Source organism: Haemaphysalis longicornis, unplaced genomic scaffold (genome assembly GCF_048455015.1).
Source record: "Haemaphysalis longicornis isolate Haplotype H1 unplaced genomic scaffold, Haemaphysalis longicornis Haplotype H1 scaffold_10, whole genome shotgun sequence".
Lineage (NCBI taxonomy): Eukaryota > Metazoa > Arthropoda > Arachnida > Ixodida > Ixodidae > Haemaphysalis > Haemaphysalis longicornis.
The window spans coordinates 54,840,042-54,901,454 of record NW_027526204.1 but is presented as its reverse complement, the minus strand read 5'-3'; the positions used below and the strand labels follow the sequence as shown (position 1 = coordinate 54,901,454).

At 46.8% G+C, this 61,413-nt stretch overlaps 1 protein-coding gene across 1 annotated transcript; it reads right to left on the bottom strand.

Moving 5' to 3' along the window:
• Positions 1-1,475: 1,475 nt before the first annotated feature.
• On the bottom strand, positions 1,476-49,679 carry LOC144159839 (protein Skeletor, isoforms B/C-like). Its single transcript, XM_077691508.1, has 5 exons — positions 49,513-49,679; positions 13,335-13,437; positions 9,572-9,737; positions 7,836-7,911; positions 1,476-1,731 (listed from the first exon to the last, which is right to left on the bottom strand). The coding sequence occupies exons 1-5, from the start codon at positions 49,677-49,679 to the stop codon at positions 1,476-1,478; spliced, it is 768 nt and encodes a 255-aa protein (XP_077547634.1).
• Positions 49,680-61,413: the final 11,734 nt, after the last annotated feature.

Genomic DNA, 61,413 nt, shown 5'->3' with positions numbered 1-61,413 from the left:
GTTGTAAATACAAAGAGCAATCCGTATTATGTCTCTCATGCTATCAATCAATACTTCTGTGCCATATATCTTAGGAAGTAAGTGTATTATAAGTGGAGTAAGAAATAATAAGTGCGGCAGGAAATAAGAGGAATTTAAGAACACAAATTGGTGCCTGGTTCGAACAATTCAGCAAAAACCATTACCAGCAAAAAATTTGCAAAGTAAAGATGCTTTGCAATGCTTCGCCGCTCTAGCCAGGCCGTGGCCGACGCTACTGCGTTCGGGACATCGCCCCACGAATCCCAGGTAACGAATAAAGCGGAACCCCTCTACCGATGCCTTCAGTTCATCGCAGGCTGCAACGGGGAGACCACGCAAAGTTAAAACTGCAGAAGAAGAGCGGCTATACAAAGCTGTACGAAAAGAACAGTACCGTCTCTCTCCACAGAGCCGTAAGCAGGATTCGATACACGCTGCTAGAGCCACGTGTGTAAATTCAAGCGACGTCGCATGGCCAGACGTTGCGGGTGTCGTTTACAGCTTTGCTTTGCAACCACCTTCAAAGCGTGGATTGGAGCCTATTTTTTTATTGTTACTAAGCTACTCCGCAGAGCAGCTGAGCTCTTTTAGCAGTTGCATGAAAGAACAGAAGGAGTGTTACAAGCAAAGCTGTAGATAGGGCTGGGCGCGCGCAGGGAAGACATGACTTGTACCCACAAGAGAACGGAATCTCGCGTCTAAGACGGCGCCTTGAGGGGGAACTCCCCGACCTGCTGATACGGCTGTCTCTCACGTTGCGTACTCTTTGCCAGCCATGACAACTATGGGCTCGTTCTGTTTGCTAGGCACACATTTTAGGCTTCTTGACTTGTAGAAATCTTGGGAGTAGTTTTTGTTTCTGCTTTTGTGTGATGTGTCTACTTTGTCTGCATTTTGTTGTCCCGTTTGTCCCAACTTTTGTGAATTGATCTCTCTCTAAATTTCTGGCTTCCGTTTTCTGGAGTCCCGTATAGCTTGTCGATCCTGAGTGCGAGTTTCGCCCTTACGTGCCCTGCACCAAATATTATCACACGCATAGATGTACAAAATCAGTACGGAGACTGTCAGTGCGATGTTGCCTGTCTAGGATGAACGTTCTGCGACCGAAGATTCACCAAAAATGCGCATGCCTGTGGGCTATCTTCGCACACTTGCGTTTCAGTCAAGAATTGCTTGGATGAGTACGTATCTGTGCCAACCATTTGCGCAGAGAAAAAACCTGGTGACCAATTATTTCTATTCAGCGCTCACAACGACCTGCAACGGTCGGGGAAAGACGTCGTTTGCTCCAGGTCTACGGCGAAGCTCTTATTGCATGTGCGCTCGAGCGATGGCTTCATATGCGATGCTTTGTGAAGAACTCAGAAACGCATACAGCAACCTCAAAAAGCCATATCCTTAGATGTGGAAGGTAGTATTTCTAAGAACTATTTTAACCCATATAAGAGGAAATACTAGTACACATTCACTTTTATCTGCTGTAAGAGTGTCTGGAAATGGTGTTTACTTAGTTGGTTACTTGGAGTAGGGGCGTCGGGCGGGGCATGGACAGGTAGACTCTCCGATTTGGCTTTGGTGATCTCCAGTCCGCCAAAACTTGCACTACTTTGGAAACTGTACACCGCGAACCACTGGTAATCGTTCCAGTAGTGGCCCTTTGGAAGCGTCATTGTCACAGTCTTGCCGGAGTAGGCTCCCAGGTTTGTATCCCTGAACAGGAAAAAAAACCATTAAGGGAGACATTCGCGGAACATACAATATTACTCACGTTAATTAAGAAAAAGGCGCAATGGTGTTTCGTTACGAGTACTATCGCAGATTCCAGATGTGAGATAAAATATAGTTAATTTTTTGAAGCTGTAGCTAAGAGGAACGGTGAAAAAAGGGCTAGTTCTTCTATATGCAACCAAAACACAGCTTCTCAGAGAAGTTCACGCCCACCCCAGATGGAGGATGCGATACTATATCCTTTCAATGGCGCCCTTCGAATGCTGAGATGCAATTTAGCAGTTGGAATACCCACCTAACTGTGTATTTCTTTAGTACAGCTGGGCTCCATACTACGCATAGCATCATACTCGTTACAATAAACTTCGCGGGCCCGCAGACAGGCTTGCAATGTGCGACAGTATGCAAGAGTCTATGAACGAGTCGCTTACGGCTTTCTTTATTGTATCCATGCGGGAACGCGATGCCTCAATTTATTTAAATATTCGCAACATTCATAGTACTCGCACTGCTTACAGCAAAGGCCAGACCCAGCGGCATCTGAAGGAAGCCAATCTTATTCTTGGATGGTCGTCTTGTTAGTTTGTCTCCCTGAAATAAACACCGGCGGGAAGTGCCGTTCCGCCGTTAATTTCTACAACGAATGCGTGCAGCGCGGGGGGGGGGGGGGGGGTTGTACCTCTTCAGACAAATATCGTTAACTATGTTGGTGTCGGTGTCACTCATCGGTGCCGTTCAAAGACGGATCGATTGTGTCTACTGGATGACGCTACAGGCAGCGGACGCCATCGACTCTTACACCACTAAAGAACTAGCACTCCTGAATCTGGTGTGCCCGTCGGACATGCCCCCAATTCCGGTGTATTTCTTGAGCGTAGAGAGCGATTAAGGTTGTGATTACACTTTAAAAAACATTCGGCAAATATCGTATAAACCGGTATACAGGCCGAGTTTTTTTTTTCAAACAGTTCCGCACAAAAGTCACTCCTCGTCTTATATAGCGGTCATTATAAGAATATAAATTGTCTGGCAACAATGTGCAAGCGTAGTCCGTCGGCATCGCCCTTTGTGTCGGACTGCTCTCTCTCGCTATCAAGCCTTTATTTGCTTTTCTCTTTTCTCTAGTTTTTCGTCTTTTACTCGTCTTGTGTGCATGCGTGCGCGCATTTCTGTACCTGTCTGCTCCGAGGTGTGTTGCGGCAGTCGACGCCAGTTCACCGCGGTGTGTAAGCTGAAGGCGATTGAGTCGCCGACCAGTGGGAATATGGCGGCGCAACGCCAGTTCGGCGTTTCGGAGAAAAGTGAGCGGTACTGGTGGAGCCAGAAAGCTAAGCTGTGCGCGTGCAACCCCCGGAACAGATCGTTCCGTGGACGTCAAGGGGTGCACCTCGAGTTGAAGAACAGAGTGGCGGACTTTGTTCGGGAACTTCGCTCACGATCGCTGCCGGTTACAGCGGAGGCCATCGGCGGACCGGCTGCGCGAACAGTACAATGAGTGGATAGCCGGCGACAACGAAAAGACATCAACGGGCCGGCTGCGAAGACCATCCCTCACGACGCTGTCAAGCTGGGTGTCCTTCTTTTGGCAGTCGCTGCCCTACGACATGGTTGCGCGCGCGTTTAGTAAGTGCTCCATCAGTAACGTGCTCGACGGCACTGAAGATGACAGTGGAAAGCAGCCATCCTATGACGACTCTGACAGCTCGGACGAGTGACTTCGGCAGGCACAGTGGGTGGCAGTAACGGATGGGCATCGAAAATAAATATAGACATTGTGTGTGCGCTACTGTGCCGAATTATTTTTGTCAACTTTTCCCACCTCAAGGTGGGGGGGGGGGGGCGGTCAACCTATATTCCGGTTTATACGGGTAGATAATCGTGAGTTTTGGCAATGCCGAGAAAAAAAACCGAGACACCCACTGTCTGTTATGGTGGCAGGCCGCTGTAGGAAAAAAGGTGGCTGGAATACGCAAGAACGCGTTCGCAACGTCGTTGACGTTGGGGTAATATAGCCCTAAGCCTATAGTTACTGGCGCTGGTGTGCAGTTCTGTGTGGCGCGCAGGATCGACCGGTCGCGGAACAGGTTGCGTTGAGGGCAGCGTGAGGAGTGTCCCAAATACTCGCGTACTACGTTCCGTAATGATGCACAACTTTTTAACACGACAGTGTTTTATACCGGGATCCACCAAGATTTCACTGACGTCGTATCCGTTACGGAAATGACGCCATGATAACGTACATAGGAGAAATGCCAGAGAAAAGATTTATTGATGCTGATGGGGCTGCCATCTAGGAGAGGTGAAGTGAAGTACTGCATCATGATGCTAACGAGCGCCGACAGTGGCGTAAGCTGCGTCGTATCGTGCTCCTTTCTCTGCAGATTTCCTGCACATTTCACTTTCCAGTTTTACCGATTCCTATTCCTATTACCGATTCCTATTACACCGATTCCTATTACAGCCACATACTTAATAATATTGTATAACGGCGATATTTGCCGTCGGTCAGTCATTCATTGCGCGTTTCCTTTGATTGCCCTTCGTCCTGCACTGCGCTTCAACCTGTGTTGCACTCTTTCTCGTCCTTGTTTACAAGTCAAAGTTTAAGCGCTCTCCATTCAAGCTATGCAGCACCAACTCGCCCCTACAGATGCGCTGTTAAAGGGACACTGAAGTGATATGTAAACATTGCGGGATTACTAGCGCAAATTGTAGTCCGGAGTCCCCAGGCCATGTTTCGACCACTCTAGGCGCGTTTACGCGATTTTATTTAGTAGAAAAACTAATTCGAAAACGCTGTCCTCCTCTCTTTACGCTCGCCCATTTTCTGTGGCGTTTTCGTGTGACGTCAGGAGGGGATGAGCTGGCAATTGGCTGCGCCACGGCTGCGCTACTGCACGGCTCCCCGGCCGACAGAGCCAGTCGGCCCAGCGTTTCGTCCGCCGGCCGCCGGCGGGTCGTCGCAATCAAGGAGGTTAAAAAAAATTGCTTGGTCGCAATTCGTTCGCTTAGTTGAAACGAAGCCAGGACACGTTTGTGAATGGAAGAATGTGCCTTTCTTTACTTGGTTTGTTTGTACACTGTATCTAGCTCCAAGTCAAGGTCGCTTCACACAAGCGCTGCACATGCGACGCTTCGCTGACTGGTACGCCAGTAGGAAAATATAAGGCCTCTTGAAGGCGGGAGAAGAGTCAGCGAAGTCAATATAGGTACTAAGCAAATAAAATCAACTGATATTTTTACCGTACAGCGTAAAACTAGGGCGCGGGAAGCACGTTTTGCGCTGGGCGAACAAGCACAGCGGTCAGCAGCACGACTACGCATCTGCGAACGCTTTTCCGTCTACGAAATGCAATTGCTAGACGTGAGCTACTGTGGAAACTCGGGCGACGCTTACTGCACGATCGCAGTACAACAAATAGTCACCTAAGCGGCTTGAAATGCCAAAACTAAATAAAAGTGTAAACCGGTTGTACAATATATACCCTATATTAGCAAGGCATTGGCGTCCGGCTCCGTGGCCTAGCTGACTGAGGCGCTAGGGATTCTCGGCAAATGTTTTGCGAGTCATGAGTTCGAATCCCCGCGGGTACGTGCTTCTTTTTTTTGTAAGTTAACTTTTTTGTTTTCCGCCGATGTTTTCTATGTTGAGTTCACCTTTTTTGGGGCCGCAACGTTCATGGCTACACGAACTAGTTCACAAAACGCGCGCAGGCTGGCACTGGCGCGCTAGCGAGTTCTCGTTGGCGTGCTGTTGCCATAAGCACCGACTGCTTGCAGGCAGTGGGCACAGGCCAGAATGAACAGACCCTTGGCCTGGTGCGAACACGCTTTTTACGATACAGGCATGAGGGAGGCAAGCTCCAAATATGGGCGAAAAGCGCATGACATTTGGGCGTCTTCGGGTACGCGGAGGGCGTTCATGCACTGCGTAGGTCTCGGCTAGTGAATGCTACGACTACAAGCCGTCCTGGGAGGCTTATCTTGTGCATTTTACAGCCGACAACATGGCAGAAGCGCGGTACGATGATTACTGAGATATTGAGAATGCCCATCCAACAAAGCCATTGGTTATGTTTTACAGAACCGAAACCGAAACCGAAACTTGTGTGATTGCTAACCTTGGGCATCGTCCAATCACGGCGCCCCTCCTCTCAACGTCACAGCCTTAGTTGGTGCGGCCGCCGCAAACCGCGCATGGTAGTTTTTCTTCTTTCGCGCTTTGTAAAATAATTACCGATTTGTCAACCGGATAAACGATGAAAAGTGTGCTAATTTGAGACAGTCTACGCAGTGCAAGCAAAAACGGGAGCTTGACAAATTCGCTTCAGTGTCCCTTTAACGTTTCCTTTGAATTTACCCCTACAGGCCCCGTGGAAATTCTCAAACCGAACGTCTATAACTCATCACTCGGCGACCGGCGCGAACAGGAGATGCAGCGCATTCACGCGCCATAGCGCACAAAGTAAATACTAAAATAAACGGTGACCTCTTCGCAGCCTCGAGGTCATTGCCGGCTAGCCTGGAAGCCGGTTAGTACTACCAGTGCGGAGCCGCGCTGATCTTTCGAGAAGGGGGAAAGCAGGAAGTTATTTTACGTCGTGGCTCGAATGAATATGTAATTTATCCCATGCTTAGGAGACGGCTGACATATTCGTCAACTGCGACGGGCGCTTTGTGTGTTGTTTTCCTTTTTGTAGCGGAAGGTACTCTACGTACCTCTGGAAGTCTTCGCGGGGTGACCAGTTTTGCCCTTGAACACTATATGTAAAACCACACCCCCTTTCGGCGGCGCCCGGCACGGAACGGTGCAGCGATGACGGGGAGAGATAGGCCGGCAGGGGAAAGATAGGCGAGGAGGGAAAGGAGACGTGCGCAGGACCCGTGCGCGGGGCGTGCCGGAGGAAGGCGAGGAGGCCTCCGCCGCACTTTAAAGACACGAGACTTTTACAGCAAAGCTGGGTACCTCTATCCCTAACGATTTTATCTCCGTGGGCAAAAACGCCAAGGAGCCAATAATACACTCATACACTGATTGCTTCGCCCCACCCAATGTTTAAGGTTTGTGGAGATGGCCCGGGATTTTATTTGACCTTGACCGTTTTTGCCCTCTTCTGTCTACTGTGTTTTGTGAAGACTCATCTAGAAGGCGCGTGCAATCCCAGCGGCAGCTGTTTTTTATGGAGGCAAAAGATGAAAATATTCGTGTGTAGTGTGTACGAGCCCTCAACTACAGCGTGCCACATAGCCCAGGTGTTTTAGTTTTCTGAATTGTTGCGTGTTACGTAACTACCAGGTGATTTTTCTTCGTTCTTGAAAATTTTGAGTGTAAATGCTCTTTTAATTGTGTTCCGAAAATTTGGCCAACTTTTCGTCTAATTTTGGCGGGATGTTCTTATGCCTTGGGCGAGATTTTGGTGACTTCGACTTTAAGATTGTGCGGTTTTTGGTTGGAGCATTCGCTAACCAGAGCTTGAAATGGGGCTAGTTGGTTTTCGACTCGGAACATTGCTGGCGCTAAGCTGGACAAACAGGAAGAATTACACACAGAAGTGAAGCGCACACTACCAACTGATTTATTAATCACAAAAAACACAACTTGTAAAGAAGAGTTCAGGTGACGTGAAAGGAAGGGTTAATCAATAGCGATGAAAATATATACAATGTTGTCATTGCGCGCGCGTTGCCTACAAACTGTCGACTAGTTTCATCTCTGTTGTCGACAATGCAATCGATCGCGAACTGATACAGTAGTTTTATTTTCGAACTGCGTAGGCTTCCCATATATCGCGGGCGATAGTGTCTGTAGACTTAAAGAGAATCGTAGTGCGCTCAAATTGCGGAAACCACCCGTGTCTTGCGCAGTGGGCATCCAAGTGCCCTGTCAGCGTCAGGTTTCAGTGCTGTCTCAGTCCTGTCAGCGTCCAATTTTTCTTTGCATAGGTAGCGCAATTCGATATGAATCACTAAAAAACATAAAATCTACACACCCCAATTGGACGAATGGTTGAAACCTACTGAAAGAGCGCGTGATTCCGTCAAATAACTTTCTGCCAGGAGCCGCAGCATAGCTCAGGCCAACGTACCTGCCTTGTTCGTCCAGAAGCTTTGTCAACTGGTCTTTACGAGCATCCTTAGTCGGGCCCACAGTGAAGTGGACGTCTGTAAAAATATTGCGACTTGAATCAGGTCATACAGTGCCATTTTCGTTCCCAGACGTCCCCGTTTCATCGACTATGCCCGCATTCCCATCATTAGAAATATATTGGTACAACATGTTATTTAAGATACAAATAAATACTTGCCGCTACGGCGGGGCTCCAAGAAATGCGTTACATGCGTTGTTTTCAACGCCACTAATGGGCCTCAACTAGTCAAGCAAAGTAGTGCAAATTGCCGTAATATTGCGTTACGAAAACATTAGAAGCCTCTCCATACTTTTCAGTAATATCACCTTGCAACCTTGGGTGCAGTTCTAGCTTATCGCATGAATGATATATTCTTGTTTTTGCGAGGATAACACCTCAACCTGTTGTTTACTAGCGCGACCAGGAAACGTAGAGATGTTTTTTCGGGTCGCATAGCCTCCAGAAATAGGGACAAAACAAGGCGTGCGGAGAACATGGTGTTTGCTTACACTTTTTTTATCAGGGAAGAGTTTGACCCACACAAGCAAGCTACGGATTTGTATACGCACGCATGAACATATGTGACGTTAACTGAAAGTGTGTGAACAAATCACATGAAAGTACGAAATGTTAAGCCTTGCTGGCTTAAAGAACTATGGAGCTGCAGCACTAAACCCTTCAGACGTGTTCATAGATAGCAGATCCCCACAATTGCACAAAATACCCAAGAGGCTGCTGAAGAAAATTCATTTCAGATTAGAAATTTAATCAACACAAGATCGGCATGCCCGCAACGGAGAAATATTTAATCTCCAAAAGTTTATTTACGACTAATAAATGAACGAAAAGTGGGATTACCTGCGATTCAAACTATAATACATGATGGTTTCTGCACTGTCTAATTTACATTTAGAATTTTGAAACTTTGCGCGAACAAGTCGAACCAGATTTTGGGAAGAAAAGCGAGAAACGGCAGATAAGTCTGTGCAAATTCGACTCTAATAATGCTGCAGAAAGATGGTCGCAATGTGTTTCTAGACAAAATCAGAGTATTCGAACGCAATGACATTTTTTCTCGTCTGGAGAAAGAGAAATGTGAGAGAATGAAAGAGTATTTATATAAAGCATTCGTAACTGCACCATTACTCAAGAAAAAAATCAGTCGTACGGGACACTTCGGGGTTAAAGACAACGGTACTGTTTTTTAAGGGTTACTTGTAAATTTTTTGTAAACCAGTTCCACCGAAATAGAAGTTACGCAATCTCAAAAAATAAGCGAACTGTCTAGCTTTCTCTTTCATTTTGCTTCCACAAACATTACGATGTAGCTGATGTTTGATCACAACTATTTCATTTAATTTTGGAAGAGACTGTTTCTGATAGGCCGTTTTTTGTTACTTCAGACGACAGAGAGCTACAGGATTTTACACATCCCTGAACAGTACGAGAACCCTGACATTCCCGGTGGTGCCTTCGGCTTCTTTAAGGTGATTGCTTTCATTGACTGCCCTGGGTAGGCAAACGTTTTGGTAGCTGAGAAGACGTAGTTCTACGGCCCTGCTTCTTTGAGAAACCTTCGCATTTGGCAGTACATAATTCTTAGCTGTAGGAGCTCTCCCAATTGCGAGGTTTCGCTGAATTCTTAAAACGAGTCGTTCGTGCTTCTAGCACCTCACAAGAGATTTGGTTCTCACCGGTGCCTTTTCCGTCGTAGTAAAATTCTTTCAGTTCTATCGTAATGCTGTCTTTCAGCGTGACCTCAGACGCCTTGACGCCGTTTTGTGTTCCGACCAGCCCTCCAAGCTTCTGCTCAGCAGGGAGCTCGAAACCAGGCGGGAGGAACACTTCACCAAAGTTGTGCTGCAAGAGATGACGGCGCACTTACACCATGCACGAAACGTAGGCCCCGACGGGTTTCCTTTCTTTATAGCTTCAGCTTAAGCACTATATCTAAATTATTATTTGAATATGGTGTGCACATATGTTGTGATAATCCAAGTCAGACAACAGAACGAGTGTTTAGGCTTTATCCGACAACTATCATCAGCGATCAGATTTAGCGCGCTCACAGCGGCCCAGCATATCCTGTAGCAAGTATGCAGAATACACAGTTGTATATTATGGTCGCTCACTGTTTTTCGTAAGCAGTATCACACAACTGTCACACAAGGAACAAGGGCGGTAACACACACAAGTACTAGAATGCTGGAAGAGACAGTCAGTGAAATTATTATTACTTTTTCACACTTTCCTATTCCGTGTGCTAGCCCTGATATCTACTAGCTTGCTGTTGTTTCCAGGTTAGCGTTTCGATGGCAGGTAATTGCCACATTAATAGAACATAAATAAGTTCAAACGGCTTTATTAGAACTTCACCGTTTTTAAGCCACTTTAGGGCAGCAGTGCACGAAGGCGCGAGAGAAAAGAGGAAATGAAGCAGGGAACACACAAAAATAAAGCCCGCGGGTTATTCGCCGAAGTATGAAAGAGACACCGACGACTGAGTCACGCAAAGCAGATGACGGTCTTGTGTCAGTATAGTAGTCACATCTTGTGAGTAGAGCTGGCGGTGAATGACATCGTTCAGCCAGCACTGGCGTCAGGGTGTACGGTGACAATGAAACACTGGAGCACTGAGCGTCGAATGATTTAAGCAGCCTATCAAATTTCCGCTCGCGGTAGTGCCTCGGTCGTTCACGGGTGCAGTACACGCGCCGAGGCAGTGGTCACAGTGTCATTTAATATATCCTTTACACATATCCATGTTAATACGATACGCCCGTAGTACACTTCATCGCTCCTGTATGGCTTCACCCCTCCCTAGCTCTCGAGACCTGCGTGGAACCATGTGCATCTGAAGCACAGAAAAATTGGGTAGGAAGACAGAGTGACAAAAATGGTGCACAGAGAGTGCGGGTGATTGGAGCCTGTGGCAGATTGGTGGCTTGGGGAGGGGGAAAAGAAGGAGGAGCAGAGTAACCTCAATGGAGTGGAGGAGCGGGAAAGAGCTGAGAAATTTCTTAAATGCTTCTTCAATGCTGACAAAAGAAGCCTTGTTTCAATATGCCGGAACAACGATCTCCGGGGGCTGCCCGCACGGTTGAGCTGACAAACGTGACCTAATTTGTTTAAGGCTGATTCAGTAAAAGACGAGACGCAGTCATTTTCTTTAGCAATACTTCGTCTGTGGGAGGTTATATAGTGACGGCCAACCGCAATCCTGGAAGGATTGTAATGAACTGTAAACCCATGACAAGTAAATAAGTCTTGCCGTTATAATAAAGCATTCTTAGAATTCAACTGCGATCGATTTTGTTCCTATTTATCAACAACATATTAAGAACTCCTGAGCTTTCTTGCGAAAGTTGGATCAGCTGTTATGCATATCTGGTGTAGGACCAGGACAACGATGATGCGGGAAATTCAGAGCAAATTACCAAAACTCATCCGACAACTACGCACAGCTTACGAGTTGGAGACGCGAAAGAATAATTACCGAATCGCACGCCTGTGAGGGCTTCTTGCACGTTTTGCACTGCGACTGATAATATAATCTTCTCCGCTGTGCGAGATCCACGGCGAGCTTGCTTGATTGTCCCGGAACACCTCACATACATCGACAGCTGCACTCTCGACTTTCTACAGGGCACTGCCCAGTAGTGCGGTCTTGTACTCTTCTTTTAATGCCAGCTGCATATGGCGTGGTTCCAGCAGATTCTGTCCGTAAACGTAGACCAACTATTTTCAGTGGCAGATACATATCCGTTTATCCATATAAAGAGCCTTGGCATATCAGTCAAAACGTACGGCAGATAGATCATTGCTGCACTCATCGTCACTGCTATCGCTTCTTTGATAAGTTTTGTACTCCTCACACCACCGAATCCTGTTTAACAAGTTGTGCAATCCTCGTCGTTGCGTCTCTTCGCTGAACACGTGTGCGCAGCCAGCGTGGCCCGTCTCCCTTTGGCGGGCACTTATTCGTCGCCGCTACAACACGCGCCGCGATTGGCGCAGCTGCACCCCAACAAATTGGGATAGCTTGACCACCAATTGCTGTGCCCCTTAGTCTTGTGATGTAGAGATTGCGCTAGCAGCGTTATCAGTCCTTGAACTTTGAGCTCGCTATGGAACGGACGCGTGTCGGTCTCTTGGAGAAAGAGCGAGAATCGAATGAGCATTGGCGCACGCAGATGCGCGAATCAATTAATGTATCTTTGTCGTTCACCCAATAAAGCCAATCACGATAATTTATAGGTTCACTAAAGCAAAACCCCACCATAGCAAAACTCTTCAGAGCTACATTTCGGCTGACTTTTATCTTCACCGAGTGAAAAGGCTCTGATTTTTTATACTGCCAATACAGGTCGTCCTACGAAACGCTTCGCAGTTACGTGAGAGCAGTTGTTCGGTTAAAACGCGAATATCGGCGCTGGTTTTTCCTTTAATAGTTTACGCAAGGCTTTTAGCTGTAATCCGTTCCTCTCTGAAAACCCGTCGCGGTGTCTCAATCGCTAAGGCGTTACGCTGCTGAGCACTAGGACGCAAATTACCGGCCACGGCGACCGCTTTTATGATGGAGGCGAAAAGCGAAAACAACCGTGTGTACGAGATTTCGCCGCATGTTAAAGATCCCCAGCTGGTCAAAATTAATCCCGAGCCCTCCACTACGGCGCGCCTCATCGCCTGCGTTGAGTCGGCGCGTTAAACCCTACAATCAATCAATCAATCAATCAATCAATCAATCAATCAATCAATCAATCAATCAATCAATCAATCAATCAATCAATCAATCAATCAGTTCCTCTTTGAAAGATGCTCGGGTCATATCGTCGTTACTCAGTCTTCTCGACCTGGAGCACGCGCACTTTACAACGGCCCATGCCCCCACGGGTGATAAATTCCGAATATTAAGTAATCACTGTAGACGTCATGTTTTACGTCATTACGTCATGGCATCTCGTCGTGTTTTCACACTGTAGACAAAAAAAGACTGAACTCGTAGAATTGGTTTTTCAGTTTTTAAGAAAATCTACGCCAATATGCTTTCACATGCTTCTTAACCAGAATGGGTGCTAAGATATCGTGGTCTCGGCCTATGGACAACAGATAAAAAGCAGCAAACTTGGAAACCGTAACCTTTTCAAATTGGATCCTTTGGAGCCGAACTTTAAGGTTCGCTCTCGATGTCTTGCAACCCTTGTAGTGTTGCTAACTTCTTATTCTGCACATTTCTATAGTCGAACAATGCTGTAGAATTTAAAAAAATCCACAAAAGAAAACATTTCCGCTTATGCAATTAGTGGCTGGCTTAATTTTATTTGTTCGCGGCGGTTAGCTGTTTGATTTCATTTATGACATGGGATCGCGTGTTACTATACTTTTACGTGAGCTAGACTTTCTAGCATTGTTCTCGAAATAAAAATTTCGATTCGTATGTTGCAAATGACGACTTACATTGAACTGCACACAGTAGATACCGATGTAGTCGTAATCTGTTATTTTCTTCGGCAGAGTGATGACGATATTGGCATTATTGTACGCTTTGAGTACCTCGGAGCTGGAAAGGAAAAAAAGGCTTCAATCTGATGTTACGTCTTTTTGATGACCAATACACCGATATACAATCGCTCAAAGGCCAACCGCGGAAGAAACAACGTCCAGAGGTTTGCCCTGTATTCCACCATCTTTTTGATCACTTTGCCAAATGTTTTCATACATACTTAGGGTACATAAAGTGTAGTTTAATTTCCGCATTGGACATCATAACCAAGGCCTTAACTATATTGAACTGACAGCTATATGTTGCCCCAACAGCAGACGTTACGCGTACTCTGTGGGTGCAGTTACAAGTGATTTTCGCTATTTCAACAAAGCTGATGTCTACCCTTAGTCAAACCTTCACATTGCCTGTTTGGCCCTACACTGTGTCGTCCGCCTTCAGCCAATCACGGTCCACTCAAACAGGATGCTCTCCAAACTTATATTGTTCACTGTTTCCCCCCCGCTGATCGCAGTTGATTTGGCGCCAGAACTGGGATTTTAATGCGGAACATTATTTCGCGGAGTGCCCCCCCCGGCCAGATCTGTGTAACATCCTGCATTCGCATAAAAATGCGAAATTTGCGGAACTAACAAATTTCTTTCGATGCCCCACATTGGTCGAACCGAATTTGGAAAAACCAGAAACATAAGAGAAACTAAAACAATAAAAATGACAAAAATAAACTCACGCAATTCAAACCATGCTATAGCGTAGATGGAGATAGTTGGGAGAAGTAAATTTCCAAAGAAGAAAGACGGCAAAATTTGAAAAAAAAGAACAGTTTACAAAACTTGTCTGAACAAATCAACAATGTGTATTTTACACACTTCCTCGAAAAACCGGAGCTTACACAAGAAAGCTCAAAAAATAACATTCGAAATACAAATAAAAATGGCCAGAAACACCGTCCCTGACTCCCCCTTACATTTGCGGAGAAATACATAATTGGCAAAGTAAATGATTTTAGTAAGTCTAATGATAAAAATTTACATCTTTGGCCACATATAAACAGAAGAAAACTTAAAAAGCGCACGTCGTGTATTTTTCAAAGTTCAGTTTCCGGAAGAGCCCCGCTGGCCTCCTTTCCATCCTTCACATACATTATTTTCCAGTCTTATTCCGCGCGCGTAGAGTTACGCTGTTATTGAACCGTCAAATGATGTACGGCTGTGCTGGTGCGCTGCACTTATTTGTCTAATGGTTTGAGTCTGTAAAAATGGCATGTGAGGTCGCGAAGTAAGGAGCGGCGAAGAGAACAAAATCCCGTGCCCTCTGCACTACCGTGACACCTGTTGAGAGGCGAAGTCTGCTGTGTATAAGTGAATTTTTTACGCCTTGGCGTTTGTGCCAACGGAGATGAAACCGTTGGGGGGTAGAGGTTGTGGTAATCCGGCAATAGTGGCGGTGGACAATCCCGCGCGATGGACATGTGCCGGCTGAGGATGAGGAGGTGGCGCGAGAGGAGCGTGGATAGGGCATGGCGGACTCGGCTGGGCGACGTGTGTGCAGCCGGATCGGCTGAGCGGTGTACTTTGGCGTAGCGGGACTCCAAGTAAAGGTGTGATCGAGGTGGCTCAGTGTCCTTTTGGGGAACCGCGGCCGGGTGCAAGAACCCCGGTACCACATTTGGCGCCCAACGTGGGGCCGGCCGTGGTTCCTGGGAAGGGCATTGTGGTCTTCTTCCCGCCCAGAATGCAGTGGCACAGGACATGGTGAGTGGGCGTTTTCGAACGGAGGAAGCAGCGAGGCTGGCTCGGAGCGGTCGCTGCTTTGGGTCGTGCGTGATTTCGGTGGACTGCGTCGTCGCTGGGCCGGCCAGCGCCCAGTGATGATGACTCTTCAGGACGGCAGCGATGACACGGCAAACGTGACCGACAGCTCGCTGAGGATGCGGTCAGACACGATCGACCTGGCGGACCAGTCTCTGGTGGTGGACATCTCGGATGCCCTCAGCGAGAGGGACAAGGTCAAGTTCACTGTCCACATCAAGACGACGCTGTCGGACTTCCAGAAGCCGGAGTTCTCTGTGCTTCGGCAGCACGAGGAGTTCATCTGGCTCCATGACGCCCTGGAGGAGAGCGAGGACTACGCTGGGATGATCATTCCCCCGGCCCCTCCGCGGCCGGACTTCGACGCCTCGCGGGAGAAGCTCCAGAAGCTCGGCGAGGGCGATGGCTCCATGACCAAGGAGGAGTTCGCCAAGATGAAGCAGGAGCTCGAGGCGGACAGCTGCTGACGACTGCGCCGGACACCACCCCCGCGGAGCAAGGCCCGCGGACAGGACCTTGCCACGTTTGGACCTTCTGCAAGGACCCCCGGGTCTTAGGAGGCCACCTGTGGCACTGGTCTACTGCCATCCGGGCTGAGCCGTGGGAGTCCCTCGAGAGTGCCGACGCGACCCGCGGAGCAAGGCCCGCGGACAGGACCTTGCCACGTTTGGACCTTCTGCAAGGACCCCCGGGTCTTAGGAGGCCACCTGTGGCACCGGTCTACTGCCATCCGGGCTGAGCCGTGGGAGTCCCTCGAGAGTGCCGACGACTGCAGCCAAGGGCAGCCAGCGTCGGCCTTTTCTTCGGAGGGGGGGAGAGTGTGGTAATCCGGCAATAGTGGCGGTGGACAATCCCGTGCGATGGACATGTGCCGGCTGAGGATGAGGAGGTGGCGCGAGAGGAGCGTGGATAGGGCATGGCGGACTCGGCTGGGCGACGTGTGTGCAGCCGGATCGGCTGAGCGGTGTACTTTGGCGTAGCGGGACTCCAAGTAAAGGTGTGATCGAGGGGGCTCAGTGTCCTTCTGGGGAACCGCGGCCGGGTGCAAGAACCCCGGTACCACAAGGTACACCGCTTTGTTGTTAAAGTCTCTTGTCTTTGAAGCACAGAGCTCTCCAGCGCGAGGTGTAAACGAGTGTCCTGGTCTTTTTTTTTGTACGCATTATATACGAAGCGTCCCAGCCTCGAGGCGTAAGCGAGTGTACCGGTGTTTTTTAGTACGCGTTACATTCTCGTGAGATGTAAACGAGTTTTCCGGTGTTTTAGTGCTGTGACTACATTAGACGAAACAGGATTACGGCGACGGCGAGAGCGACAGGTTACGCCAACAGCCCCAGCCCCGAAGGGGCTTCGCACCTAAAACAATAAAATAACTCGTATTTCTTACCTCACAACCAGGCTGGGCTGTAAGCAACAACTGACGCTCTACACAAGCGGCCTAAGAATGATATGGATTACAAGACAATTCTCTGAATTTCTGCAAATTTGTTGTTCGCACTTCGCGGCATATCAAATTTATGCTGTCTGTTTGGGTTTTTTACTCCAAAAAGGAAGCCCTCCATGATCAGGTTGGTGCCTTTTTAAACGTGTGTCCTAATATTACTAATATTACTAGTTTTGCGATAGCCTGCATTTCCCCCGCCCGGCGCTATCGTAGGACCGTAGGACGATGGATGCTGGCCGTACCTAAAACTGGCCGCCATTGACCCATTTTCTGGCCATCATACCACGAATATGTTTTTGCATTTTATGAGCGTGAGTTGGCCAGTCATGCGAAGTGGCGGCCAACCTTCACCAAGGAGGTTAAAAAAAATTGCTGGAGTGGAAGGGGCACTCGTGAAGTGAAGCCGCCGCGACGCCATCTTGCTAGGGAGAAAATACGCACAGTTGCAGCGCGCGTTCCGTGCGTTGACAGAAAAGTGTTGTTGGTTCGAGGGCTCGCCATGTAACGCGATCAAAACAATTATGGTTGGTTCACGCGTGGATTACGGTTGTGCAAACCGTGGGAAGGTGGCGCCGAGAGTCACATTTCACACGTAAGTTGCACGCGTGCAAGTTTATTCCAAATTGGTCATGCTCGTTGCATTGTGTCGCGTAGTATTCCTGCCTGCTACCTCTTATTTCTTTGCTGCTACGTTTGCGAAAGATGCTGAGTCAGTGTCTTTTGTCAGTGTATTTTGTTTGCCATTTGATAGAATGTTTTATCAATTTGTTGTCTTGGATCATAAGTATATCTTCTTTCAAACAATAAACACATTTTTTTCCAAAATACAAACTAGTTCATCTTTTTTCGGTAGTTCAAGTCACTGGCAATGTGACCTCAGGTTTTATTTACCAGAAAGATTGTTGGCTCTTTTCTTTGCAGTTTTTATGTGTTAGGTTGGGCAGCAATGCAATGAACGTAATAGCATTGGTTGCTGTCATACCCATGAAAGTTTTCTGGGTCGTTTTGTCACTCCATTATGTCTGTTATCCAATTACTGGAAGCTAGGTGTTTCCTATTGTTTTTCTGAAAATGCTGCGTATTCCGGTCCATTATTTCGTTGCATAACTGCTGATTTTCACTGTACAGTTGTACTCTGAACTGCTTTCTGTTCTGACAACTTCAATGAACAATTTCTGCATTTGCACAGTTTACAATAAAGAAGATAAACAAGTGTGAATACCTTTGCGAGATCTTATGTATTTTTGTACTTTGTGGCCCCTGCTTATCCCAGCCATAATGTGAAAAGAGCAATGTCCCTGTACTCGGAGAACTGACTTTTGACGAAATTCCTATGGTAGAAATCAATACGGAGACGTCGAATATGGCTCGCCTCATAGTACCCAGTGTTGAATTATAGCTTGAGAATACGTTACGTAATTAAAAGTTGGTGGTAGTGAATGCGTTGTATCAGCAGCTTCTTGACGTAGTTTGAATGAGTCAAGGATATAAGGCGCGTTCGTAGCCTTTCATTCTGTGTCGGTTTTGTGGCGCAGTGGGAAGAGCACCATGTACCTCGCGTTCCGCCAACAGGTAGTGAATGCGTTGTATCAGCAGCTTCTTGACGTAGTTTGAATGAGTCAAGGATATAAGGCGCGTTCGTAGCCTTCCATTCTGTGTCGGCTTTGTGGCGCAGTGGGTAGAGCACCATGTACCTTGCGTTCTGCCCGCAGGGTCGTGGGATCGAAACCAGGCGCCGGAAAGTATTATTTTTTTTATAGTGTAGGGGGAGGGGTGCGGACCTGTTGTTGAGAGCGAGGAGGGTAGCGTGATGCGGGACAGGAGGAATGGGGGAGAGGGCGCACCTGGGACGGCTGTTGCGGACGCCGAGGCACGCCAACGCCGACAACGCCGGGTGACATCGTGAGTTAAAGAAATGCTCTGCATTTAAAACTGCTGGAAAAGTCGGCAAAGAGCACTTCAAAGCACTTGGCATGCGGTTTCTTGTCCCCAGAAAAATGGCCGCCACCAGGTCTAGCCGAGCCGATTGGTTGGTTTATGCGACTTCCACTCCAGCAATTTTTTTAACCTCTTTGGTTGCTGCCCACGCCTGCAGGGATATTGAGCCAGCTTTCGTCGATTCTGCTTTTTATAGGCGCGGTTCTGAAACGATAAACTGACACGCTGGCTTGCTGATAAGATCCACTGACGTCTGGCTGTTGCAAAGTAAAGCCACTGTCACGCTTATGTGCATAGCTACGAAAACAAAAAGGGTAGTTTGAAGCTAAACTGGCCAAAAATACCACTGAGGTTGTATCAGAGTCCTTTTTCGCTTTTTAGTACCATTGTAATCCTAAAAAGGGACCCCGACATGCCCCCGCGGGAGGGGCACGAGTAAATGCAGAGCATTAGCGGCGTTACGCGCGTGGCGGTGGCGATGGGTGTTGTAATGGTGGTGGTAGGGTTGTCGTTGTTGGTATGATTGGGGAGAGAGAGAACCTAATAAGGTAACGTCAATTGTTGTTGTTATTATTATTATTATTAGTATTAGTGTTATTATTGTGCTTAGCAACTGCCACAACCTCGACGAGAAGAGAGCGAAGCAGAACTGGAGTGCGGCTGACGCGCCGACACCCGGGTTTATATTCCCAACGAACGCAGTAGAGGGAGAGGAGGCGGAGAGAGAGCGCGCTATCACGCCACCGTCACGCCACGACGCGCCCGCACCTGCTGTTGCTACGGTGCTTGCAACGCCGGAGCGCGCGCTGTACCTGTTGTTGCAAGCGTAGGTCTCTTTTTTTTTGCCTGCTCAGAGCAGCTCTGAGCAGTTCCAAGCAGCCAAAAGCTGCTCCCGTCATAGATGTTCTATGGGCAAATAAAATACGGAGCTGCTTGGAGCTGCTTTGAGCAGGCAAAAAAAAGAGACCACGTGTTGAGTCCGAGGAAGAGTGGGGGAGAGGGCGCAGCTGCCGTGGTGCGGACGCCGAGTTACGGACGCATAACATCGTGAGTTAAAGAAATGCTCTGCATTTAAAACAGCTTATCGTGCACTGCGGCAGCAACGGTGGCTTTTTGGCATAAATTCGGAAAAGTTAGGCAATCATGTGGCAATCATGTCCTAAAAGAAAGGGTACAAAGGAAACGGTACTCAACCATAATGGCATTTATGTAGTCAATCAAGTGATGGAGATATCCGCTGAGTACACTAAACTGATTTACATGGAATTCATAGATTATGAGAAAGCGTTTTATTCCGTGTTCCAGCAGCCGTGCGAGAAGCGCTAAATCCACAGAGAATAGAGGGAACCTACTTAAGACTCCTAGAAGACATTAACGATGCACGGGCAGGATAACCCTCCACCTGCAAAGCAATAAATTCCCAATTCAAAAGAGACTAAGACAGGGTGATACCACCTCGCCAAAACTATTCACAGCATGTCTTGGGGGTGTATTCAGAAAGTTTCACTGGTGAACAGAGGATTAAGGATAAATAGGGAATACTTCAGCTCTTTGAGTTTTGCGATTGATATAGTCGTGCTTAGTGAGAATGCAGAACGGATGGAAATAATGCTTGAGGAACAACAATCGGAGAGCACCGTCGTTCGGCTAAAAACAAATGTATTGAATCTAAAGTAATCAAGAATAAGCCTGCCAAAAACGTCCTCTTCAGCTTTGGGCACAAAACGTTAGAAACAAAATAACGAAAAAATGTAACTACCTCGGACATATGGTTAGTGCTGACCCCAAACACGAGAGCGAAATCAGGTGCAGAATAGATATGGGTTGCGGAGCACTCGGCGAGCACTCCCACATAATTAAAGTAAGCCACCTAGGCCACTCTAAAGAAAAATGTAAAACGAGTGCATACTGCCAGTGGTGACATACGCAGCTGAAACTTGGCACCTTAAAAAATAGGTGGAAATAAATCTGACGCCCCTCAACGGGCCATTGAACGAATCGTGCTACGAATGACACTCAGGTCCAGGAGACCGGCTACCTACCCGCCGCGGTGGCTCAGTGGCTAAGGCGTTGCGCTGCTGAGCACAAGGTCGCGGGTTCGATTCCCGGCCGCGGCGGCCGCTTTTCTGATGGAGGCGAAAAGCAAAAACGCCCGTGTGTACGAGATTTCGGCGCACGATAAAGATCCCCAGGTGGTCAAAATTAATCCGGAGCCCTCCACTACGGCGCGCCTCATCGCCTGCGTTGCGTCGGCGCGTTAAACCCCACAATCAATCAATCAATCAGACCAGCTACCTGCATAAGAAAACAAACTCCAGTAGAAGATATAATAGTTCAAAGAAAAAGAAAAATTACGCCCACCCCCCCTCGCGGGAACCCTGTGTACATGCAACGCATCGTGGGTTTCCCTCGGCGTTTCTGTTGGGTTGATTCTCCCATCGCGTGAAACGTGCCATGAACGCGTACGATGCATTTCCGTCTACTACGGGGTTCCCGCATCCCGTGCACGTCGCTTTGCAGCCTCATCGTCGGTGGTGCTAGCAGTTCTGTTTTTGGGCTGGCCGGTGCTTGTTGCGGTTGCGCCGACCATCGCGATAGCAGGCTTGTTAGTCTACATTCAAAGCAGCGTTGGACATCGAAGCACCGGCGCTGGAACGACGGAGCGGAGCGGCGCAGGTACCGCGTTGTATACCGCCGCATAACGGTGAGGGGAATGAGAGACAGCAGCGCATGCGCATGCGTTAACCGAGCGCTGGCGCGCGCCGACGCACAGCTGGCATTGCAAGGAGCGAGCGCTAACCCGCAGATAACGCTGTGGTGAGAGCGGCGGAGAGCGCATGCGCAGCTGGCGCAGACAACGACGACAACGCCGGATAGATGGAGGGATGCATGCATGCATGGACAAGGCGAGTGAATGAGATGCAGTCGCATCTTAAACGTACTTGGTATGCCCATGTAGTGAGACGAACCGACAAACGGTGAACAGTTTGGGGAACAGAGTAGATACCAAGAGATGGGTCTGGGAGAAAGGGGATCCCTTTAGTCTGATGGAGGGATGAAATGAAGACATTCGGGGGTAAACTGTGAAATCTAGCAGCGCCAGATAGGAGCAGATTGATGTCAACGGGAGAGGCCGTCATCCTGCAATGAACCTGAGTAAGAAGATTATGATGATGATGGCGATGGTCATGGGCATGAATTCAGAATTAACCACTTTAAATATTTTTTTTTACAACAAAGGCCTTAACTTGTGAAAATACCGCAACTAAAACCTTCGAGCAGGGAAAGTACTTGACTAAAGCTTGGGATTGGGGTAGTTGGTTTGACATCTCAGGGGGAAAAAACAGTGCAGAGGCGGGGACTAACGGACGAAAAGACAGTACTGTCTTTTCATCCGTTAGTCCCCGCCTCTGCGCTGTTTTTCCCACTGAGGGAAAGTACATAGGCGAGGGTGATCTCTGAGATATTGGGAAAAGAATGGCAGTAACAGCCCACAAGGAAACGACCACCGGAAGCGCAGCAGGAAGCAAGCATCGTCTTTTGCAGACTACCAATACCGCCACTCGAAACAACGCGTAGCGGCTATTCTTGTGAGCGGCGGGATCTAAGAACCACACGGTACTTTACTAATGTAAAGACGTTTATCGGGGACAAGAAAAATGCACTTAAAATTCATCTCCACAAGAAAACAATATAGAAAGTCATGGAATATTGTGCCGGATATGCATGCATCCGTGCTTTCGCAGCCTGCCGTCTAGCGATAAACACCTAATGAGATGATTTATCGTGTCGCTTGAGGTGAAGCGCACACACAGGAAGCCCACCCGACGCGACTACCACGGCAAGACTCAGAGACCAAGCGGCAGAAGGCAGGCAGAGATGGAGAGAGTAACAGAAACAGGGCGGAGATGAATGGCTCGAAGAACTGCAGGCGGCAGGGAGGGAGAGCTCTTATTAGAAGAAAGCCGAAAGGTCTTCTGGCATGTATTCGCCTACATGCTACTCTGGGGGGATGGGGTGAAGGGAATAGAACCCGCAAAGGAAGCAGGGCGACAGAAAGGGCAAAAAAGGAAGAGGTAAAAAATCAAGTAACATAGTGTTCTGTGGATTACTGAAAAGGCCAGGTGGCCTCACAGATGACGGTGTATAGTTCTAAATTGTCTCTGCGACGCCCATGTCGTGTAAATAATCAAACACTGCATATAATACTTTTCGCAAGGATGATGGAGATTACCATGATCCAAAGAGAGCTTTCAATGATAAAACTCCGTTGTTGAGGCACTTGATCTTGGAGAGCAGGTTTCTTTCGTGGCTGTAGGCCGGACACTCTAATACGATATGTTCAACAGTTTCTGGCAAACCACTGTTATCACAATAAGGGTTTGTGGTTTGACAGAGGCGATGTCGGCAGGAGTTCGTAAGTGCTGGGTTGAGGTGCAACCGATGGTAAAGCGTCTCAAGTAGACGTAGGATTCGCTCTGGCAGCCTCAATCTCAGGTCGGAGTCTATATGGTACAGAAAGAGGTGATGAGTTTCGGGGAAAGACCAGAGCGATGCCGTGTTTAGGCACTGTTTGTGGCAGCTGGGGTGAAACGCGCAGACTAAGTGGTGGCAGCTGCGATGCGAGTCCTTGCAGTTCCGCTACAGCTAAAAGCGGTGCCGAAAAGTGGCTCAGTGCCGCCAGTACCAGGGGACCGTGTTGCTGCAGTCTAAGCACGCTGTAAGACTGGACTGTGCTTAGGCATATAAGGGCACCCTAAAATCGTAGCGACGCTATATTGCTAAATAATACACCAACAGCTCGGCTTAACATTCGCCTAACAGACAAGCCTAGTTGTTGATGATGTTTTTAATGTTCCCAGGAGAAACGTTTGGCGAAGCGTTGCGACGACGCTTCGAATAACCTGTCTCAAACTTCAAACGTAGCAAAAAGAATCTATTGATGATGAGAATGAAAAATTTGTGGTTGACTTTCAGACACCATTGCCAAATACTGCAAAATCCTTCTATCAAGTAAGCATGGTGGCATTACCTGCCAAGCTCATCAACGGTCTTTTCGCCGCTCTCCTTACTCGGGCCCTGTTTACCTTTGCCAACCCAGAAATGTGCGGCTGGAAACCAAAAAAACACGTCGTTAACACATACGCAACAAATGCATCCATCATACAATTTTATATTGAAGGCAGAAAACAGTTCATACGCAAAAAATTTGCAACCCGCCATCCCTGTTTTACAATGAAGTGGTTCCAAATGAAGGGGCGAAAAAAAAGCTCGTCTCGGATCTACTGACTTTGTGACCGATGGCTAAAAAAGAGGTTACTATTGCTTAAAACTAAAGCAGCACGGGTACATAAAAGCGGCGTCCACATTTTTCGTCATGTACTCCAATCCTGCTAGATCCATGGGTATGATATACTGTAGTCAACTCGACAAAAAACTGCACCCAATGCAACGTGATCACACGCGCTATTACTTTAAGGGGGACTCACCGGTTAACAATTTTACGGAGCTGACTACTTCATGGGCCACGGGTTTAAAAACCATCTGGCGCAAATGGGAATAGTTTTGCAGATGAATGGAAATGCTCCAAACTGCCTAGTTTTCTCGTTTTGGAATATTCCACTTGGGTAATTAAAAAAAAAAATAAAACTCTCGCTTGCTAGACAGCTAGCGCCATCCGATGAACACTAGGTACAGCAAAGTGGGTTTCTCTTTTACTGCGTATTTCAGTAAAGAATGACTATACCGTGTTCACTCGCTTCTAATCACCCCCTTTTTTTGAGATCGCAATGCCCAAAGTAAGGGGGCTTTTTCGCTTAGATGCGAAAAAGCTAAAATGGCCTGGCCCCTCCCCCCCCCTCCCCCCGCGTGTCCCACCCATACACAGACGCTTTCGCGGCAGTAGCAAGAGCAGACAGGCGCAAGAAATTATTTTTTATACAGAAAACATTAAAAAGTAGACATATACGGGGTACTCACCATTTACGTCTGGTACTTAGTCATATTTAATACCACTCGAGTGTGTAGCACCGCTTGAGCAGCTGCTCTCAGTATCCCACAGCGTGTTGCCTTTAGTTCCTTCAAACATTTCTTTTAAATGTATCAAGTGCAGTAAAAGGCTGAAAAACAGAACTAGAAAGCGCGGTTCGAAGCCTAGGCCCGTTAATCTACAGCCTGCGCACGGGGCACTTCCTCGCAGGGAACGGGGTGCTTAGATTCGCATGCAAACATTTTTTTTCCATTTTTTTTCTGAAAAAAAGGGGGGAGGGATGGTACTTAGAATTGGAGGGGGGGGGGGTACTTAGAATCGGGAAAATAGGGTATTTTTTCTAAAAGAAACAAACTATGCCGTTAATAACATTTTCATGTATCTCTAAAAATGTTTGCATTGCTACACGGTGCTTTTTAAGCCCATTGGTGATGAATTAGTAAGTTCTTTAGGAATGTGATCAGGTGAGTACCCCTTAGTGCATTTCAAAGACGGTGATCTTTGTCTTGCTACGAAAGTTCAGATGTTTTTTTCTTCCCAATTCCAATGTATGGCTGCCCGTGCAACCAGCCTGAATTGTCCCCGGTGGCTTATCTCGCAGTGGTGACGGGTGTTCTCAATTGCTTGGCCCCTGTTTGTCCCCATGTGGTCGCCAATCAGTGAACGAACGGTGGGTCAGCCCTGGTGACAGCTGCATGACGTTATGTACAGATTGGTTGTCGTTGATTATAGGGCAAACTCATGTGCGGGGAGCGACGCGTTTTTATATGCGTCTTTTGCCTCTCCAAAGTGGTTCTGTTCGTGGCTTCTAAGCCTGTTTCTGACTGTTGGAAGCCCGGTTTCTGGAGAGGGGAATTGCGCTCAGAAACAATACTTTCTAGACCTTAAAGTGGGAGGGGTATGCACACTCGAACTGCTGAAGTCACAAAGCGACAGCGGCGGCGGCTGGCGGAGGAAGCGGCACGGCGGGAGGAAGTACCCGCTGAGACAATTTTTTCTCCGCATGTTTCTATGGCATTTGGCTTGAGAGAGACATAATATGACATTAAAAACATTGTTACAGAACAGTTTGTACGAGAGATGTTGTACCGGGCCCATATCATAAAGGGATTGAACAATCGCAACGTGGATTGGTAGAAGAGGAGGCTGAGGTGGTGACTGCGGCCGCGGCTTCCCGATCTGCTCGCTCAGGTGTTCCTGCTCCTCCTCGTTGTAAAGTTTCATAACTCAAGGTGGTGTCATGGGATGGAGTTGCATGGTGTTTTGGGTTGCGGAGATTTTGAGCGCCTAGTTAAGGCTGATTATCAGATTTTGAGCCCGCTGTCTCAGTAGAAGTGCCTCCGGTTGCATTGTGGCACGATCATGGTGTTTGAGGGACACTGCCGAGTCTGAAAGACATTGCTAGAATGGCAACAATCGGCCCTCTGCAGAGCTATGCGCGTGAATGGCCTGCCTTTCAAGGATGATTGATCCTCGTTTACGCGTAGAATACAACGACCGGTCTACGCCACGTGTACCAAGCCAACGTAGACGATAATGAAATGCGCAGATTTCGTTTCACAGACATTGAACAAAAATCGTCGTTGCCATACGTACGAGCGGCGACACCGCACGAGCGGCGACACCGCCACCCGGAGTCTTTTTTATTTTTAACCATTAGAACAGATCTGCCTCACTTGGCACTTCCTGAACATTACTCGCCTGCGACAATACTTTCAACGATGCCTCCGCAAAGTGCATCGGAAACAGCGGCTGTCGTTGGTGTTTTTTAACCATTTCTTCTTAGGCGGATATTAAAATCGCAGGTTTGAATACAAGAATCCTGGAGTTGCAATGGGAGCATTCCTTGTTTTCGTGCGGCGGGGCAGTTTGTACTGTAGCTACAGTGAGTCATTGCAATGATACTTCGCGCTCAAAACCAGTTCAAAACTTTTCTCTCGACGACCACGCACTCAGATTAGTTCTAGACTCTGTACCTATATCATGACTTACTTCCGAAGACTCTGCTTCTCCCGACAGGCATGTATGCTTTCCAAATACTCTACATTGTCGTGCTGTTGGATGTGGGCTATGAGGTACTGAGGTTGCCAGTAGTGAATGATAACCGACGACAACGTCGGTTGTAAAACTTTAGGTATAACTTAAATCAAAATGATAGAATACGTTGGAAAACAGATTTTAAGTGCCTTAAGGTTTGCAGGTAGTCGCTAAACTCCCAGAAAACCTTCATAACGTCCGATGCTGGTACCATTGTTATGGACCTGAAGCGAGGCAGATTCTTTTAGACGTTGCGTCGAGTGTCACCAAAACACCTTTAAGGGTGTGTACGGCAATATCGGAACACTTACATGTTGCTAAAGTACACCAATGAATGCAGCTGCCTGGCCGTTGAAGAACGCACATAGGTAATGAAATTTTTCTCCTTTATACAAGCAGGCAAACGTTTGCGTGAACTGGGGCCCCGTACTGCCCCCAGAAACTAGGCCACTGGCTTGGCTGCACGTCAAATGGCTGCCGTTTCAGTCTGGGAAGTTCAATGAACTGCGACGCGAGGGTGCACAGCGTTGCTGGTTTATACTCATATGTGACAAGTTTCTATAAAAAAAAAATTTTAGAGAGATAAAAATCGTGTCATGGTTAGCAACCTCTTCATACTTTAACGCAGTGTTCACTTTCACGAAAACTCTCCTTCCATGATGTTCCCTCCAAACAGAACATTCAGCCTTTATAATTCGTCATTATGGGCCTGTCGCCTTACGCAAGCGCCCTGATGCCCCCGTATCCGAGACAGTTTTGTTGGATTTATGATGCGAGTATTCCGCTTCTTCCGAACAGTAAACTTCTCTCTTAGTCGGTTCGTCGTACCTTGCAGGCAACAATGACGACCATCGCCTTCATAGTGGACACCCGTAGTCTTCGTGTTGTCTCTTTCACTCTTAGGCGTTCCACAGTTGCCGGTTTTTCGGCAGCAGTGGTTTGATGATCTCAAAGGCGAAGAGAAAGCAAGAAAGTCGTATTGGATCTAAAATAATTAGGTGGCACAAAGAAGCTGTACATGGCGTCCGAGATGCTACCTTCCTGTCCCACATGTGCGGCTGTTATCTCCGCCTGCAGTTGCGTCAAGTTTACGGCTTCTCTTACACGGCCTGCCTCGACCACGAGGGTGGCAATTTCAAACCAGATTGCAGTTCATGACAATAAGCAACACATCGGATTGGGCGTGATGGTTCGTGTTACTCCGTAGCAAAGGTGTAATGGGTCTGTGGGTTTAAACTGGCTTTACAGAGGGGCGTTGCAGCCAAGAGTGAACCAGGCCGTCCTGCTATGTGCAGCAACAGGGAGTACACCTGTGTACTTCTGATGAGCGCTGAGGGTGGAAGCAGTGGTGTCCTATTCGAAGCCCTTACGACGACGTCGTTTCCAACGAATATGCCCATGTGATGCTTGCCACTTTGTTCCTCGACCCAAAGAAAGAGAACAGGAGCAGTCACAGCGTGGCCACCTTCATGTTATGCGCACTGTGGGAGCGTGGTTTACTGGGACTACTGCTCATTGTGTAAAGCCAGCGCTGACCGATCTGCTCCAATACGTGCGAAACCGGTCGCCATTTCCGGCAGCAGGCGATATTGCCTACTAGCCTTTTGGGCGCCCCAAATTATGCTCTTACTGGTACTTATAAACATACTAAGGCAAAGCTTTCTATACCTCACGGGTGGCGACGGTTCTGTAATCAACGCACGGTATAAAAGCCAACTTTACACAATGGGCTTCACAAAATGGTGATGAGGATAAACGAAGGCACACCAAGCGCCCTAATAAAAAAACCTGTGCGCCAATCAACCCTATGAAGGTGGTTGGAGAGCGACGCTGTAAACGACACCCACAAAGATAACCCATGCGACGTGCTTGAATTCACACACGTGGCTTTACAAAGACTGAACCCAGAGACAAGTGAAATTTACTTCACCACACCCGCAATTACTTTAAAGAAAAGTTTTTGCCTAAAGTTAAATCAATGCATCATCCATGAATGACGGTTGGTTGAGTTGTATTGGTGAAGTACATTAGGGGAAACGTTTTTCATAAAATAAAGGAAGCTCAACCTTTGAGTTACACGATCTCACTTCTCCTTCGTCTCTGCCGCAGCAGACGGTGGCGACGAGATCGGCAACAGAGACGGAGAAACAGTGAGATGCCATGCGTTGGTGTGAGCTCCCTTTAATTTTTACGAACTCCTAGCGCGTGCGCAAGGCACCGATGCGCCCGCTATACGTGCGGTGGGCAGAGCGCACAGCTGCGCGTGAGGTCACGCGACGTTATCACGGCGCATTCAACGAGAGTGAAGGGGTTAAATCTACAGCTGTGCTCGGTGAGTACACCGTCTGTCTCTCTCGTCCCCGCGTGTGCTCGTAGCTCAATTGACAAGAAAACGGGCTCTCGCCCGGTTTGTTTATTCGTTCCAGGTTTTATTCCTGGTGGTTCTAGTAGTTTCTTTCATTGCTTCGCGGGAGTGTTTTGTTGAATCCAACACTCGATACAGAACTCTTGGCTGGTAAATGTAGAAAGCTTCGCTTTAAAAATGCTTCCCGTCATCGGAAACGAACCTGGGTCATTTGCGTTTCGAAGCAGAGGTCTATACGAGTGCGCCTTTCCGTCATGGTGGAAGCAGTTTAGACGCAGTCACATAAAACCTGACGGGAAAGCTCAAACTCCCTTTTGTTTAACGAGAATGAAGGTTTAAACGCGACGTTCCTCGACAAATGGCAAAAGCGAGTGTTGAAGACAAAGTCAAAGCCTCCACGATCAATTCCGCAACCACAGCAACAAAGGACAAATCATTCACGACAAAGCTGGGCGTTCCAACCATCGTTTTCTTTAGACGAGGGGGCATTTTAGTTTTGCACAGAATACCACACTAATTCAAAACGAACCGTTAGCTCCGAAATTCATAAGAGGAATAACAAGAGCGACTTACCAGGGCCTGTTCCGTCATAGACCAGCTCCGTGAAACGCACTTTCTTGTCGTTGAAAGCGTAAACTTTTGCACTGAAGCTGTGGGCGCGTGTAGTGATGTCTCCAATGAACTTGCCGTAGTATTCTCCGAAAATGCCTGCGAAAAGTGTTAGCATCCGTGTGGGTGCACGGTTAACAACAAGGTAGACGCCTTTTCCGTGTGTGTTCTCTTTTAACAAGGTAGACGCCTTTTTGAAATCATAGGTACATAGTGTTTAAGGTGCTCTTTGCACCTGCCTGCCACATACACTTGGTTGATTGATTGTGAAGTTTAACACACCGACTCTAGCAAGCAATCAGAGGCGCCGTGTTGGAGGGCTCCGGATTAATTTTGAGAAGTCGAATGGTCTTTTCCTTTGACCACATAATTCATATCACTGCCCTGAAAAGTTTACTTCTGTGGTGGTGGTGGTTGTGGTTTGCGACGGGAAAATGAAAGGAAATTCACTGGGGATATTTTGAGCTCGGCAGGGAGCTCAACTGCATACAACCCAGTGCAGGGGAAGGGAAGTAGAGGGGGAGTGATAGCATAAAGTAGAAAAGAGAGAGAGGGAGAGAAAGGTATAAAAAGAGCTGTCAGTCCGGGCACACCAGTCAATCACTGCACTCCGGGCTACAGCCGCTGCGTAAGGCCGGTCGTCTCCAGGAAATGAAGCAGATAAGTGAAGACTTCCCGTTGGGTTGCCGCAGGTCCCTTCGGCAACACAGTGAGCACAATGGTTGCCGCTGAATCACGCCGCACAAGCTGGGAATGTTTGTTCCGTGCACCTTATAGAGGGACATCGGAAGGAGTTGGAAGTACTGCTAGTTACCATCAGTTGAAGCGTAGAATCTGTTTAGTATGTGTTCAGCCTTTAGCGGGGTTCTTTGGTAGTTAGTTCCATTAGTAATATATAGCAAAAACGCGAACCCACAATGCAAATGCTTGCATTTATTTGAGTTTTTGCTCCAAGTGTCATCATCATCAAATTATACTGAAGTGGCAAAAGGTAACAAAAGCGAAATCGTTTTTTTGCGGACACATGAAAGAGGTAAGTTTGTTTTTCCCTTTCCTCAATCCCATTTGAGCTCCAGCAAACGCAGAGTCTTCGGAAAAAAAAAACAGCATCTCCACTCCGTCGATGATGGCGAATGATGACGGTGGATGGCCGTGAATGATGACTCGAAATGACATCCAAGTTGCACTCCGAGTGACATACGATTTGCGCTCCGACCGTCATTCGATTTGAGCCGTGGGTTTCACATTGATTATTCCCTAAATGAAACTGCAACTCACGGCTCAAATCTAATTTCGCTTGATTTTCGCTTGACGGTGGTGTGCTCACGGATGGACGCGGACGGACATTGTACTCGGCACCATTACAGTCGAGGGAGTAAGCCTTTTGACTCTCGGGTACTAACTCACGGTCGCATCCCAATGGGTAAGACGGCTGACACTAACTCTGTCTGGTCTACCAGACGCATGCTCGAATCCTGCCGGTGCCTGTGGGACTTTTTGCGATTGTAAATGCTATGGGCACGGACGCGTACGGACATTGTGTGGTCCCAAGGTGCTTCGCACCTAAAATTTACTTCGGGGTTCCTTATACTCGCAAGAAAGCAGTTATATTCAGGGCGTTCCTTGCGACGCAATTTTTTAGGTGGTCCGGCGTACGCAGTCTACAACTAAACATATTTACTCAAAAAAATGGTCGCCATCCCACCCCGCGAAAGTAAATATCCAGTGAAGCTGTTGAAAAACACTTTAAATGCTGATGGCGGGCTGTATGACTATGAAATGGTTCTCTTCTTCTCGGTGGGCTTCTCTCTTGGGCGGGGCTTCTCTGGCGGCAAATGTTGGGTCCTGCCTAGCCTGACGCACGTGCTCGTCTCTTTGGGCAAAAACTGCTCTATTTAGTGACATTAGCCCTGCCTAGGCTTCAAATATAATCTGCAAGCATACTTTTTACCAGGAACAACTGAGCAGGGGGCCCTATTGTGCATCGGCGCCTTATTTTGATGCTTGTTTTGTGGTTTTCAGTACACGAATACTGAGCTCTATGGGGTCCCCCTGATTAGCTTGACGCATGCGCTCGGTGCCTTAGGCGAGAACTGTTGGTTCCTGTCTGGGTTTTTTGTTTGCTGCACGGAAATTATGGTGGCTAACAGCTTCGCTGTAAAAATTGTTCAGATCTTGGAATTCAGTATTATAGAGCTGCTAAAATGTTAGGAATGGAGTGTCGCATATGTACACTGTGGCTGCTTCGTATTGCAACAGCGCGCCCATCGCAGTCCACGCGTACCTTCAGCGCGCAAAATGACGAAGACTCGACAGCAAAGACATACATACTCACTCTGTGGGTATATATGTGCTATATGGAATGGTGTCTAAAGTGCCATCCAGTATAATGAACACTAGCAACGTCCGCTGCCTTTTTTTAAGGTCCTTGTCAGCAACAATTATGGTCCTTGTCAGCACGTTACTATATCGTTTGGTATTGGTAATTTGATACAGTTTTGTAATTTGTTACAATAATTTGTCCTGTACTTTCTAATTGCGGGTGTAATGTTTCTATAGGTATTGTAGTAATTTTGTTTTCTGTTCCGTAGATATCCTTTAAATTTGCATTTTTGGCGTCTCTTCTCTACTTCGACTCTAGGTAATGGATGCTCGAGGCCTTAGGGTACTCTAAAAGATTGAAAAATTTTTTAAATGAGTTTTGAATTTATATTAGCCCTATGTTACTAGATATGTAAAGGTGTTCACTACTACTTGGATACGTGTCTATAGAGTTCGTAATGTTGTAATTTCATTTCTGGGTACTCGGTGTATTAATTCCTATGTCACAATTAACCAAAGTTGCCGTTGCAGTCTCGACCGTTGTCTTTATACACCTGCTTTTGTATCTTCATCTTTTGTAAGAATCAATCAACTGTAAAACTTTTGAACTTCATGTGCTTCCAGAAAGTAAGTATTGTTTTAAAATCGGGTGCAGCTTGTATGTTGTAGAAATTATAGGGAAGAGCAATATATTGCTATGTCTTGATAACCGCAGGCGTAAACCGTTCGCAGATGAAAGGCGCCAAGAACTTGTTTATTAGTCATAAGGAACAATTTGCTTGTTTCTTCCAGTGACGCAATCGAAAATGTTCAGCGCAGGTTCATTCGTATTGCATATATGATGGTTACATTGGTCGTTGCCGTTTCTATAGCTACGACTTCATATCAGCTGACCTAGGCCTCGTGTCTTTGCAACATAGGAGACAGATGCGAGGTATGAACTTTCCACAAAAAGTTGTGAGTGTTAGTATTGACTGTGATGACCCTTTGACGTCGTTACACTTCCGAGACCCATCTGGGAAGGCCTCGAAGTGTTTTTGCACATTCTATCCAAACATTCGTTTATCCTTTCCAATTGCGCGTCTACATCAAACCTACAAAGCGACATTTGTTACAACCACATATTTTCCTGACATGTTGCGACTTTGCAATTTGCCTTTCTATGATATGTCGTTTTTCTATCTTTCATAAGCACCACCTTCCTGTCACTGTTTATCTTTATTATAGATTTTCTGCGTTCCTTATTGTATTTTACCATAATTTTCTATATATTGAGGATATTTATGTCGCTTTTGTTTAGTAAGAGGTACGGCGTGATGTAGGTTATCCTTGAAATGACGAATGCATCGACCAAACGCAGGGTATCCGCCTCTTTCATTCCTCTCTTCCTTGTTGACACCCTCCTAATCATGTGCATTATTTGATCGGTAGTTTGCTTCAGTTTGTAAAAAACCAGGATCACTCCGCCACATAATTGGGGAGTGCGACTTCAGCTCAGAAAATCCACCCCTCCTCAATCCCCCCACCCCCTCTTTTAGAGAGCAATGGGAGATTTTGATGTCCAGCTCCTCACTCGCGACCCAGCTAGCGCTGGTCGACCGGGCGCAGGCGGCCATGACATCATATGTGCTCCAGTGAATAAGGAACCACTCGCAATTTAGACGCTCAATAAATATATTCTCTCTCTCTCTCTCTAGGCAAGGCGCACTGTATTGAAGGCCACTCGGCTGTTTGCAGACACCAAATAAAGCCCTATCTATGTATCTATTAGGCCAAGCACCTGAGTGAAAGGACTAGGTAGAGTGGGTGTTCAAAATGCGGCTCCCGAAAATTCTAACAGATCCCAGCGCTCGAGCGTAAATCCTCGAGCCATAACGCCGTCGTCTTCAGGCTGTGTGACTGTACATCGCACATGGTGCGTACGCCCAAAAGGAAAATGTCCGCATCAAGTACAAAGCACGGTACCTGCCACAAGAAGGCAATTGTCCTGGTATTATGGCGACGATATCATTAGAATGCTTTAAATAAATCCTTTAAAAAACTCGGTCTCCTCAAACGTCGTCTTAAGTGCGCAAACGCGGACACTAAACATCAGGCATATAAAACTTTGATCAGGCCTTCCTTGGAGTACGCGTCAACAATCTGGCACCTCACACGGCAATATGGACTGATATGCTGGAATAAAGCAGCCAGGTTCATATATTCTTGTTACTCTAGTTATCAAGGTGTCTCATTACTGAAACATAATTTGAACCTTCCTTCCCTTGCCACGCGCGGAAAGTTGTCTCGTGTTTCCTTTTTTCACTCTTTGTATGATAGTGAAAAATCTTTTTACCGAAGCTTCATTCACCCTGCTCCGCACATATCTGCTCGTATAGGCCATGTGCATAAGATTAAACCAATATTTTCGCGCACTAACAAATACCAGTTTTCACCTTTTTCTTTGCGTATAAACGAATGAAATGCCCTACCCTCAACCATAGTCTCCATCACTGATCCATCGCGTTTGAAATCTGCTTCATTGTCTTATTTAGAAGCCGGTGAAGATATGTAATGACTCTTTTCGTGTAAGGTGTATTACGCGTGTGGACAATGTGTCCTCGCTTCTTTTCAAGTTTATTAGATGTGGTTGCTGACTCACCACATTGTTACAGTTCCCTCACCAAATGTATAGTTGGCAGTGTTGTACCCGGTTAATGTACCCCACCTATATAATGCCCTCTGGACTTTTAAGTAAATAAACAAATAAATAAATACAAGCAAGTGAAGTGACAAGAAAGGCGTAGCTTACGCGCCCACGGCTGAAACCATCGATGTGTCGAGATGAATGACTTTGAGGGATGTATTCTAGTAGAGCTTTCGCACTAAAATACCTTTGGGCAGGGCAGCGAAGCAGACCCCGAGAGCCAGTCGCAGAGTTGACACATGCATTCTGGCGCCAGCTAGCATCACCGGAGGAAGTGGGAGCTGCGAAGGTGGTTGGTAACGGTTATTATATGACTTTAAAGCAGGTATCTCTGTCTAGATCAAGATATTCTACCAGTGAATTAATTAATTTTAGAATAAACGCAATGGCAATTTTCAGCAATATGGGCACGGTCACTGCGTTTACTTGCTTGGCAACACAGAAAGTGGCCGGTAGGTGGGCTTGCAATGCTCACCTGCATAAGTAGGAGCTTCATTAAAGAAAATTGACCACAGTTTTTAAGGTCATTAAGTATCGCGTTCTTACCACCTCAGACGATGCATAGCCATAGGATTTCCAGCAAAATCGTCGCGGCTCCAGCAACTTACTCATGCTCAAGGGAGGTAGTGTTCCATTTCATCTACGCCGGATTGAAGAGCCAAACGTGAGAAGACACTGCCATCATCTTAATTTATAGGAAGTACAGTTTAGTCATCCGTGCTGCTGCTGTTTAAAACGACTTGCGGATGAGTTCAGATAACCAGATCTCAAAAGCTGGGAGAGCGAGCACTTGGGCGCATACTTTTAACGATACCCCTACCGGTGTTGTTATCAATGTTAGTACAACGTCCGTTACGGGCATTCATAAAATTAGGCAATTACGGTTGTGTTTCGCTATTAGGAGGCCCTGGCACATTATTTCTTTTTACTGCAAAGCAGTATATGTGTAACCCCCCAATTTTCATTTCGGTGTCATCGATTTTCTCGGCGCCGCTCCGGGGCTCCTCACCACCGCTGACCCCTCTTACACAGCTACTTGCCCACTCACCTCCGCCCTTGCCCCCTTGGCAAGTTGTGCGGGCGGCAGATAACGGTGGTAGTGTGGTTATCAGATGATTGGAAAAAATAATCGTAATCACGGATGGGTGTAGAAAAATTCACTAACAATTACTGCACTTGTGCGCATCGCGAGCTGCAGTCTTCTCGGTTACAGCGCATTTCTGCTGCGTTTGAGGAAGTGTTCGCTTGATCAGTGAACGTACAGTGGTGTGCGCTACTCTGCTGCTACCTCGCAGTTCGCCACCGCCGACGGCCAGCATGTTGCAAATCGTGTTTGAACATACCCCGCAAATGTCATGTGCCGTATTAGCCTCGCACAGGAGGTCAGTGAGCATGTTGTTGCATATCGTGTTTAAACCTCCCGCGCAAGCGTCACATGGTTTGGATTAACGGAGAATCGAACAGCGTCTGGGGAAACTGACAAGGAGAGAGCGCTCCTTGGTGGCGTCACATGAAAGATGCGTGAGGGGAAGGCAGTGAGAGAGATGACACCATAGCCGCACGTATCGTACTTCACTTCACCCTTCGCTAGACGCTCCTCTCTGTTTTCTTTCTTCCGTCGCTGCTGCGTTCGCTCACTCGGTACGCGGTCATAAACAGACACCGCTCCCGCAAAGCCCAGGTAACGGCATGTGAAGGGCTGCCCTCTAAAACACCCGAAACCCGCCGTCGCCGTTTCCACTCAAATTCACTTCGCCAAGTTGCTGCGAATCCTTCTTGGTAGATGAGAAACTTCCCCAGTTGGAACACCGGCTTGAGCCCATATTTCGTTTTCAGCTGGGAAGGCCTTCTGAGCGACATTTTAGCCGTTGACATTTTCGCCGGTGTATGCGCCATCACCGGTCGTTCACGTTCACGGTTGGCGGGTCGAAAAAGGAGGGCGTGCACGCACAGTTACGCTTCATGCCACTACCGATGAAATGCCGGTTGGGCTGGCATTTAGATGCCGAAATTAAATGGCTTAATGCGGTTAGTCAGCCGTCCTCCTCCATCAACTGGTTCGGCTATGGGTTGATGTGTTACACAGACATCTTACACACACCGTAAGACGCATACGAGGCGGAAAGAAATCGTGCAGCCACGTGTTTGTATGCGAGAATAGAGCTCAAGGGCTTCCAGGTTTTAAATCGTTATGAGACGGATGCATGCCCTTTATTTGGAGGAAGCAGAGCAAGAATCGAAGCGTTGGCCCGAGCACAAGCCCGAAAGGGTGCAAAAACAACGGAAAGCTGCTGGCAACGCCGTTACCACCTCAAGTTCAGCTCGTGGTGTAGCGGCGAATCCCTCCCAAATGAACAGCAAATTGCCCGCTTGGAACGCCGGCGTGAGCGAATATCACTGCTTCAGAGGGCTTTCAGGGGACATTTTCTACGGGGTCTGTCACTTCTAAGCACGCGAACATAGCCGGTTGTTCGTTTTTGTGTGCGAAAGTTTGTAGGGGAAACTAGTGGGAGGGAAGAGGGAAGGCCTGCACGCGCAGCTATAGGATTTATGCCCGTACTGATGGATGACATGTCCATTGTACTGGTGCGAGATTTAAACGCGGACGTTAAACGGCCCACTTGGGCCTGTCCGGAGTCCCTTGTGGTAGAGCGGATTTGGTTTGTGTGTTAGGCTATGTTCAGATTACCGATGTTAGGCTATGTTCAGATTACCGATGCAAAACCCGTAAGGCTATGTTCAGATTACCGATGTTAGGCTATGTTCAGATTACCGATGCAAAACCCATAAGGCTATGTTCAGATTACCGATGTTAGGCTATGTTCAGATTACCGATGCAAAACCCGTATCGGGATCTATCGGCGTAAATATATGCCATGTCCCACAGTTCGATTGGCTGAGATGTGAAATGACGTTATTCTTTAAAGTTATGACGACAGTTGCGGCAACAGTCTGAACCCGGCCTTACACAAACAGTAAGATGCTTACGACGTGGGAGGGAGATAGGCAGTTCCATGTTTATCGGGAAGAACAAAGCGTGGATCCATCAGAGATTCATTCAGCTAATTAGTCAAGAAATATGCTCCATGGCAAATTACGCAAACGTGTTTTGTTTCGTGCACTCTGTGGACTGAGTCCTGTTTTGCAGGTCATCCCTCTTCACAAAGTGGAAGGGCACTGATTTTTTCTCTGCAGTCAAGTTGTGTTTCTCATCTCATTCGTTTACGAGAAACAGGAGTGGAAGTATACAAGGTGGTGTGAAGATAATTGGAACACTTTAAATTTTTCTCCGGAACGAACCCCCGCTTGTCTCTCTCATAGTTCACACGAAGGTTGCACTTTGTGGTCTAGTTTGTTTGACACCGGGAACAACGGCAGTACTTACCTGGTTATTCTGAAAATAAATAAAAACGATTTTCGCCTATGGGAAAATGGCGGCTGATTTTAACGTGCGAGTCAGCGCAGTTAATCTTGGAACGACGGCGCCACCTTTGGTAATCAGAGAGAAACGCACCTTTGGGATTCACGGTAGGAAGGAGCCAAATGGTGTAGTAGATGATCAAAAAATCTGAATGCGGGTGTTCTGATCGCCTGCTAGCTCATTTAGCTCCTTCCTACCATGAATCTCAAATGTGCGTTTCGCTCTGCATAACCCAGGTAGCGCCGTCGTTCCAAGATCAACTCGCGCTGGCTGGCACGTCCAAATCAGCCGCCATTTTCCCTTAGGCGAAAATCATTTTTATTTATTTTCAGAACAAACAGGTAACTACCGTAGTAGTTCCCGGTGTCAAACAAAATAGACCACAAAATGCGACCTTCGTGTGAAGTTTGAGAGCGAACAGAGCGGCAGTTCGCCCAGGAAAACATTTTAAAGTGTTCAAGTTATCGACGCACCAGCCTGTATATAGACGTCTTGGTCTTTCTTTCACATGGAGTACCTTGGTTTCTTTTCTCACAGCTTTTATATCAGGGCTCCGAGGTGAGAGAGCAACCTAGCTTTACGCCACTGATCGTTATTTTTAGGCGAGTACTGCGGTGTACCATCACGGTCGCGATGCAAAGTCTATGTGCAGACGCAAATGCGAACGGCGACGCGAAGGCGAACTGCGCCGCACGAGTCTCCAACCTTTGGAAAAGTACCCCTTTTTTGTTGCTTCCGCTTTTTTTATTTGGGGGGGTCGGCACGCATAAGCGTTTAAATGAATTAAATCTTGGAGTAATAAATAAATTTGTGATGTTCGGCTGATGGTAATTACAAAGCATTATTACAAAAAAATTAGGCCAAATAACGTGGCACTGAATTATTTGGCCTCCATCCTTATACGTTTCTCATCCTTTAAGTTTCAATGGACTGGTAGAGGACACGGTCATTACGTGGTCACTTAAACACCACATTTCAATTCCGCTCTTTGACCCAATTAGTATTCCCGGCATGGCGTATGTGCGCATGCTGTGCTTCAGTTGTGGGTTATGCCCACATCGTCAAGGTCTAAAATCGTTGTTACACAAGAACCGTAAAAAAGTTTCGCTAACGCAACATTCAGTCTGTCTTGAGGCCCTGAGCGCTCCAAAATGGTACCACCTTAATCGCGTTTAGAGTTCGAAGCAGCCCATCAGCCCGACGCATGGGAAACCTGAAAGCGAATTTCAAGCACGTACAAAAAACAGCTTTACCACGACAGTCGAGCTATTCTAAGTATTCACGCCACAGTTCTATGCCAAGACATTGGGGCATTTCTCGAAGGCTACTCCGTATCTTATTACCCCAGACAGGACTGTGACGCTACAGGAAAATACCGCCACACGAAGAAATGATACACGCTTTGTACAATATCTTGGAAAGGCATGCCAGGAATACATAAGTGAGAGTAAAAAAAGAATCATGCTTCCCTAGCTACTGAGTGCCAGTTCTATATTTTCCACAGCGTGTGTGTTTTCGGCCGGCCAGAAAAACACACTTCCTCTTAGTGCTTTTTCTAAAAATCACTTGCATTGTTCGGAGGAGGACATCTGCTTCCGCGGTAATAGGCAATTCCAAAGAAAAGGTGTCCGTACACCATTACCCGTACCAGACGTGCCCCATGATGTTTCTACTACCGCGCGCTTTTATAAGGTGGAGGACAAAATGGACTGTTAAATAAACTGCCCCTGCACTCCAATTTTATAAAAATTGGTACGCGTCTGAGGGCGATGTAAAAAAGGGGCCTACAGCCTCCGCGCAACAACTGCTGCACGCAATGACCACCCTAGACGTAGGACTCACCTAGGTGAATTGGCGTTGACAGGAAAAACAAGTATTTCGACTGAGTCAAACACGTAGTTAGAACCACCCTTGCGCATAAAAAATGTGTATTCCGAGAAGATGATGAAGATGATGATGATGTTCCTTGGTGAATGGCACATACCCAAACAGGGGATCGTCCAAACATCAGGGTTATGAAGAAATATCGTATTTATTTACAGGCTCCTGTAAATATGAAATTTAGAGCGGTTAAAAGATTTTTGAAAGCAAAATTCAAGATTTAAAGACACTCGACCTAGATAATGCAATTCCCGGGCTTCGAAGCGGCACTTGAATAACCTGAAAATCTGATTCTAGCAAAACATCGACAGGCCGTCAGGTTAACGTTGACAAACCCATCATCATTAGAGTAGTTACACAGAGGAGGTTGCATTGCACGTGACCCATAAAGGTACCTGTATAATTGTGGAGCACAACAGTGGATAGCGGTTGAAATAACTTCCACGTTACGTGAAGGGCACCAATCCGGTTTCTAGGGAAATTTAAGGGGATAAAAGTCTCCAATGATAATAAAGCGGATGCCGGCTGGCTTTTCAGTTTCAGCATTGTACGATACCTGGCCGCCGTAGTTAACGCGATTGGGTGGATGACCTGTACGACTGGCCTAGAGAGCAGCTGTTTCCCGTTTCTGCGCCTTCTTCTTCTCATCAGTTTTGTGGTGCACGCCTACATAGGGGAAACTGGCCAAGAAATTCATCTCCAATGATGCTGCGTAAACAACCAAACTGGTCTTTGATTGTGCATTTTTAATAGTTTCAAAGAGGTTCCGCGTACGACCTAAAACAGACGAAAAATACGCAAAAAACGACGGGAGTTCTTGCATCTTTCGACGGTTTGAAACGACCTCGATAAGCGCACCACCCTTTTTTCGCTATCACGTACGGCTGTGGCATAGGTCGCAGAATGTAATTGGCCATCGCCCAGACACTTGAAAAACTCGAATGCGCTCCCATGCGGGCAGGCGATTCTCGACGACTACCTGATAGTCCTCTGTAGTTGATTACAGCTTCTAATGTGCCCAGAAATAAGAGCATTCATGCGAATGGTAACATCAACACTAGCTATGCATTATATTTTAGTAGAATTACTCTGTTACTGAATACATTCGTAAACATGAAATGAGTACCACGGCTCACTACGCATCGGGATCTCACAGGTGAAGGCTATATGCCTGAAGCCCAAATACCTGCCGTGTACGATTCTGAAATTGCGCTTGTTTACTCATCCTTCGAATGAACGCACGTTCAAATGATGTGTTGGTAAACATTCTGATGTGTGCTGGTGCTTTTGTTTTGCGGAGAAATCGTGGTGCCGCATGCCTTCGAGCCCGGCCGCAACCGGAGATGTTCCCACTGCTGTGGCACGTCCGGTTGATTTTGATGAGTTATTTGCAACAGGAGGTGGCAGCTCTAGGAGAAGAAGCCCTTCTTTTGCGTTGGTATACGCGCTTTATAGTGGTCAGGAGCAACATCTTGACCGTTTCTGTAGTGCCGTAGTGTATTCAGTACATTTTATGAACTTTTTCTTTGACCGCTGCTGAACTTTGTGTGACTTGATTTGTAGTATATTGTTGCCCACGCCGAACATTTTTGTGCAGTGTGTAGAATGACCGTGTTACATAAAAGCTGATTGGGTAATTTTCTGTTCTTATGGCAGCGCTGTCATCATTAGTCGTCGCGCCCTGATATGTGGATTATAATAAATTCTCTTTTCCACCCCCCCCCCTGAATGTGAAGTTTCTTTAGTGCTATGCGCGTGTCATGGCGGGTTGTTTTGTAGGTTATTTTGTGGGTTATTTTGTAGAGTACGTGTCATAAAACGTGAAAAGTGACTGTCGACGTTGGTGTCAACAGGAATGGTTGCGGAATCGAGGTGAGCTCGGAGGTAGTAGTAGTAGTAGTAGTAGTACTAGTAGTAGTGGCAGCAGTAGTAGTATATGTAGTAGTATTACTTGTAGCACTAATAGAAAAAGCAGTAGTAGTAGTAGTAGTAGTAGTAGTAGTAGTGGTTGTAGTAGTAGTACTAGTAGTAGTAGTAGTGGTTGTAATAGTAGTAGTAGTAGTAGTAGTAGTAGTAGCACTTTTACTTTGAAGTGGAGGACTCGGGGTCCAAGTAGGGTGAATGGGTGATTAGGACTGGGGGGTTGGAACTAATACAAGCTTGCTGAGTTCTCGCCATGACTTACTGGAGAATGCAGATCCGTAATACTCGTCATGGAACTTCACATTTTTAAACGGACCAAAGAGCTACGCAGATGCCATTTTAGACGTCTATCTCCTCTCAAACATATTCTTTTGTAACGTGGGTGTTTTTACATTGCAAAAAAGAGTGACTTTAGCGAAGCTTGTATATCTGCAATGCCACTTCACCCTTTGTTTCTAAGTGATAGACCATTTATTTCAAGGAACCGCCGTTCAGGTTACACTGAACATACGGGAATTTTGAAAAATTTGCTACCATCCATGACGTCCGATCCTCCAGAGAGGACGGAAGCTCTGAACATACCTTCATTGTTCACACGCTGCTACCATTCTAATTCGTTGTCTCACTTCAATACTTGTGCTTTAAGGATTTTTACTATACACCGTCACGCTGCCAAGCTCTGAGCCAATGATATCACTAAAACTACTTTAATGAAGACATCACACACAAAACGGTAAACCATTCTGTCGAAGCTCTTCGCTCTCTGTTTCGTTTTCGCAGAAAACGAACACATACATACAAACATACACAGACTTTGGCCCACCTAGCTACACAGACTGCACTTTAAAATACTAAGGTTCGGGTTCCAGAATACAAAAAAACAATAAGCTTCAATATTTTATTTTCACGTTTAGAAGTCTTGCTCATAAAGGACGTACCTTTCTGTACGTGTGCTTTTAGTCAAGAATGTGGTGAATTCGTCGTAACAATTATTTGAAGGATATAAAGAAGGTAATCAATTTTATGTGAGGTTGCAAAGGCGTGGCCGCCCGCTGCAAAAATGTATTTCTACCTAGGTTGCGACCTAAATAAGGGTAATAAAGTTCCAGCACACTCTCTTAGCGTAAAAAGTATGAAGATATTGGATTCATTGTTTTACATGTCACGTCATGCACGCAAATCGCCGCAGTTGGTGGAGAGTTCGTGCTCCTCACGCAAAAAGTCTGTACTCTTTCGGCATAGTGTGTACATGCTCAAGCAGTCTTCACCATCGTTGTCTCGTCGTTTTACGCGTATTTCGCACCAATCGAGGATGTTAGTACCTGAAACGACAATGAGAACATGTTATGCACTAAATACAGTGGCTACATAATTACCTGCATTTTGTATAGTTAAGCAAACAATGCACGGGCCACGGCACATTCTTGTAAACTGGCCCGGCTGATGATTCGGGTCAGTCTTTCTTATGCCGACACCGCCTCATTGCTAGCCGCTTTTACCCCTCGTTGGTATCGTTGCACTGTATAGAACAGTTGTTTTGGCGCATTGAAATGACAAAGAAGTTTCCCCTGAGCTGGTGTTATGTTGAAAACAGGTCCCCACATAAGCATATCTGTCCTCCTTGTGATTCGGCGGGCCTCATTATTTTTTATCAATAAGTGACCACCTTTTTTTGGCATTCGCTCCCACTTCCAAATGAACCGCCTGCGCTAAAATCATTTCTCTGAGAAATTAAGATCACTACGTCTTTTGTTATAGCACTACTTTTTGAAGGATAACCACATTGAGACCATAAAGAAGCAAAAGCTTCCAACTTCTGAAGAAAAACAGGTTTTGCTGTTTGTTCGGCCGATTTGGATTCCGCTTTCAGGCAGTTTATTGCTGTGAAACGTATACTACTGCTCTTTGTGCAGAACAGAGCGCGAAGGCGATTCAACTGGGGTTGCAGTGTTACGCACCTCTTTCATAAATACGTGCACGTTCTACTTAAGCTTCATATCTGCGTGCCCCACAAAAGCTAAATTGAATGGCGCGGTGACTTTGGGTTATATACGCTCCAAAGCAAAATTAAGGCTCATTTCCAACCAAAAGGTCCCAATAACAAAACGAGTGAGTTTGTGAACATCAAGTGGCTTGGCTATTAGAAAGCTCGTAGCAGAACATGCCCAGTTTTGTGGCTGGATTTCGGCGGGCAAATGCATAGAGTTGACAAGATGTCCCTTGGCGTGGGCCTACAACCGTCTGGCCAGTACTGCGGTGAGCAGGGAACAGACGAGTGCTTTATTGAACAACTGTTCCAAAGTGCGCTCCTTGCCTGCAGCCACAATGCCGAACCCCTTTAAGATATTCTCCACAGAGTTGAAATATTTACCTATTTGGAGATTATATTTTGAGGCAGTTAATATCGTGAGTTTAATAGCTTCCCCGTAACAATTTATTTTGCTTTGTGCTCAGATTTATGTGCTCAGATAATATTTCGATCAACATTCCCGAATGAATCATTGTAAAATTTCACTCTAAGAATACTCTAAGCATCGTCAGATACTTTGAGACATATAGACATCGTAGCATGTTATTTGCATATGTCACTGCTTAGCCGTTTTTATGTAGTTTACGTGTAATTATTACGGCCCAAGATTGTGCCGGAGGCAGAGATAAAATAAATGCATGAAGCATGCGCCTCTACGCATAGAAAATGCACCTACGTTAACAGCACTAACGCATGCGCGACATACACACACACACACACACACACACACACAGACACACACCCACACGCACGCACACACACGCACGCACGCACGCACGCATTACCAGACATATTTGACGAACCTATACAAACCAACTTGGTCAAGTTCAGCTTACAGTAATTCCGTCACTTTGTTGCGAAATTTCTACGGTAAATGCACGTACGATCGTGATGGCGTTGTTTACTCCAAGAACGTTAGTAAGAAGGCCAGACAATGCGTTCTGTGATGGCGCTTTTTTGAGCAACGTACGCAGACTAAGGTGAGATGAAATTGATGAATACTGAAAGGACTGCCTGGTAGTATTTCTTTTTCATGTTCGCTATGGTGCACTGTTGAACAGTTCACTAATAACAGTTTAACAGTTCACTGTTTAAACAGTTCAATGTATAAAGTACGGCCAGAAAGAATTATACGTGCATCCCGCACAGTTTTATAAGTACGTTTTTTACTGCCCGCTATTAACACCAAGCTTCCTTCTCATTAAATACGAGTGGACATAATCGGCAGTAATAAATCGCTTCCCAAAGAGCGATGCTAAATTTGAGAAGGAAACTCTTATTTCAAGTATATTTTCAGGTGTACACGTTGAGGTACTTCCAGCAGTCTTTATGCCTTAAAATGGTGGAGGGTCCATATTGCCAAATGATCGCATTACGTGCTATAGCGTAATCTCTATTCTTAATAAAATCGATATGTAGATTTTAAAACGTGCATCCAGGATTCACCATAACGGAATATGTGATCCGCAGTGCGCGGTCCCAATAGTAACTGAACTTAGCGTTCAGGGTGTGCTACGGCTCCTGTAATCACAAATTCATTGTTGATCGTTTTTATAACAAGGAGTCGTACCCATTCCTAAATGTTTTTATGGGATTTAAAAAGACACTTCGCATCGGTTGCTTAGTTTGTACTTTGCACTATTTCTTGTGTATGAACACTACGGAAATGAAGGAAATATGAAACAACGTCAATCATGTTTTGTTTGAATGTTCCTAACAACGGTGTTATGTTCTCCCCGAACAAAGGCTGGATTTAGGAGAGGTAAGCTAATTGTTCGCTACGTTTAACACTCCTATTATATAAGCTGTGTTCCGAACACATCTAAAGCTACTTTATTCGATGTGCTGCTTCAAATAAATAAACAGTCAACGTATCGACAAACAAACAGCTTTAAAAGCATCAAAGTTCAATTTCTTGACCTTACCTATTGGCTCAATCAACGATAGGTAGAAGACGCGGCAGGTTTTGTCATTAGTGACAAATATGAGATATTCCACATCGTATGAATGCAATGATGACTTTTTAGGCATTGGTCTGACTGAAAATGAAGTATTAAGGGCTTGATTTTGTATTACCAAAACGCGGTCCAGCCTCATCGTTACGAGATATTGCTTACATGAAATAGTTGAAAAGTACTCCTTTAAACGCTCCTTATTTAGGTGTACACGCTTGCCGGATCACCCGGTTTCTACCGACATAAAATGCTCAAACAGTCACTCCATCCTCTCGAACCTTGCTCTTTGTGTCAGCAAATATTACTTCGTTGTCTCCAGGACAAACCCAAAGAAGCGAAGGGTAGACATGGCGCAGGAGCTACCAGCCATGATGTACGAGAGGCGGTGCGGTCGTATGCTACCTCCGCGACAAAGAACTTAACCGGAGAGGGAGAAATACGATCACTGTGATTCATTGCGGGCCTGTACTCGGTTCTTGTCTTGAACTGGTTCCAAAAGTGCTATTTTTAACAATAACGGCTTTCTTAATATTGTTGATATCCTTAAATCTTTCGCTCGCATCTCGGTTCAAACGTTCGACACATACTGCATTCGTGGTACAAAATACCGGCTTCATAAAGAAGCATAAAAATTCTTCCAATTTTATGCCTTTCGCACAAAAGAATTATGAATGATGTACTCAGTTCAGCCCTCTTGAGTAAGTGGCCTTGATATTTACAAATAGCTGACAGTATGAAAAAAAAAGAAAAGAGCCTTTCAAACCACAGCGAAGTACTGGCTAGGTATGCCCCGCTTATCGTGCTTTGCATGCCAGAGCCATGCCGTAGATCTGATATTGTGCTTGGTGTATATCGTGCACCCCCCCAGACACATGCACCCTGAGAAAACAACGTCAAAAGGGAGGCCCTGCGGTGCCTGCTCTGGTTACGCCAGCTGATGCTGCAGAAAGCAGTGTTTTCTAGATGTCAAAAATTGTGCGTATCAACCCAAAGTGGCAGTCATTCTGAGCATTTTCATCCTTGCTAAGGTGCCACCCACTAATACATAGCCAGGTGCGAAATAGTGCTTCGTCAGTTTCTAAAATCACAGGATACGGCGGGAGGCTGCAGTAGAAAGGCGCAACCGCACTATAGGTGAGGTGTCCTTGGACAGAAACAGCATTTTTCACGTGACGATTATTTGGGAGCTCCCGCTGCCTACATTTTCCGCAATGGTATATTCAGCCACACTACTGGCCTGCGGTCCACTGCGGCTGTATTGCCACTTGTCAGGGCGGCGGCAAGGCAAGAATTAAGCCGAAGGTGTTAATTATTTCTGGGTCAGGAGAGACTACCACACGGAAGTAGTTATCGTTACATTCAGTGCTGTAAAACTGTCTATTGAAACTAGTTTTTTCTTCTTTGAGCTATAAGGTATTCGGTGGGAAATAATAGGATTTCGCCTTCTCAGAAGGGTTCGCGAGGTGTTTCTAGTGCTTCGTATTGGGGATATTTTCTGCTATCGCGGGCATTCTGCAAGAAATCAGGGAGGGGGGGGGGACAGTTCTTGATTGTAAGGGCTGTTGCAAGAAGTACAGATGAATATTGCAGCATTATTGATCGTGTAACATCTATTGTTATTAGATTTAACAAAAAGCAGAAGTTTTATGCACCAACCACAGGTTCATCTACCAATGTCTACTTATGAAGATGAGGTTGTGGATGTTTTTACGGAGACATTGAAGTGGCAATTAATAAAGTAAAAACCCGTACTCTATCACAATGGGCGTCTTCAATGGAAAAATATGGCTACAGCAGGCGAAGGAGCAGACGTCGGGAAATTTGGCTTAGGCTCTAGGAACAGCCGGGGGAAACACTGATTGCCTTCGCAAAAAAAATAGCCGTCAATTTATGAATACATATTTCCGCAAAAAATAAGAAATAGACTTAGAAAGGCCGAAATGGCAAACAAAAGGTGAAATTGAGTTCATTTTAACAGACGCTCCACGCAAGGTACGCGAAGTACAAGTAATCGGCAGTGTCAAAACAAGTCAACGCAGGTTGGCCAGAAGCCGCGTCCGTCTGGATTTAAAAAGGGAAAGAATCAAGCTGCTGGAGTGAACGAAGCCTAACCTGCTATCCGTAGGAACAAAAGTGGGGGACTACAGAGCGTTACCTGAGAACGAATTCTCGGTGTTGTCCAACCAACACAACAATGTGAACACTGTCAAAAATCATTCCATGAATGTGGTAACCCAGTCAGTAATAACCATAGGACTAAAAAAACAGCAATGTGAGGGAGAATTATTACAGAAAACCAAGGACCTTATAAAAAGTGCGGAAGAATGTTAGTTCCCAGTGCCAGAAACGCAAGACAATTTGCCGAGATGTCCCTGTTGGTCAAGAAAACCAGGATTGCCTCACAACCATATATTCAACGGAGCAACAGTTCAATCTACATTGTAGTGGGATGTTCGAAAGCGACTAGAAGGAAACTCTCTGCTGGAAACAATAGACTTTAAGCATTTTGGAATGATAATGGCACAATACCAAATGATAGCCCAAGAATTTCATGCAACACTGTACGCATATGGCCTTGACTAAGAGACACGTTTCCCCGCTACAGATATTGGGCAGGTGCGCCGTGTTGTAACAGATGAGGTAGCAACGGACCTCAAAGAAGTGACGAAGGGCAAAGCTGCGAGAGATAACGGAATTACGGCGGATTTATTGCGCCGCGGTTGGGAAATTGTGATCACAAAGCTTCGAGACCGATTTTCAAACTGTCCGAGGACTTAAGCGATGCCTAAGGCTTGAAAAAAAAAGCTTATTAGTTCTAGATTAGAAAGGTGACGCTGGAGAGGCAAAACACCACAGTCCTAGCAGCGTGCTCTCAGTTACCTACAAGTTATTTATGAAATTGCTCGCGACCACCCAAGTGCCACCTTAGACCTTCAACAGACACGGGAACAGGTAGGGTTAAGAAGAGGTTTCTCAAATTTAAACCATATTCACCATATCAGCCAGGCAATCGAAAACATTTCCCAGCAGTGTCAAAACTAGAGTTAATCAAGTTGAGGCTAGTCGCCAACTAGTTCGTCAAATTGAGAACTTCGGTTACTAAGGATAGGTTTTACTTTTTCACTTAATTTGATACATTCGATTATATACTGAAGCGGCATCTAGCAAGCTTCTGCGGCGCCGTATTTGGGAAGCGTGAATGATCCGAAAAAAAAAATTGGGGCCCACGCGTGCGAAAAGAGGCCACAAACACTGTTACCTGATCAAGAACGGCCCACGGGGGACAACAAACTTGTTTTTCAATTAACGAAGAAGTCGATGACCCTTGCTTGCTTGCGCTTTGTATGCAACAGTCGCACGCTTTTCTTGTAATTTAGGAGTGCGTCTTCTATATCCTCGTGTGTTCAGGCAAACTCCGCAGCAGATCAAGGGCATCCATTACTTGACCCGCTTCCGGCAAGGAAGCTTGGGTATTTTCAATGTCTTCTACAGCGTCTTCAGCCGCCACCTCCTCCACGCTTCCTACAAGCTATAAAATATCGCTGTCATACAAAACTTACGTAGTGACTGCGTTTGCGTCGGGGCTGACATAGGCTGAGAAGCCTATTCCAACGGGCACTTCATTCGCTGAATGAAGACGCTACCGGGCATCCTCATGCTGGTGTTCTGGATTCTAGCAGTCCGGCTGAGCTACAAAATTCAGCGTACAGAAGCCAGCAGACCTGAAGTAGCTGACAACTTCCGACTGCGTCGTTGCTCTCCAAGCCGCAACCACCACCTCCACCGCCCCCAAAACGCCGATATTCGTCTTGCGCTTCAGCTCTAGGTTTTCAGGAACTCTTTCGACAGCTAGACGGCTGTACGTGCACTTGGCGCTAATATTAATCATCTCATACAGAGGCTGAACCTCAAATATTGTGTTTGGAGGAAACAGCGAAGCTTCACGTCATTCAGCTCGACCGTAGGCACATAGTGCACTGTGGAATTGTCCAGCATAGGCGCACTTTCCTTTTGTGAAGCCGCATGTGGCTGTGAAATTCTTCGAGCCATGTAGTGAAAATGCCAAGTGAAGTTCAAGCTTATGATTTGGTCATGTACTTCTCGGAAATCGTTCTTAAGCCTTTGAAACTTTTCCGCCTAGCCATCTTTCCGATGACACGTCGGCCTCTTTTGTCGGCGCTGTCAATGCTCACACAGCAAAAGAGACAGCCTCTCTTGGTCTCTTAAACCCCCGTGGCACACCTGTGCCTTCAGTGTCGGTGTTTTTTGAAAGATTCCTATGAAGAGGCCTCTCTCGTCGGCGAAGTAGTTGCCAAGGGGGTGGGAGGGGAGTAGATTCATCGAATGTTGGGCATGTTTTCTGGCCCGTTTATCCATGTCCGACGAGCTGGTCTCAAGGTTTAGCGGTGCACTTAGTTGCACACACCAGCACCGCGCATGGAAGTAACTCTTCAAGCTGCCCTGTAGGCTTCGCATCCTCAGCTTACAAATTTCAACATGAGTCCTAGCAGATAACAACGTAAAATAAGGGAAAAAGCACGGGAACTACTCGCAGTATGGTGGCGAACGCACAAACAAAGCACTCCTGAAAAAAAAACCGACCACCGACCGAACTGGAAGCGCGCCAGTGCCATCTCTGCTGTGCGAACGAAACTCCTGCTGGCGTCATCTGGGGATTTCAACTAAAAATAACTCCTCTTTTGCACCGCGCAGTCCTGTTAAAGCGGGACAAAGGTGCTCCGCGATTTTATCGTTGCCGCGCAATGAATCAATTTTGAGGCGTTCCCTAGAGCAAGAGTGAACACTTTCTGAGCTGCGTTTTTGGAGAGAAGTTTCGTTAAATCGGGACAGATCATAAGAATGGTTTTGTTATTCCTAGTCTTAGTGGGACCAGGACATCTTTGTTAAATCGGGACTTTTGTTAAATCGGGTTACGTCAAGTCTGGTTTTGACTGTGTATTACGATATTCGAAATGGCATTTACAGATTACGAAACAGCATCTGACTGAGTGCCCAATCTAGCGGTGATAAAGGCGTTACGTGATCATCGATTCGAAAAGAGACACACTGTGCTCATTCGTGATAAGTACGACGGATGCATTGGAACTGTACTGCTTCAACAAAGAACTCGTCAGTTTCCCATACGAAAGCATATCCGGCAAAGGGACGTAACAAACATTTATTTATTCAATGTACCTTACAGGCCCAGCAGGGCATTGGGTATGGGGGGCTTGTATGGAAAATTTCGGTAAAATAGCCAACACAAGCTATCAAACGATTAGATATTTGACACGTGTGCAGTAACAAGTTGAAGACAAGAAGGACAAACGAAGGCCAGCACAACGACCGTCACAAAAAAAATATTCGCAAGAAATAACAAAACCAAGAAAAACACAGTGGGAATACTGAAAAAAAGGGGGTTGGGTGCTATATCCCATTTGTAACTGTAAAATAGAATAAAAGGGGCTCAAGGGGACGAACATTAGCATTCCTGTTATATAAACAAATGGTTCTGCAAGTGATGAGGGAATTGTTCTGATTTAGTCAGCTACGCGACATAATCAGCAGGATAGTTCCCCAATCGTATATAGGGAATAATCAAAGGCGTTCGTGGTGTTGTAGATATTCGCGAATACACGTTGGTAGTATTATCTTCGGGATGGGGAAGCAGAGCTAGTAGTGGGCAACGTGGAATTTATGGTGCTATGACTGTATTCGTAAAAAAGGCATAGAAGAGCGATTTGCTGGCGAAGATACGATGGCTCTAGTGAAAGAACCCTTTTTGTTTAACTAAGAAGCACTATATGTTTAACTTCCCTAGTTTTCATTAAGGTGAAGCCGCTTTACTCGGAGCCGATAGGTGGGTCCTCCTCGCCACCGCGCACCCCTGCTTCACAACTGTTATTCCACGTGCCACTACAGAAGCATCGTGCACAAGCAGTGCAGTCAGCTGATGCGAGGGGTAGCACCGTTATCAGGTGATAGCCCAGAATCATCAGTAGCACAAATTTGCATAAAAACAATGAAATGTTGATTCCACCGAACGTGTAGCCACCACCGTTGCCACCTCAAATTCTCCCTTGTCGAGTAACTGCGAATCCGTCCTTGATAAAGAGCAACTGGCCCATTTGCATCCTGGAAGACCCCCCGACCTCCAGCACTGGCTCTAGGGGACCCCACCACCGCTCCCTTTTTGACTTCCATCGAGAGACGGGTGCCCATCTCTACTTGTAATTGAGTTATTTTATGACAGCGGGCATTTTATCGCAAAAAACTGGCCCATGTGGAACGTCGACGTTAGCCCATAATTTTGTTTCAGGTTGAGAGGCTTTCCGAGTGACATGTTGGTGGTGTATTTCACGCCTAAGCATGTGCGTATCACCGGTTGCTGGTTTATGCGTGCACAGACTGGGTGTGGAAGGATGGCGGCGTGCGCGCACAGCTATGCGTACTACCAGTACCGATTACACGCTTGTTGTGGTGGTAGGAGATTTCGATGTCGAAGTCTCACTGTTCAATGCGATCTGTCAGCTATTCATCGTGATCGATCAGTTTGAGTTTGGCCTTAGTGACTATCTTTCGGCCAAGACGTTATATATGACCACTACCAGCGGGCAGCCTGCCCGCCACGCGGTAAGACAAACGTTCCGCGTGGCCGTGTCTAAAAACCCACTGTTTTCAACATTGGTTTTGTTGGCGTCTCAAAATTAGTACCTCCGGGCGTCGATATATCGCTGCATGCGGACGACACCTGCGCCTGGTGCTCGGGGAGAAACCACCGAAGTATAACAGAAAAGGTGCGACTGACAATCCGAAACTTGGCACGATAGCTAAAAAAAATGTGGTCTGGTTCTGCGCTGTGATGGCATTTACAAGACGCGACATGTCTCGTTATGCCCAGATGTAGCAGGCTGCACCATTCTTTATTTGCGATGCCATTGGCTCATGTGCACTGTGTTTGACAAGGCAATGTCGTGGACCCGTCATATTTGCTGCCTGAAAGACAAACTGCGTTCTTTCGCACACATCCTACGGGCGCTTGCGGGGATTTCTATCGGCTTCCCGTGCCTTCGCTGCTACCATTCTACAAGGCATTCTGTCTCATCGCCTTCGTTACAGCCTGCCTGCACTTGGCACACTGTTCAAGAGCTGCGTGAAATGACTAAAGGCACTACAGGAGCAAGATCTGAGTATTTGCCTGGGTCTCCCTAAGTGCACTTCAGGGACCAAGACACTTTGTGAAGTAAAATGGCTCTTGGCCACCGCACAAGAAAAAGGTGATTCAAAAACTTAATCAAGGAATAGTACACGTGGGAAATTATTGTTGTTTAGCGGGCGACAATTTTTTAAACACCTCGTTCACTCTCACGGGCTGCTAAAATATGTTTCAGCATGGGTCACAGTCATGGTGGCCAGCATTCCGCTTGGTGGGACACGTACGGCTGGTAGATCTAAAAATTCTGATTTCAAACATTGTAGGGCCGTATCAGCAAAATCATTCTGGGTTAAGGTGTTCTCCATGATACCCTTCGATGTGATATAAAAAATATACTCGAGAAAAATCGGTTGTCTGGATCTTTAGCGGTTAGATAATTTCTCTTATTTTGCAAACTACTGATCCAGGAGTAGTCGGTCATTATCATCAACATCGTTTGTTAAATCCCTCTTCTGAAATTATTCTGACCAGATTCCTACTCGGCTGGTAAAACCTCTGCGAACAGAAGTTCATAAACATTACCTGCACACGGAACAAAATAGGTTCAGAGCAACATCTAAGTGCACTACAAAGATTTGAACAAAGCCAATTCTGGTTTTAACTATTTTTGCTATCTTTTTGATGCCGCTTAGGGTAAACTTAATCGCGACCATTGGTGATACGCTACGGACATAGGCTGGAAAACTAAGTTGTGCATTGGTGAAAAGATGCTATGAAAATATTCATTACGCAATTTGTGCTTGCTGTTTCTCGTAGAATAGTACCAGAGGAAATTTGAGTTCTTCCTTTCTGCTTTTGTCTGCATTTGCTCCTTGTATTCTGCTATTGTAAAAAGCTTCTGATCTCTTTCCTAAAACTTATCGCGTACATCCTGCGTGTCACGTCTGTTGTATATATAGACTGAGCCATAGAAGGAATATAATAATGTGACAAACCGGAGGTGACAAGGAAAGCAGTTTTCTTTACGAAGGTCCCGTTAATATACCTGTCAAAATAATGTCCTTTGACGTCTAATTCCATCCTGAAATGAGAAGAAGTGGCGAAACGTGCTTTTATGTAGCATGTGCTACTGTTATTTCTGATTTGTAGCAACAATCAATGCTGGATCATGCTTACCTTCTTGCGATAAGGTTGAATTTATTTTCGGACTTGTAGGCCATATAATATTTGCAACAGAGACCTAGTATTCGCTAGGGCAGTGTTTTAGCCGAGGAGCACAGACGATCCAATACTGACGCAACTCAGGACGTAGGCTATGGCTGCACATGATTGCAGATGTTTGTAATATCGTGAAAATGTGCCCTCTTAGTGCACCGACGTATAGCGTCATCAGTGCCGTAACCACTGAAGTTCAGTGGCACAAGCACTATCTGGAACCTGAAGTTGTTCCGTTACATCGCATGCTATTTCGAAAGCAAACACGCTGCCTTTGCACACCTTCGCTCCTATGAAATGCGAAAAGGCTAACATTGAATGTAGGCCTGGGGTTACAACCTGTCGGAATTGCGGTACTGTGATTTTTTGGGTTCAGTAGTCAATACTCATGCACCATCTGTTACAACTGGAATCGTTAATATTACGATAAAATACGTGTTTTATGGAGTCTGGTTCCTGAGTAAAAAGATTTCGTTTTTCTATTGAGCCCTGTACAAATAAGAAACACATGATAACTCGACCACCAGAACAGTTGTGCAGCACGTTTTCACATAAAGGAATACAAGCGCCAAATACTGTACGAGCTTCACCGAGTTACTGGGTGGATCTCAGATTCGAAACTTGACATTAAACGTTTGCACGAGGCAATTCCTGCTTGGATGCGCCCCGAATTCTGCACAAAATCTACCCAGTAACTCGGTGGAACTCTTCTGGGCCCCTGCCAAGCAAGGGCTAGGGTAATGAGGGGACACAAATGCCGGCCCGAGATCTCACACGTCAGACCGGCATGAACACCTTTTACTACGAAGGCGTCAGATCTGTCAGAGACAAGCTGATTACTATTAACGAGACCGCATAGCACAACCGCCTTTCCCGTCTTATCTAATCGGCAGGCTATGCATCTCATCCTCAACATAAAGTACGAACACGCTTCCAATGGGAGCCTTCCCAACGAGATTCCGTCTTCTTCATATTTATCCGTAACAATTCCCCTCTCCTCAATGACCCTTTTGTGGTGCACTTGCATCGCTTACCCATTGCATGTGGAATTCGAAAGCGCTTAGCAACCTGCCCCCCCCCCCCCTAATAAAAAGCAGCGAGTAGTGGGAGTAGGCGCCGAGCTTTTGGTGGCACTAGCTGCATTAGTTGGCACTAACCTGATGGTCGCCCTGTCTCATTACCCTATGTGTTCACAATAAAGTTTTATCGCTCTCTGTCTCTCCTCAGGAGGCGCCCTGTCGACGCTTGACAGACAAGTGGCAAGAGCGATTTCGGACATTCTATGGCTTACACAGCACCGCTACCGTAGTGGTGTAGCAAGAATTAAGGGGGAATATTCTCGGTAAGTGATAGGATGGAAGGTATCTTTTAAGGCGAAACTGTTCCTCCTATAACTCAGCCAAGAAGCACTGGCCGCGATCACCACGTGCTCGTTTGGCGTTCTTGACGGCCTAGCTCGGTGCGCTGCTTTCACACCCGTGAACCACTCGAGGCACTTTGTTAGGGATGTCCTCGGCACGTGATGAAGAACGGTGGCTCGAGGTGTTCCCTTCGTCTTTAAACCTCTGGTTTAGAGAAGGCCCATAAGCGACACCATCTTTTCCTCCACCATACCATGAAGTCATTTAGACGTGCACGTTTCTTCGTTCAGTAAATAAAGATTGCTTTTAAAATACTCAAAATATGTACGAGTAGCGTGTACAGGGAATGTAGTGATTTATACCACGGTGGTTGCAGTGTCAGCTTCCCGTTTACTTCCTGATATTGCGGTTCGTCTCAACGTGTCATCGCATTCTACCTTTAGCCGCGTTCTGTTAAAATTCCATACCTTTGGGCTCCTATGATTTCTTGAGTCAACCCTAATGGCTCCCTGAATGATGCATTGTCGCCACAGTCGTTGTTGCCTGATTTCCCTGTAGCCACAAAAGCAATACTCACCACGGGAAAAAAGGTCCCACTGACTAGTAAGGAAACAACAAGCAGCTGATTCTGTAGGGTAATTTTATCCTTGGTAAAAAAACGCGAACTCTTTATTCATGCAAGGAGCCCCTAAGAACAAGGCAGGCCATCCGCCCACAGCAAGACGGCCCCGTCTAACGGCCAAGTGACCCGACAGCATGACCATGGTCATGCGCAGCCACTTCTAACGTGACAAAACGTTCAATTACCGAGGCGACGATGACTGCAGCGCGTAGCCGCAGACAAGCAGAAAGCACTAACCTTGACACGAAGCGCACACGCGAAACTCTATAGCGACCTAGCTTGGCATCTAAGTGCTTGCCGGAGATCATGACGCCTCAGCCCTTGTAGACACGGGATCTAACAAATTGTCTCTTGAGCGGATTATTCGAATCAGGTTAGAAAATTACGACAAACGCCATGTCCCCGCATCCCCACAGCTGGAGGCAGTGTCGTCAGAACCCGCGGAATTTATTTGTCGCGGGCTAGTTTAAACTGCATTACGTACCCGCTGGCGTCTGTCACAATACCCTGTTGCTTCTGTGACATATCCTATGGCTAGACTTTGGACCATCAGTGCTGATTTTAACGACAGTGTGTTAAATATTTCGCGCAGGTTAAAGATCCCTAGTTACTAAAAATTAACCCGGAGCTCCCCACTACGGCGCTCCTCATCACCAGTGTAGTGTCGGCGTGATAAACATCATAATCAATCAATGGGGCTCATACCACGAATTTGTAAGTGACGGTGTTTTTAGCCGAAATGGCGTGCAGAAAAAGTTTCAGCGACGATGTCGCCTTCCTTGCCGTGGAAGCCTGATTACCTTGCTCCCTGTCATGATGCTGCTCTCGACACCTGATTTGTTAGAAGGAGTAATCATGGCTTGCCCCCGCACGGGCCACCTTGAGTAATCTTGGTGGGGGTATTGGGGACACCGCGAACCCCCAGTGCCCACGCATAAGTTGTAACCTACCGTGACGAAGTTTTTAAAGGTGGAGGGTTAGAAACCACAAACGGTGTCCGTCGGAGCCCAGATTAAGATCCGGGGGATGGGCTCCCTGTCTGTTTACCAGGCAGGGAGCTCCGGGACCTCTTCAGCTGTTAGGGTAAGGCTACAGAAGAAGTATCCCCGTCCTCTGCTTTTATACTATGCTATATGGTATTCTCACAACCCCCGTCCAAACATTATCGGTCCCTGAAAAGGGGCCGCACCGAAGTTTCCTTTCCTCCTTTTTTGTTGATCTCGCTCCCTAAACCCGTAATTTCTCGTGTTTTTTTATCATGGAACCTCTTGATAAGACAAAGCTTTTAACTTCCCAGCCTTTGTTTCTGATTTCCGAGTATCTTAAAAGCCTTTTCGCCAAGTTGTACAAGGCTAAGAAACTGAAAACGGGAGAACACCTGATTGAGGTAGATAACAAACAGTAGTACACTAACGTCCTCGCACAAGCGCGCATGGTTGATGTTGACATCAAGATCACACCCAATCGCAGTCTTAATGGCTGCTAGGGTGTGATATCTTAACTGGGTATAATAAACGAGACCGAAGCAGATCTGCTCGAGGGCCTTTATGACCAGGCTGTGATAGTGTTTAGGCGGATCCCCTTAAAGGGCTACTGAAGCGTTTTGAAAACCGGAAACCGGACAAAACTCTACTTTTTAAAATTATTACATTGGTCAGTTTATGCCTGTAAAGTTTTTTTCATAATTTTAGCTGGGGGACAGCGGTATTTGTCGTTAAAGTTGACACTATGCTCCGCCCACTGCTCCCTGCCGCATCGCCAGAAGAGCGAGAAACTGAGCGGCAGCGACCAGAAGTAGCGTCATATTCGGAAGACGGCCAGCGCCGTGCGCCGCCGCTTCGCTGTGTCCCAGTTTTCTGGGCGAAGTTCCGAAATAGGCAAGCGTGTAATATGCACTTTATTAATCATCAATGTCTAGAGTTGATTCCGCGTCGATTTTTAACCATAATGCTACTGCGTGATTCCCTAAATCGACTCCTAGATACCAGTGATTTCCTACCGGAGCGCCCGTGGCTACTACCTTGCCTTCACGAGTAGTCGCGGGGCCGGCCGTGTCGTCGGGTGCTTTGTGCTTCATACGCGAAGCGACGGGATCAAACAAATACGGAGGTACCCCAAGTTCCTGATACATTATTATACGGGAATTAGAAAATTTGTGGGACCACAGCGCGCTGGGCCTCCCGAACTTCTTGCTCGTTTTCCCGATCAACGTTGTTGGCTGTGACGACAGCGTAGCTGAATAGCTAGATTTTAAGAAGAAATCGAGCAAGCTGAAAGCATGAAGCGTTTTCTGCGTGCGGAACCGGTCCGCACACTCGCCGGTCGTGAATGCCCGTACGGCGCACGAAACGGCTCGCACCACACCTGCCGCGGCCGCGACCGCTCTTCGCTGCTGTCCAGAATCAAGGCCGTCGCGAAAAGCAAGGTAAACGTGCAAGAGAGGGTGATAGTGTGGGGAAAATTGTGCTAGGGATTGTCATTCAAGGTGATTTCGAAAGAGGGGATCGAATTTGTATCGCGATGCGGAGTGCCGACCGGTCGCGGAGGCTCGTCGACGGCAGCAAACGAACCTGCCCGTGTACGAGATGCGGCGAGAGGCCGATGGATGGAGTTACCTGCGCGCAAGAATGAGCACTGCACCGATCGCTTGAATGACTAATATCAACGTAGGAATAAGGTTCCACATGCGAGAAAGGGGATGATAGTGTGGTGAAAAACTGTGTTAAGAATATTAATTCGCAATTGTAGAGATAGCAGCGACCAACTATCTCTCTTGGTGTTAAGCCTAAAGTTCCCAACATTAGCGGCGATCCGTGCAACCTGAGCCGGTTGGAGCTGTTTTGGAAGGCGTTAGAAAGCTCGTCGGGGACCAGCGTGCTGCGCTTGGGTTCCCTACCTTTTGGGGGGCGACCAACGTTCGGCTCCCCTATTCTAAAACATGCGTATGTGCAGCAATGCCACGTTCCGCTCACCGGCCGAGCAGCGACCAGGCACCAGAACCTCTGCGCGACGCGGCGACCGGCGGCGGCCGCGCTGCCTGTGCGCATCGCAGGCCGCCGCACAGAGCTTTTTGCCGCCCCTGCAAATGTGAAAACAAAGTTCCACATTCGAGGATGGGGATGATAGTTGGTTGAAAAATTGTGCTAGGAATTGTGGCTAGCGCTGGTAGTGAAAGCGGGGAACCAATATCTGCGGACCTTCCCTGCACCGGAGAAACAAGTCGGCCATTAGTCGTCGGGGGAGAACCCCTTTCTAAAGCTCGCCGTGAGCGAACCTGTTGTGTTTGTACTTCCCTCAGGCTCTCCTATTCTAAGGAAGGATTGTGTGAGCCCTCCATTCAGCCCTCCATTCACCAGAGGACCTTCTATCCCGTATCTTAACGGGAACAGAATGAGATCTTCAGGCCGAGCGGTCCCCACAGCACCGGCACTTCCGAATATGACGTCATCTGCCGCAAGCCAATCGCGAAAGACAGCCAGGGCACTCACGGCACCCACACACATGGACAGGGGTCGTTTGTTTTGACAAAAAAAAAGATGGTTTGGGTGTATTTACGCATAAAATAAACATGTTTTTTCTCAAATTCAGCGTCAGAAAAACCATAAAGTATTGCCCCAGCAAAATTTTTTTGAAGAGCTCTTCACCAGCCCTCTAGTGTCCAAACGACCAAGTAACACCGGCCAAATATGTAAGCTTGACATTTGAACGCAAAGCACTTCCCGAGTCAGTCAACGCAGGCGTTATGAGATGTCCAGTCGGAACCTACATACCGAAGCAGCGCCGCTGCTTCAAGTGTCAGCGGTTCGGGGCCGGCACAAAATCCTGCTGCGGCAGATTGACATGCGCTAAATGTGCAGCACAAGACCACGCGACAGACAGCTGCACCTACACAACCCTCACTTGTGAAAACGTCCACGGACTTCACGCAGTCTTTTCCGGGGCTTGCCAGACGGTAAAAAACGACTAATCAACTTGAAGGTCACGGAGAACATTACCTTCCCAGGGACGCGAAAGAGGTTTGCCTCTTTCTCTCTGGGGAACTTTGCCGACGCAGCTCACCCAGGGGCGGAGCCGTGGCTGGGTTCGACAGGGACTCAGTACCGCGGATCGGACTTTGTCCCACCGCCGACACCCCTAGGGTTGCTTCCGGCTGCCCAACCCGTCCCCGCACTACTGGCTGAGGCGGCAACGATTGTGTTGCCAACCGTCTCTGCAAGGGCCGATGCCTTTTCCGCCCCTCATTCACCGTCCTCCAGTACGTTGAAGGGTGCCGACGAAATAGAGTCCAGGGTCCCCGCATGTACTCCCTCCTCCACCGCACCGCCCGTACCACCTCTGGCGCTTCTGACGCCCTCGGAGGTGGCAGCTGAAACCAAAGGCCCCCGAAGGGGTGCCAAGTCGAGGGGGCCCGGTCTTCCGGGCACCCCCTTGACATCTGATGAGAATGTCGGGCCATTCCTGCCTGAAACGCAGCGCAAGGAGAGGCCTCCGACGTCCAAGCCAACAGAAAGACCCAAAGGGCCTCCTCCGAGTATACAAACCCCTAAAAGACAACACATGAACACCCACGCACGCACTGGAGTTATTTTTAAATGCAAATAATTGGAACAGAAAACATCATTCAATGGAACTGCAGAGGCCTCTTTAAAAATCTTTATGATGTGTATGAGATGCTGCATGCTAATCAGCCAAGTGTCATGTGCCTCGAAGAAACACACCTCAACTCCAAACAAACAAATTGCTTAGATACATGGTATTTATTTATTTATTTTATTTACACAATACTGCATACCAAGTAAATGGTCCATGCAGGACGGGCGTGGACCATTTTCATTTACAATCACGTACAACATCGAAAATCATCGTGAAAATGCCGAACATCAGTAATTAAAAGCTGCTATGAAGGAAAGTTTGACATCCACCTAAATGCAGCCATACGGCTACAAAGGAAAGCTAACAGCTTTCTCAGAAACTTCGCAGTTGAAGAAAAATTCGTCCTGGTCCAGGACGAATTTTTCTTCAACTGCGAAGTTTCTGAGAAAGCTGTATAGCTTTCCTTTGTAGCCGTATGGCTGCATTTAGGTGGATGTCAAACTTTCCTTCACAGAAACTTACTCCACCTTGGGGATTTCCCCTAAATCTGGTCGATTAAAAGCTGCTAAAATGATCGTTTAGGGCTTTCGTAAAATTTCCACTAAAAATGCTTTCTGGCAATTTATTCCAATCCTCTACCGTGCGTGGAATATATGAAAACTTAAAAGTATTTGTC

Excerpts from the sequence above, each read along its gene's own strand:
- LOC144159839 (XM_077691508.1), bottom strand. The coding sequence starts at position 49,679 with ATGATTAATATTAGCGCCAAGTGCACGTACAGCCGTCTAGCTGTCGAA. Across the intron at positions 13,438-49,512 it reads GAAGTTGTCAGCTACTTCAG|CTCCGAGGTACTCAAAGCGT; the intron begins GTCTGCTGGCTT and ends TTTCCTTTCCAG. Across the intron at positions 9,738-13,334 it reads TCTACTGTGTGCAGTTCAAT|CACAACTTTGGTGAAGTGTT; the intron begins GTAAGTCGTCAT and ends CATCTCTTGCAG.